We start from the raw sequence: 56,665 nt of genomic DNA, 5'->3' as shown, positions 1-56,665 counted from the left end.
TAGGATCTGAGCTCTTTTATTCTATAAAGAAACACCCTCGCCACCCGGCCACACAAGAAGATGAAATAGTCCTCTAGTGGTATTCCTCAGCATCCCTTGTTTTTGAGGTTTTATTTGTTTGAGGTTAGAACTCAAGGCCTTGTGTATACCAGGCAAGTTCTCAGCCACTGCGCTGAATCTCCAGTCTGTACTTGAGATTTTCAGTTCGATGCACGAAAGGGCTAAATATGGTTAACTGCAAGTCTTGGCTGAGATGGCATGGCTGTGACGTCCTTTTCAACAGGGAAGTGCCGGAGATTCTACTGGCTGAGAGAAGAACCTGCTTGCTCCTACAATAACTATCCAATCCTGTGACGTCACAATAGTGCAGAAGAAACTCACAGCCAAGAGTTGTTGCTATATGCTGTGAGAGGGAAAGGAAATGGAACAGAAAGTCACATGGGCCTGTGAGGAACAGAAGAACCACAACGAAGATGGTTTGCCACACTTTCTGTTTTTTAATAAATTATAAATACTTTATCCACTTATCAAAGTGCATCAAGGAACTTCCAAAATATGTAATCTTCTTCATTCTTCAGGGATTTTTTTCATTCACAGTGTAGGCCACCTGCAGAAAAGATTTTATTTCAGAAAGTCAGAGTTCAAACATCAAACCAGACCTTGGGATTTAGGGACTTAAGACCGTCAGAAGTAAATGCTTGCCTGGAATACTAAATAACTGTCACAATTCTTCTAGACAAGTCATGAAACAAAGACTGCTTTACAAAATCCTAGTTTAGCTTAGCTAACACCACCCTAAACTGTTCATTACAGTACCTAATCTGTAGAAGTTTTTGGTGAGGTAAAAACACCATTTTTCCTAGAAGTACCTTTAAAAACAGGCCAAGGCACTGTGCTTTTAGACCTGCATGTCTCTGCTGGTGCCAGAACTGCTGGCAACACTGTTAGAGGCGGAAGGAAGGTCAGTTCAGTACAGTTCCTGTGGGAAGCTCCTCTCTGATCCAAGGGCAAATAAAGAAAAGCCTCTGAGTCCACAGCCAAGATCCAGAGAGCGAGCAGCAGAGGACGGCGGGGCTGGCTGGGCTCCACAGTGCCAGGCCTCTCCACAGCCCGCACCCAGCCCACCCTAGCCCGATGCAAGAAGGTGGAGGGTAGCGCTGAAGAGATGGCCACTCGGGCGCCAAGTCTAACTCAAGAGCTTCCTAAACCCGTTCCCTTCGTTCAGATTTTAGACAGGAAGTAAGCCTCACCAAGACACAAATATCTAAATTCCTTTTCCTAAAGAGCCTGAAGAAAGGACGATACACTTAAGCAAGTCTGAGCAGGAAAAGGCACCAGAAACAGAGCTATGCCCCATTTCAAGAGCCTGCAGACTCTTGGTGCCGCCACTGTAACCCCGCAGGCAGGGTCAGCTATTCAGGGTCCTCTGAAGGGGCGCTAACCTGCAAGACATGGGCTGAAGAAGAGGAATGGAGACCAAGCAAGATTCTATTGTCAAGGTCTCCGTTTATTGGGGTGAAAGTTACAGCTTATATACCCTTGAATGGGGTGGAGGTAGGGGCAGGCAGGAACTCTGCCGGGGTGACTGAAGGTCATCAGCCAGCACCTGGTGTAAGCCTAAGCATGTGATTCATTAACATTGGAGTAAGGGGTGGGTTCCGTTAGCAGATGTGATCCATTAGCATTGGAGTAAGGGGTGGGTTCCGTTAATGGATAGCTCTCAAGATAGTTTGGGATGAGGGGTGGGATCTCCGTAACTTAGGGCAATGACCTCTGCTATCCCTGTAAGGACGATGGTCCCTGTCAAATCTATCCTTAGGAAAATGGTCCCTGAAACATGTCAGAGGGCTAACTGTGAGAGAGGATGTAAACTCCTGGTTCTTCTCTGGGTGGGGAGTCCCTGGCAGGAGGGACTGTCTTTTGCATTTCGACATTTCAGAGAGTCTTAACAGGTGATCCCTATAATGCATTATCTTGAGATACTTTTTCTTTTCTTTTTTGTTTTTCGAGACAGGGTTTCTCTGTGTTTAACAACCCTGGCCATCCTGGAACTGGCTCTTGTGGACCACGCTGGCCTTGAACTCACAGAGATCCACCTGTCTCCACCTCCGAGTACTGGGATCAAAAGTGTGCACCACCACCGCCAGGCTCTTGAGATACTTTTGTAAATAATATACGTATAAAATAAAGTTCATACCGGGTGGTCGTGGTGCACGCCTTTAATCCCAGCATGCAGGAGGCAGATCTCTGTGAGTTCAAGGTCATCCTGGACTACAGAGCAAGTACCATGACAGGCTTCAAAGCTACACAGAGAAACCCTGCCTCAAAAAAACAAAAGACAAACAAACAAATAACGTTCAATTAAACAAACAAATAGCAGCATCACCAAGGCTTTAATTTTAGTTTAGTGGGTTTCCATGTTTCTTTTGACCTTAAAAGCAGGAAGGGAAGAGCCACCTACTCACTCCCTGATATTTCTAATTAGGTGCTGTATAACTGAAGGTGTCTAGACGCACTACCTATTTCTCTTTCTAGTTTCTGAGTCACTTCTTTTGCTACCATTAAATCTTCAGAGGTTTGCTATTCGGCATAGTCCCTGTTTCTTCAGTGCTAGCAAACGGAAGTAAAGGACTTGAAAACCCTCTAGGAGTTGGAGTCAGCAGGAACACGGCCTGTGAATTCTGAAAAGTGTCCCTTAGGTGTTCCGAGGTCCAGCTCTAGGTGAGAACCAGTGACTGATGTAGAGTCACTTAAGAGAGGGCAGAAGAGGGGATAACTGATCCCCAACTGCTGTGCCAGCTCCGACTGAGATCCACTTAGGTTTTTGAATTAAGGAGCTTTTATGACAACTGTTGAAACACCCCAAGTTTGTGAAGTGTTTTTCCTCTGAAGAGGGTCTCAGAAGATAATGTCTAGCAGTCTAAGAGACAGGGCAGGGCAGGCGGTTGTGCTGGAGTCTAGTGCATCGGGACTTGGCTGGGAGGTGTGCTCCCACACGTTCCAGCAACACATCCTTTTCATCGGTAGTCACCCTAAGTCTGAAGATCAAGGTAATGCACAGCCCTAAAATGAGCGTGCTGGCGAGGAAAACTCACCGAGTGTCAGGAGCAACACGCCGAGGGCCTCTGATGGAGAACATAATCCCACCAGTACCCTTTCACGGCACCTCCAACTCCCCCATGATGCTCTAGGCAAGTCTTAGCACAACTGAGGAGAAAGCGCCAGAGCTGAGCAAGTGTTCCCACGTACAGATACTGGGGCCTGTGCCTTCGAACACCTTCTCCAGCCACACTTATTATCGGGTGGGGGCCACTCATCTCCTTTCTGTACTTCAAAGACCAAGAGCACTCATGCGCGACATTCCAAAGAGAGGTGAAAGAGAAGGAAACCAGCTCTCCACCACTACTAAACTGGAATGTGGCCTTGGTATCTCTCTGCTGTCGTTAAATTAGGAGTGGCAGTGAGGTGTGAGTTGAGAGTAGCACAAATAGCTCTGCCTGGAGGCTTAGCTTCTAATCCCCCTCCTGCTCAGCCCACCTCAGGAATCCTGCTGCACCGAACCCCATTAATTTCTCCTCTCATTCACTCATTCCCTTAATTAGCGACACCCTATTCAGCACCCACTACATGCCAGGCCGTGGTCTAGGTGCTAGGGACAGGCTGGGGGTGAAACCGGATGCTTCTCAGAGCTACGTCCTGGCTGGAGGGAAGCAGGGTGGTCCCTGGAAGAGGATGCTCAGTACGCAGGTGGTGACTGAAGACACAGTAGCCGTCAGCCACACACTATTAATCTTCTTCCAAATTAAGAACTCATTCCCCGGCCTCATTAGGTCCAATTCAAGTGCTTAAAAGTCACGCATGGCTAGAGCTGACCATCTGGGGAATGTGGCCACAGGAACCTCTACCGTCATAGGCGGTACTGGATGTGGCTGGAACAGTGTCAGGGAAACATGTCCCTACTTCACGTGGGGCATGGAGGAAAAGCCTCTCACGAGACCTCAAAACAGCAACTGGAACAGAACAGGGTACTGAACTTCCCACAGCCTGAGTCCCTCTTACTGTAATGTAATCCAAAGGCTCTTAGCAAACCAGCTCTCAAAAGCTTCATATTCCAGCTCGGATTTCCTGGCTGCTCTCAAGCTGCTGCCATCACTTACTACCCCATACTAGGAACTGAAGTTACTTTTGAACACGCTGGACTAACTAGGCAAGCTGCCTCCAGTGCCTCGGAGCTAGCCCTGTGGAGCAGTGCAGATTCTAAGCGACACAGTTCACTCACCGCGTCATATCTTAAATCCCAGCGCTCGCATGCACTCCTTGTGGGCCTCGATGAGATGGCCACAGTGCTCTTCTCCTTTCTCGATGATGCTGTAAGATAAGACACACTAGTTACCTAGTAACTAACGGTAAGCGTGCATGGCAGTGCAGGAGGGTGGGGCCAAGCACACAGAATGCGGCTGAAGTTACGAGCAAAACTCTGCTATACCCAACAGCTTGGCTCTTTTGTTCTAGCTGTTCTTACGATGGGTCCACACCCATAAAGATGTTCCACAGAACTAAGGTTCTGAGGCTTCTTTTTATTGTTGTTTGGGGAAGGTTCTAACTGGATGAAATAATCACACATAGCAAATGATATCTTTAGTCTATACCCAAGGAATAAACATTTCTTTAAAATGAAATAAACTGAATAAAATATTTACATGAAATGAAGGGAAGGGGGAAGAGCTTAACTTGTGGGCCTATTATCACACAGAAATTAACTTCCTGTTACTCCTTACATCCAAACACACTTAAACCTATTTTTAATCATTAAACACCCGACAACATAAACATCCAAAAGGATCTGGTAGCCAGGAGCCACAAGATGAATCCTGCCCGAGGACTTAGCTTTGGAGTTCATCAAAGTCCATCAGCGAAGAGAAAGGAAGACAGTTCCAGCCAAGTTTTTAAAGCAGGAAGAAATATAAAAACTTGTAATGACACACATTGTGCCCATCCATCAAAACAGCATCGGATGTTAGGACTCTGGCAGTGACATTAAGACCGTCTGCCCTGCAAGGCCAAAGTGGCTGGCACTAAGGAAGAACAATCATTTCTCCTAGTGTTTGAGATCACCAATGTGTAGCCAGGGAGCTGAAATCCACCCTTGAAAAAGTCAGGGAAGGCGGGGACAGAGTAAGCTTACTCACACTAAACAGAATCCTTTGAAAGATTAAGGGACATTTCACTGATAAAATCTACAAAGTAACCCAAGGGGCCAGAATGTACTGGCACATGCCTGAAACCATGTTTGGGAAGCTAAGGCAGGAGAATCCTGAGTAGGAGGCCAGCCAGGGCTACATGTCAAGACCCTGTCTCAGATGAAGTTGGGAAATAGAGAGGGTCTACTATTAAAATCCTTACCAGCAGATGAGGTAGACTGGGTGGGATGGGCGGGGAGTCCCACATAACAGGCACCTTACAGAAGTGCTGGACTTGGTCAACACACATGGGAGGCAGACATGGTAAGTACCCTGCTGAAGTTGGAGAATCGGGATTCAAGGTCTGCCTGTATTTCTAAGCTCTCAGCATTTCCATAAGCAGGTATTACCACTGCAGGACCCTCAGCATCAGACCGCTCTTTAAATTCTCCACTTCCAGTAGGGCTTGCAAAGCGGTTACTCTCACTACACCAACAAATAATTTCTCTTTAGTCTACGGTTTTTAAAAACATGATCTCACTCTGTTGCTCAGACTAGACTTGAACTGTGGCAACCCTCCTGCCTCAGTCTCCCCAGTAATGAGATTACAGGCTCAAGCACTCATACCTGTTTCTACTATTACTTTATTACTTTGACGGGAGAAATAGCTGGAGATGCATAGTTACATCATCTGAGAGGCTCCTAATGAGATCTGCTCCAGAAAGGAGACTTCATCAAAGTGAGAAAAACCAAACCTTTCATGACTTGATAAGATAAACATTAATGTCACCTATACTGTAGACAGGTTTTTAAAATATGATTTGTTTTTATTCTATGTGTATGATTGTTTTGCCTACATGTTTGTCTATACAGCAGGTGTATGCAATGCCCGCAAAAGCCAGAAGAAGCTGTCGGACTCCTCTGGGACTGGAGTTAAAGATACTTCTTAGCTACCAGGTGGGTGTTGGGAATGGAAACCAGATCCTCTGGACCGGCAACTAGCGCTCTTAAAACACAAAACCATCTCTCCAGCCCCAGACAGGCTGACTTTTAACCTTCAGCCTATTAAAAGAGGATCCCTACAGAAATGTATCCTGTGTATATCCTATTCGCGCACATTTTGAAAAAAATCCCAGAAGTTACCTGAAATTTTTTACTTTAATCTTGCTAAAGGTATCAGAGTTAGTGGTATAGTAATGGCTGGTAACAAACCTCCACATAGTTTAAGTTCCTTTAAGCCAAGTAGCATCTCTACGCACTTCTATATATCTGGACCTAACACCTAAGAAGGTTAAAGGGTATTGCAAACGGAATGAAGGACGAGAACCTTAGGGCCAACCTGATCTCCCGTTACCCCTAAATGAGCCTGAGATGCGCGCTCAGGGAACAGAGACGACTGCGAGACTATGGGTTCCCGTTGCTCCGGAGGGCCAGGGGGCAGAGAGGAGGCGAGCGTGCGGAAGCCCGGCCGTCCCTCCCCAGCTGCGCACTGACCACGCATCGCGCGCCTTCTTGGTCTCCGGGCAGGCGCAGCAAGGCTTCAGCGGCTTCTTCTCCTGAGCCTCAGGAGGGGCAGGGCTGGCGGCGGCCAGACCCGGCATCTTTCCAGCGAGACGCAGCAGCGAGCGCACACGCGCGAAGACCCCAAGCGGTAGCGATCTGCACTCACTTGCAGTCACGCGAAAGGTGAACAGGAAGTCCCGCCTCTCAGAACGGAAGCGAGCCTAAGATGCGCATGCGCGAAAGAAGCGGTACGAGGGCTTTAACCCAAGGGCATGGTTTCTTCTGCGCAGGCGCAAAGGTTAAAAGGTCACCCAGTGTTGCTTTTGAGATAATCGCAACATTTTTTCTTTCTCTTTGGTCGCTGCAAACCGTCACGTGTGCGTACCCCTTCCCTTCTGTCCTTCATGGCTTCTCTTTTTTCTTTACTAATTGTTATTGCATGCATATATATAAATGTATACATATATATTCCTAAATATAACTTGTTCAGTTCAGTATAAGTCTACCTGTTTGTACGTTTTAAGGATTGACCTTTTGGCACTCAACAACCAGTGTGCCCTTCCCGGGGAAGGCCCCCGCCCTTCCCATTCCCAATTTTGCTCTGTTGCCTATAGTTTGACCCACAGAACTGAGGCCTCATGGACTTTTCTCCATCCGATTTGACATGCTCATTTCACCCAGAGTATAAAAGTGTGCATGGGCAGATTTTGCATAGGTGGGAGACGGGGAGAGAGTTGAGAGGCCTCTAATCCCCTCACGTGGATGTTGAAACTATAGCCGAAGAAGGCAACATTACCTCTCTGAGCTCCATAAGAGTGAAATTCAGTTCCTTTGAGTACTAGATCCTGGATCATGACCTCCCGTCTTCCTGCTCTTCCCCCTTCCTGTTGTACAGTCTGCAGATGTTGAAGGCGAAGGTCCCCTACCCCCTATTCCTCTCTGACATACACACGAAATCTTCAGCCAACATTTCATGACACAGCTATGAAAGGATATATGACTTTTTTGTCTAGTTTCAACTGTTCCCTCCCTCCTTCTCTCTCTCCCTCCCTCTCTCTCTCTCCCTCCCTCTCTCCCTCCCTCCCTCCCTCCCTTCCTCCCTCTCCCTCTCCCTCCCCTCCCCCTCCCCCTTCCCCCCCCCCCCCCTCTCTCTCTCTCTCTCTCTCTCTCTCTCTCTCTCTCTCTCTCGTTGGGTACGTGAATAAAGAGGCAAGGAGGCAAGGTAACTGATAGTGAAAGTAAAGCCCAGTGCAGCTCCATTCTAACTGTGTTCACTTAGAACTGGGCACATGTTTGAGTGACTTCCTTAAACTAGCTTTTAGCTAATGGTGTGGGGCAGGTTATATTTTTCAAATACAAGTATTTATAGACAAGGAACTCTACCCTAAGCTGCATGACCCTGACTGATCATTAAGTGCTGGGATCACAAGTGTGTGCCATCCGTGCCTGATTTGTAAGGCTTCCTGAATGCTGAGCAGACACTACCAACTGAGTGACATCTCTTCAGTCTCCAGCTGGTTTTAGTATACGTTGTCCAGCCATATAAAGTTAAAATATACTTTTCCCAGGTGTTTCTTTAAATCCAAGTAGAAACAATATAATCACCAGGATAATAGCTTCCATGGATAGTGCTGAGTTTGAGAGTCATTTAATCCTCATAACAAACTGAGGTTCAGAAATGCATCTAATTTGTTCAAAGTTCCACAGCTCCTGAGGTTCCACCTCTCCCAGGGTTCTGTGTACAATGTATCTAAATGCAAAGTGACTTTCATTTTAAAACCACTGGATTCATTGTGCTATTGGCATTTTTTTTTTTTTTTTTTTGTAAATGAGCAAGGAAGAAAAAGAGAGAACTGGAAAATATAGGGAATTATGAGGATTGAGTTTGATACAAATTGTAGGCCAAAAGGGGGGAAAGGAGAAAAATTGAAACTTTTTTGTAACTGACATTTTTTCATCCCATTTTTCCCTTTGTGAAGGAAAGTTCCTAGAACGAACCCTGCCTCACTCTGGACCTCCTGAGAGGCGGATCAGTTGACTAGAACTCTAAGGCTGTAGTGAGGACGGAATGTTGCTAGTCCACAACCAGAATGGCTAGGAGCAGCTTTAGCCCCCTTAGCTGCCCTTGGGTGCCCCCTCCGGTACACGACCTAATTTGTGAGTGTTAGGTAAACAAACAGACACTCTAGTTCCCACCAACCACAAGGCTGAGAATCCATTCAGATACTATTTGAAGCTATAAGCTAAGATTTTCTTGCTTTCTTGTGACCTACCTATTGTTTTTACCACTACATCTGGGAAGTGTTTTGATGTATGATTTTCTTTGTTCCTTTACTGTAAATCTGTGTGAGGCTATTACCATATTAGAATGTGTAATTTGGGGTCATGTGAAATTGTCTTCCCAGACCATGGTTATTCATATTTGTCTCCAGAGTAAACTATCCCTTATCCCCTTGGATGCTTGAGTTGTATTTTTGTGTTCAAACTTTTTTTAAAATTTATTTATTTATTATGTATACAATATTCTGTCTGTGTGTATGTCTGCAGGCCAGAAGAGGGTGCCAGACCTCATTACAGATGGTTGTGAGCCACCATGTGGTTGCCGGGAATTGAACTCAGGACCTTTGGAAGAGCAGGCAATGCTCTTAACCACTGAGCCATCTCTCCAGCCCCTGTTCAAACTTTTTTTAAAATTTATTTATTTTTAATTAAAAATTTCCACCTCCTCCCCTCCTCCCATTTTCCTCCCCCTCCCTCTCCCTCTCCAGTCCAAAGAGCAGTTAAGGTTCCCTGCTCTGTGGGAAGTCCAAGGTCCCCCCCCCTCCATCCAGGTCCAGGAAGGTGAGCATCCAAACAGACTAGGCTCCCACAAAGCCAGTACATGCAGTAGGATAAAAACCCAGTGCCATTGTCCTTGGCTTCTCAGTCAGCCCTCCTTGTCAGCCATGTTCAGAGAGTCCGGTTTGATCACATGCTATATCAGTCCCAGTTTAGCTGGCCTTGGTGAGCTCCCAGTAGATCAGCCCCACCATCTCAGTGGGTGGGCGCACCCCTCGTGGTCCTGACTTCCTTGCTCATGTTCTCCCTCCTTCTGCTCCTCATTTGGACCTTGGGAGCTCAGTGTTGAAACTTTTTTTAAGTGGAATTGATAAGGACTGGTTCCCCTTGTGGCCTCCTTAGTAGAGGCAGGCCCCACGCAAAGCGATCTCCTGCCTTTGCTTTATCTGAGGCTGGAATAAACCCTTGGCTGTCTCTTGAGCACTATGACCTATAATAGCTACTTCTTTGAGGCAGAATAGTCTCCTGCTCATGAACAAAATAAAAAGCAAACTGGAAATGGTGGAACAAACTTATAAGTTCAGCCCTCAGAAGGCAGACACAGGAGGATGCAGAGTTTAAGGCCAGCCTGGGTTCTATACTGGGTTCAAGTCCAGCCTGGGTCTCAAAGCTTGATCATGTCTAAAAAAACGAAAGATCTCCTCTCAAAAGGGAAATATTTACTAATTTGTACTCAGCAACTTACCTCTTGTTTTAGGATGCAATAACCAGCTTATGTATGTGGTTACTTTTTCTTTTACCTTTGATGAGTGAGTAAGCACTAAGCTTTACTTTTCTTTCTCAGCCTAGATGCTTGCAGACTAAGATGGTTTATTTTATATTAAATGGAAATTAAGAATATAAAACATACCCAATTATTATTTTCTATATAATTCCATGAAAACACCAATAACCTATTTTCCCCCAAGAGAAGCTATAATTAGATTATTAAGTTGAAGCTAGCAAATTTTACCCTTTTTAGCTCTTGGATTGTTGTTGCTGAAATTACACAATTAACAAGCTTGAAATAGTGACTTGGGTAGAGTGGAATAGCCCCAAATAACAATGGCTTCTATGAATGCGATGGCAGAGCCACTGACACAACAGACAACAACTAAGAATTTTTTTTCTCCTTTTTTTTTTTTTTTTTTTTTTTTTTGAGACAGGGTTTCTCTGTGGAACCCTGGCTGTCCTGGAACTCTCTCTGTAGACCAGGCTGGCCTTGTACTCAGAGATCCACATGTCTCTGCCTCCCAAGTGCTGGTATTAAAGGCGTGCTCCACCACCACCCAGCATGAATTACTTTTTAAAGTTCTTCAGTATTAAAGGTATGTAGCCCTGTTCCATGCCTACCGTGCCTAAATTTGATGAGTTCACCCAAGGATGTGCAGTTGCTGCTAGTAGCGAAGGAGCGACACCATGTGTTGAGAGAGAAGAATTACAAGGCTTAAATTCTCATCAGTCTATTTAATGGCTAAGCAACTTTACATAATATTTGCATGTCTGCCTCTGAAGGAAAAAGCTTTCCAATTTCCCTGAGGAAACACGTACTATACAACGTCCTCTGGCTTCTGATTCTCGAAAAGACTGAGTTCTGACTTCATTTGCAGGCCAGTTCATAAGTGGTGGGAGAAGCCATCAAGTCACCAGGTGACCGGGAGATGACAGCTTATCACTGACGCAGCAGCAGCAGCAGCAGCAGCAGCAGCACAGAGTGTTAGCATCTTTACAGCAGTTTCCAGAATCCCCTTTTCCCACGCGTGATGTGAAAAGGCCAAATAGCCACACATGTATTGAGTTGCTTCGTAGGAAGAGAATTCGGAATAAAGAGAAATAAAAATGTCTGCTCTGCCTTCTACCAAAAGGGCAGCACCATCTCTATCAGCCAACACTGCTTCCCACACAAAGGGACAAGGACAGACAATGCCCCCTGCCTTGCAAGACACAATGGAAATTAGCCCCTGTGGAAAGTTTAAACATGATCAAATCTTTCCTTTTAACCAAATTCATTAACAAGAACCCCTCTTTAGTACTGACGTTTCTTTTATACAACTACATGAAATGGCAAGACCTAGCTTCATGAAGGCCGCCCGTCCAGTCATTTATTATTTACTGTGGACATAATGTTTGTGTCCCACCCAAATGAAGCCCTAGTCTCCACTGTGGTAGTTAAGATCAATGAAGTCACAGGATGCAGTCTCTACGAAGGGATTTGGACCCTTAAAGAAGAGACTGGTTACTCCCCCCTCATTTATGTCATATGAGAATAGAATGGAACAGGAAGGTAGCCATGTGCTGGCCAGAAAGCCCCTCGGCCCTTATAAGAAACAAAATGGATTTGTACCTTCCATGTGTTAGACATTCTAGATCCCTTGTGAGAAATGAGCATCTGTTTAAGTCACGCGAGCTTAACAAGCCATGGCACCAAGACATTCATGTAACACGTTTAGCACAGCCTAACGGTAGCACTCATTTATCTCCCCACTATTTCTGTAGGTCAGGAGTCGGGCATAGCTTAAGGGTTTTTCCAGATTGCAGTTTAAGACTGGGAGGGGCTGGAGAGATGGCTCAGTGGTTAAGAGCATTGCCTGCTCTTCCAAAGGTCCTGAGTTCAATTCCCAGCAACCACATGGTGGCTCACAACCATCTGTAAAGAGGTCTGGCACCCTCTTCTGGCCTTCAGGCATACACACAGACAGAATATTGTAAACATAATTAATAAATAAATAAATAAATAAATATTAAAAAAAAGACTGGGAGAGGTTACTGTTTCATATGAGCTTCCAGCTGAGATGCGTATGTTGCCAGCCTCACTCCAGTTACTAGAGAAATTCCCTTTCTTGCTATTGTAGTGGGGGGAGGGTTTTGGCTTCTTTCTGGCTATCAGTTGGAGGCCATGTCAGCTCCTAGAAGCCATCTGCAAGTTCTTTGCAATGTGGTGTTCCAAACATGGTCACTTGTTTCCTCAAAATTGCTTATGAAGAGAGAGCAAAATAAACCTTTAGTGTTTACTAAAGGTCTCTGTAAAAGATCAATCACACAGCCGCTTATTTCCCACCGTGGCCTGCGAAGTCTTTTGGTTAAAGCAAGTCCTAACACTAAAGGTGGAGGTATGACCCAGGACACTGAGGCCTGCCAAACTCAAACCCATGGGCACCCAGCCCAGAACCGTTATGAAGGCATCCCAATATGAACTTGCTTAAACCACTGAATTCTTTTTTTTTTCTCATGGTTTATTTTTTTTATATTTAAAAATTTCCATCTCCTTCCCTCCTCCTCCCGAACCACTGAATTCTTAAAAAGTTTTTTTATTAGTATTGTGTGTGTGATTTGGGGAAGCGCTTACTGTGGCCAGCAGGTGGAGGTCAGAGGACAACTTTGGGGAGTTGGTTCTCTCTGTCTACCTTTCCATGAATTCTGGGGATCAGACTCAGATTGCCGGGCCTGGATTGTCTCTCTGGTAGCCAGAACCTTTACCCTGCAGAGGACCCAACATTAAGAGTATTTGTGTGTGTGTGTGTGTGTGTGTGTGTGTGCTTTTTAAAAAGTCTCAATTGTGAGTGGCTAGAGAGTGATCTTCATAGAGAGAAATGGCAATGCCGGGTTGCACTGTCACAAGGCTGGACACGCTGACCAGAGCATCAACACCAAGGGGTGACCTGGGAGCCACCTTAGGACTCCCAGGTTGCTTACCACAGGTTGGTTAGTTATTCGAAGATAAATGTAAGACACAGAGTGTGTGGAATAGATCTAAAAATGGAGAGAAGTGTTGAATTATCACCTTAAGTTCCTGGCCTGGGAAAATTCCCTGATTTCTATAGCTGTGAGTCCATGACCCAAAATTCAGGAAAAAAAAAAATTCAACAAGTTTCCAAAATACGTTCTAAAGCGAAATATTATTTTAAAAGCTGTAACGTTCAAGCTAATTGGAATATCAGATATGTAGAAATGCAAGCAACCACAGCAGCAGCACTAAGAACAACAAAGCATTATGGTCCCACACATGTGTCACAGAGAGACAGCTGTCTTGAGTGGGGTTAAAGACACGCACTAACATGCCCTGCTCATTTCTCTGATTTTGATGCATAAGAAAAATAGTCTAGCATTGATCTTATCTTTATCATCGTAGTTCAGGAGAACCCAGTTGGTTTAAGAAAGTTTTTTACATTACAAAATGCTAGAAACTCACTGCTCTAGAACAAAATGAGGGCCTAAAAAAATCTTTAGTGGGACGGACCAAGAATAAATAACATCTTTGAGTCAACCATGTAAATTTGAATGTGTACTATATGCTTGAACAAAATAATTAGTATTAACTTTGTTAGCTATGATGGTAGCAATTTTTTTTAAAAATCTATAGCTTGGGCTAGAGTATATCTCAGTAGGGGAGCGCTTGTAGCATGTGTGAGACCCTCAATTCAGTTTGCAACCACCAATAATGAATGAGCAAACAACGTCATTGATTTGAGATGCCGGTTACTTTTAATGTAAAGTGATAAATGAATGAAATTTCATGAAATTTCTTTTAAAAAGAAGAATGTGTCGTGGGCAAGGTTCTGAGAATTCTCAAAAACTGACCTTTTTTTTTTTTTTTTCTTAGCAGAGCCTACTACACATGCGCCGAATTGTCCGCATCTGCTCTAACGCGAAGAGCAGCAGCCTGGAGACAGATTTTCGATTACTGATATTCTAGTTCACTCTGAAGCTGATATTATCTTGGTTACTGCCCCAAGGCCCAGCTTTTAGGAGCTTGGATTCCTTGATCCTGAGAAAGGGGGCTTTCAGAAAAGTACTCAATTCTTCTAGAAGGTTACGAGACCTTCTTGGGATCTCCAGAAGAGACTAGTGGCAAGGGCTGTGACTAGCAAATTGGTTTTCTAGAGTAGCCCTTTCCCCAGCTTGTGCTCTAAACCCTAGTTGGGCGGGAGCGAGGTCGTCCGCCCCCTAGCTCTTCTTCCTAGCCCCACCTCCTTGCACATCAGCGTTTCCTTTCTCTTGCCTCCTTCCTTCCTTTCAGTTCCCAACTCCTCAGGGCGCTCCACATCCTGCTTCTTCATCTTGCCAGATCTGCCCACCGTGCATCCCCCAAATCTACTTGGTCACTCCATCCTGCCTCTTCAAATTGCCCATCTAGGTCCTGCCCCGCCCCCACCCCTCCCTGCCCTGCCGTCCCGCCTCTGAAACTCGCCCCGCCCCTTACCCCGCGTGTGCGTCTGAGGTTGCCATAGCTACGGTGTACCCAGCTACCAAGCCTCGCATAGCTGGTGTTCTGCTGGCCAGACGAAAGAGGCAGCACCATGAGCCACACAGTGACCATCCAGGAGCCCAGGACCAAGCTTCAGGGATTTCCGTACCGGTGCCAGCGGTTGGGGGCCAAGGGCAGCGCCAGTCGAACGTACGATTTCCTGTACGGTAAGGGCTGTCCACTCCTCCCAGGAGTTAATGTTACCTGGTAGGGGTGTAGCTTGCTAAAAATAAAATAAAATAAAAATAAAAATAAATACAATAGCTCCAGGACTAGCCCTCTGTCCCCAGACCGCATAGTTAGGAGTAGTGGTCCCTGCACTCAGGTGACCACGCGCAGCGGCGCTTTGGAAGCCACAGGTGCGCTCAGCTTCTCCAAACAACAGGCGGGGGTCACCTTTTTTTTTTTCCTGATAACTGATTTTCCTGAAACCTAGTCCGAGGTTTTGGGTACACATTCAGAAAAGTGTGACATGACTTGCAGAGCTGCAAACTCACGCAACGTGCCCGCATTCAAACTGCATAAAAGATGCAGCGAAAATAATCTTCCTGCCCTCAGGCTCCAGATAACTCCAAGTTGGGTGTTCTGGGTAAAGTGGTGCCAGTTTCTCTCGCGTTTGTTTTCAGAGGGCCTTTTGTTTTCGTTCAACCTTCTTATCTACCAAAACATTGTTTATAGACTTGGTGCACCGATTCCCACAGGGCTAATTAAACTCCAGTTTATGTTAATGATATGTGGTTTGTTTCTCCGGACCTTAATTTCTGGTCCATTCATGTTTGTAGCCTTTTCGGACCTATTCCAGCACACAATGTTAGGTGTGTAAGTGTTAACTAAATTATTGGATTTGCTGCTACAACCACCGCAACTGCTTACGTGTGATGCCTACTTTCTCTGATTTTGCCCACGGAAGAACCAGGCTGTCACCTGAACCCGACACTATTTTCTTTCTTTCTTTCTTTTTTTTTTTTTTTTTTTTTTTTGGTTTTTCGAGACACAGTTTCTCTGTGGCTTTGGAGCCTGTCCTGGAACTAGCTCTTGTAGACCAGGCTGGCCTCGAATCCCTCATGTGGCTCAATCGTAATAAGATAACACACCCAGTCACCGTTACCCTTCATCACTGAAGATATGCCAGGGAGCAGGTACTTACAGGAAAGGGTTAATCAGTTGTTGATCTTTGGAGAGATAACTTGGACCCATCATCAACAGAGTCTTTATAAATCTGAGGGATGAATTCTAAAGATGACTGATGATATTTATTTCTTATTAGAAACAATATTTTCTTACCATGTCTACAGTTCTCAAGATGTCATGATATCTGCATCCTTCCAGTGCACCGAACATGGAAAACGGTGCCCAAATTTATCCACCCTTTGTTTCCTCTAAATATCCTCAGCGTATTTATCATGGCTTCCACTTTTGTGTTTTTATGGAATTTCTGTGTGAGCAAATGTGTGTGTGTGTGTCTGCTTCTGTATATGTTTCTTGTGCTTTTCCTTTGTTTTTTCTTCTCTTTGTTTGTTTTATCTTATTCCAATTTGTTTGCTTTTATTTTATCTTATTTTATTATTATTTTTTCAGGTGCCTGTGTGTTTTCTAAAGCGAGAGAAAGAAAGGGAGTGGATTTGGGTGGGGTGGTGATCTGGAGAGGGAAAACCAGAATCAGAATATATTGTATGAAAAAAAATCTATCTTCAATTAAAAATAGAAAAAAAATAAAGATGAGAGAGATAAGGGGGGAGAAAGTTGCATTCTTTGCACAGGATTCTCCCTGGAGGTGTAAACGTACTTTAATCTCTACGTCACTCTACCGCTTTACAGACCCATTATTCATTGTGTCGAGTGAGCGAGACCATGCACAGGCGAATATCCAAGCCACCCTGATTCGAAGCAGACTGGTAAGTCTAATTATCAACTAGCATAACCTAATCACAAGGAATCACAAGGTTTGGCTACTGCACTAATCAGAGCGATTAATCCGGATTGGGGGTACTGTGGGAATTACTGCACCATCATTACAGGGGCCAGGCTTGTTAGGACACGTAGTTCATTGCAGGGGTTAAGTAATAGCAAACAAAGAACCCATAAACTGATCTGGAGAGATGGCTTGGAGGTTAATGGTGCTTGCTGTTCTTGCAAAAGTATGGGAGTTCAGCTTACAGCAACCAGGTGTGGTGCCTCACAACCACCTGCAACTGAGCTGCCTGTCACTGCAGTTTTGTGGGATTGGATGACCTCTTCTGGCCTCTGTGGACACCTGGGTTCATGTACACATGCATGCTTGCGCACACACACACACACACACACACACACAGAGCTAAGTCAATGGAAATTGTGTATGTGCCTGGGCTAGAACATTTAAGTAGTGGAAAAGCATATACAGTAGAGAATAATACAGTCCTAGTGCCTGTCACATAAATATACAGTAGAGAATAATACAGTCCTAGCGCCTGTCACATAAATACGGTTGCCAGCCTTTTGAGTATCCTCTTTTATTTTTTTTTTTTTCTTTTTCTTTTTTTTGGTTTTTCGAGACAGGGTTTCTCTGTAGCTTTGGAGCCTATCCTGGAACTAGCTCTTGTAGACCAGGCTGGTCTCGAACTCACAGAGATCCGCCTGCCTCTGCCTCCCGAGTGCTGGGATTAAAGGCGTGCGCCACCACCGCCCGGCTTTGAGTATCCTCTTAAAGATAGTCTGTGCACGCACTAGTAACTCCTCCTCTGGTGCTAGATATGTTGTTTTGTGCTTTTGACAAAACTTACAACATAATTAAGTTGTATTAGAAAATGTGACCATGTAATTTTGGCCTTTTCCTCTCTGCCTCACCCTCCCAACATTAGAGAAAAGTTCCCCACTTTAGGTCCATGTTCAGTAACCTGTTTCATCATCCACGATATTCCATGTATTGGAGCAAGTCAGATCCTGTCCCGTCGTGTGTCAGTCGAGAATGGAAGGGACAAGAAGCCAGGCACAAAGAAGTCCTTCGACTCTGTGCTACGTAAGTATCAGGGGGTCCTGCTCCAAAATATATTCATGTTTTTAATGAATATATTGACTTTTTAAATATTGTTATTATTTCGCATGATTTGAAAACTTATAACTGTGATGTAAATCCCTCTTTGTAAAATAAAACTGATTAAGAAACAAAAGCCATACATTTTATACATATGTAGGTTATATTTATTAACCATATATTAATATACATGAATTTTATAATTATTTGCAAAACATGTAAATATATTAAATAAGTTCTAAAATATATGTTTATATATAATAAATATGATAATATATTAGCTGTATATGTGATCATTCTTTTATATATATTTACACATACAATTAAACCAAATTTACATATGGTTAAAAGTTTCTCAGAAGGTTGGCATGCATATTTACATGTATGTTAAAGGACAGCTCACCACCAAAGCCAGGGATGATCCAGTCTGTTGTTCCTTAGAAATTGTAAGTGATCTTTTTGGGGCTAGAGAGATGGCTCAGTGGTTAAGAGCACAGACTGTTCTTCCAGAGGACCTGGGTTCATTTCCCAGCACCCACATGGCAGCTTGCAACTGTCTGTAGCACCAAGATCAGACAAACATGCAGGCAAAACACCAATACACATAAAAAATAAAAAAATGATATTTTCTTCTGGAACCTAAACTATTGTGGGTTTTTTTTTTGGTTTTTTTATTTTTGTTTTTGTACTTACAAGTAAATCACCTTCAAAAATAAATCTATTGAAATCTTAATTATTTAAATGACAAGTAAGTCATGGTAAGTTAATATAAATAATAATGTAGCCCAGACAGGGCATGAAATTAGTCTTTGAAATTTTGCTATTTTTATTAAAAATGGCCTTTTCATATTAGGGATTTTATAAATCTATTCATTTCCCAACTCTGACTTTTCCTCTTACCAGATCCGCTAAGCTCAGCTCTGTTCCTACTCACAGAAACACAACATGTAGAGAGGATGGCTTGAATGCATTTCTCTGCTTCATTTTAGGGTGGATGCTTCCTTCCAGATGCCCAAGAAAGAGTACGAAGATCCGGAAGTTTCTGGACGGAATCGCTATAAATTCTTTGACAGGTAGGAAGTGAAGAGTAAGAAATGTTAGAGGCTGAGGCTCTGAGGAGCTGTCTTTATGGTGGTGGCAGCAGTTGTCACCCCTAGGTGGGGGCAGCATGCCAGCCCTCATGGTCAGTTCTCTGCTTGGATGTTACCTAATCTTCACAGTAGACATACAAGAGGGCAGATGAGGACCCATGGCAACGAAGGATGGATAGTTGATAGCAAAACGTTGTCATCAAATGAAGTCAAATATAACACATATCTTGAAGCACCGGGTAGGAGAAATTGCTAAAAGCGTCCAGACAGACAATACTTGCAAATGTTCAAACCTAGCCCAAAGCTGTTACTTCATCAATGACTGCTACTCCTGTGAAAATCATATTCTCAAGGCAGACCAACCTCAAGTGAGGATATCCCTGCCAACCGTGGGTTGGAAGATAATCTTGATACCACATCTGAATTAATTTCCTTTCAAAGGTGACTTTCTAATCTACTTTATCACACATAAACATTTCCTCACGGAGATGTTCTCATACTTAAAAAAAAACATAATTTTTAAAGAGATTTAATTTCTTAACTATAACAGATGCAAGTTCTTAGGTTCTCAGCAGGAGGGGAAGCTTTAGATGAAGGCCTTGGTCATCTCAGAAGGTCTTAAGAACTTGAGGAGCTGCTGGAGACTAACAGGTACCTGAAGCCCGAGTGCAGAGACTCTCCTGAGAACATGGCTGCCTAGGAGATACCAGCGTTCACAGAGAGTAACCAGCTGTGCCAGATCCTGGCTGCATCTCCTGGGCCAGAGCTGGAAATCTGCGTTTTAAATGAGAGCATCTCCAGTGGTTTTGTAGACACAAAACTTTGAATATTACTCATTCCTATTTAGTTTATTCAAACCCATTGATTTTTTTTTAAGGAAGAAATATTTAAGTAAGAAGAAAGGTTGAGCCAGTACGAAAATCTCACACGTGTTTTCCTGTTCCTCCCAGGCCCTTCCTTCCATTCCTTCAACAGTTGCCGCTCAATGTTGTCTTAGCGCCAACCAAGTAAGTGACTTTATTTCTCAACTCTCTCATCATTCACTTCATTTTTACTTCAAAAAGGCAGTTCTCAAGATCAGCGCTTTGCAACCTATAAACCACCAACCACCACAGTCAGGAGCCTACCTGATCCCTCTGGTGATTTTCGGTGTGCCAAGGTCTGAGTAATAGTGTTACATAAAATATTAAAGCTTAATAATTTTTCTAGTGGGTCAAAGTATCAGACATATGTCTGTTTTAATGCTAATATAAAGTCATTTTTTATTACTGTAGCTCTATAGTAGAGCTTGATAACAGGGATGGTGACATTCCCAGAAGCTCCTTTATTGTGCAGTATTATTTTGGCTATTCTGGGCTTTTGTTTTTCCATGTGCTCTTATCTGTCCATTTCTCTTTCTATTTATGTGTGTGAGTGTGGGCACACATGTACCATGCCAGTCTGTGTATGTCAGAGGACAACTTTTGAGAGTCAGGTCTCTCCTTCTGTCTTGTTGAGGGAGGGTCTCTCTGTGAGTGTGTTCAGGCTAGCCAAAGGAGGGTCTCTCTCTGTGAGTGTGTCCAGGCTAGCCAAGGGAAGGTCTCTCTGTGCAGTGTGTTCCAGGCTAGCCAAGGGAAGGTCTCTCTGTGAGTGTATCCAGGCTAGCCAAGGGAGGGTTTCTCTCTCTGTGCAGTGTGTTCCAGGCTAGCCAAGGGAGGGTCTCTCTCTGTGAGTGTGTCCAGGCTAGCCGAGGGAAGGTCTCTCTGTGCAGTGTGTTCTAGGCTAGCCAAGGGAAGGTCTCTCTGTGAGTGTATCCAGGCTAACTGAGGGACAGTCTCTCTGTGCAGTGTGTTCTAGGCTAGCCAAGGGAAGGTCTCTCTGTGCAGTGTGTTTAGGCTAGCCGAGGGAAGGTCTCTCTGTGCAGTGTATTTAGGCTAGCCGAGGGAAGGTCTCTCTGTGCAGTGTGTTCTAGGCTAGCCGAGGGAAGGTCTTTCTCTATGCACTGTGTTCTAGGCTAACTGGCCCTTGAGCTCCCTGCTGGTTCTTTCTCTGTTTTTTTATCTTCCACTGGGGTTCTGGGGTTACAGACACATGCCCCTGCAGTGGGCTCCAGGCATCAAACTCAAGTCACCAGACTTGTTCAGCAAACACTTTTACCCCCAAGCCACCTCCCCAGCCTCAGTATAAATATTTTCACTTGTGCATTTTTTTTTTTGAGACAACTTCTTTCTATATAGCCAGACTTGGCCTCCAGCTCACCATGTCCCTATATCCCAGTACTGGATACCAGGATACATTTGCTAGCAAAAGAAAAGCACGTTTACTTACTGATTTATTGGGGGGAGTGTTTGTATGTGGGTGTGGGAGCACGTGTGACACTGGACAGCACGCAGGAATCCGTTCTGCCCTTCTATCATATAATTCCAGAGATCAAACTCAGGTCATCAAACTTGTTGGCAGGCGCCTTTACCCACTGGGCTATTCCACTGGCCCCCTAGTTATACTTTCTGTTGATGCTTTTGCAGTGTCCCTGCAGATGATTTTTGTGGCGGTGGTTTGCTAACTCTCCCACATGCTCACTGCGTTATTCCAGCCTTGATTAAAGAGCCATCATCCACGAAGACAAGTGGGTCCTGGTGCTTGGTGCCTTCAGCGAGCATTCTGTCCTCTGCATCTGTGCAAAGACACAGCTAAGCTGGGCTATAACTGAGATCAGAGATGCAGCAGGGAATGCAGCGATGCTGAGCAATCGAGACCTGGAGATGCAGCACCCCCACCCGAGAGCCGTCTCTGGCTGTGCAGCACACAGCTGCTTCTGTGAGGAGATCCAGCTGTTTATGTCCACTCACTGCCCTGGTACCAGTGAGAGCAACACGGTTGTTCTCTAGGAACTCCTGACACACGTAGTCATGCTGGACTCTGTGAGCATTTGAAGGGGGAAGAGTCTTAACGAAGCCCAAAGACTTGTTTTTACCTGGTTCTGTAGTGTTCTAAATGTTCACATTGAGTTTCAACCTTTAATTTTACCCTCCTAGGATAGAACCATTTGTTTTTTCTCCTGAATCTTCCAAGTATACCATCATCCCTTCAAAGTCTACTGTGGGCACTCAGACGGACTACCGGGATGCGGATGTTCAAACAGATCCGTACTCTCCAGAATATGTCGTGTGCCAAGACACTATTCCTGAGCTCCTGACCCTGGCTAACCTGACTTGGGGTGAGTTGGTAACTGTCACTGAATATTGCAGAAAGCAGTGCAAGCTGCTGAGTTCCTGGGAGTGACGCATTTTCAGGCAGTTCTGCTTTTAACAGTGAAGGATAACTCACATGCTAGGAGAAAATATTTGCACATAATATATTAGGCAGGGGTTAGTCTCCGTCTTCAGACTATACAAGGCCTGCACACTACGCAGTGGAAAGCAAACATAACCTTACTTAAAACTGGGCAATGAGCCTGAATAGACATTTCTCAAAAGAAGACAAGTGGCCAGAGATTTATTTGAAAACGAAGATGAGTCCCAGAATGCAACAGAGATGTAAGATGACGTGAGCGTGCAATAAGAGAAATGAAATGGGATAAAGGTCAGCCAGCTGCAGCAAAACTATTTAAAACCCTACTAAGAGTCTGTGGTGATGGCTCAGTGGTTACTTCAGTGAGAATCAGCTCAGTGGCTGATTTCCAGAGGACCCGGGGTTCAACTCCCAGGACCTACATGGTACTTCACAAACATCTGTACCTTCCGTTTCAGAGAATATGACACCGTCTCCTGGCCTTTGCAAGAAGCCAGGCATGTGAGTGGTGCATACATGCAAGCAAAACCACATCCACGCACCTAAAAGAAAATGTGATCTCACGCCTTTGATCTCAGCGCTCAGAAGGCAGAGACAAGTGGGCCTCCGTGAGTTCCAGGCTAGCCAGTGTTACTTAGTGAGACCCTGTCTCAAGACAGCACACTGAGGAATCGAACTAAAACAAAATGATCCACAAGAGAGCTGAGCGTGAAATCGACACACGCACAAAGACTAGTAACCTTACTACCCGGGCAGCAAGTAATTAGAAAAGTTACTGGGAAAGATCACAGCCTAATTGTAGCAAATGAGAATGGGCTTAATCACTTAATGACAGGCCAAGACTTGATAGAGAAATTAAAAATGGTTCTTTAGGCCTACAGAGGTGCAAGGAAGGCAGAAACAGACCACGCTTGTGAGTGGGAAGCTCAAATGGGTGTGATTTCCTTCCTTGTAGCTTCAAATAATTCTAACTGAAATCCCTGCTCCTCCTCTAACTGTCCCTGTGTAAGACAGCTACGGTTCTCAAACTCTGCCCACTATCCACGAGCTCCTTTGTGTTTGCAAAGCCTGCAGGGGGCAACTGAGATTGACTATAAACCCTGTGGGAGGGAGGGAGGAATTGTAATTCCCGCCCTGGGTAGATTTGGCAGTTTCCCGGATTAACGCCATCCTATCTTAAATCTTAGCTTCCAAACTGAAGCCTTTCTTGTGAGAATCCTTGAGAAGCCAGTGAGACCAGAGGAGGGGGTTTGCTGCAGCCTTGTGTAGATGTAGATATTGAGACAATCTAGGGGTTCATCAGAGACACGAGCTTAAACCGAATGAAGTCCTGGATCTCTCTGAGAGTGCAGTCAAGGGTCCCCCACCATGGAGTGGAATAAAGACAAGTTTCAGGATAATACATAGCCTCTGGCTAAGAGCAAGCACAGGTAACACGCGAATCCAGCTTGCACGTGATTGTAAAAACAGCATGTGCTCTGTTTTTAAAGTTGGTTCATTTGTTTCTATGTAGCTCTTTCTGTTTCATCTTCTAATCAAATCTGGTCTCTGGTTCCTGCTTCATGAGGGGCGTAACTGCCGACGCATAAGAACACAGTATAGAGCTGCGCTTGATCCCGACCTCAGCTTCATGCCATTGGCTTCACCTTTTAGCCCCTCGGTTTCTTTATTTGTAAGATAGGAATCATTATACTTCTATGATAGGGATCTATTGACGAGTAGATGAATTTGAACAGTTTTTGCTATATTGTAAGTGCTTTAAGCACACCTTTAGTCCCAAAGCTAGAGAGACAGAGGCAGGTGGATCACTGCAAGTTCGAGGCCAACCTGGTCTATAGAGTGAGTTCCGGGACACCAGGGCAACACAGAGAAACGCTGTCTGGAAAATAAAACAAAATGTAACTTATCAGAAGTCACAGACACCTGAAACTTCCCAGAGTCCCAAAATGCTAAGGTTAGGAAGAATGCTCTAAATTTCTTCTGTGTTTATCTTGGGAGAGGGAAGAGGAGAGCAGGGCTCGTGATTAAAAGAATGTTTACCTTTATTTTTAATTTTTTAATTTCTTTCATTAGAAAAGGTAAAGATATTTGATAGATAATACAGATGTCTGGTATGAAAATGGTATTTTCATATATTTTGTTTTTAAATTACTAAACAAAACCCTATACAAATACCAGATATATTTATTTTCATATGTATTAGACATGGGATTATTCATTTCTTTTTAAGCTGTTACATTTTCTTTTGAGGAACATATTTTACTTAGATTAAAACAATTGTAATTATGCAATTGTGTGTGAGGGGCACAGGGGAGGGTATATGCATGTGAGTACAGGTACCTGTAGAGGCCAAAATAGAGCTGTTGTGAGCCACCTGATGTAGGCGCTGGGATCCAAACTCTGGTCCTCTGCAAGAACAGCATGCACTCTTAATTGCTTAATTGTTCTTAATTCTTTTCAGGCCCTACTCATTTCTTTAAACATATGTATTTCTTTATACATTAAATTAATTGATGAATAAACAAAAGACGTAGAACAAATAGAACAGAAAATTTAAAAGTAGCTCACTGTATGTGGTAGAAATATATTTTTTAGACTTTTCTGTACAATTATTTTTAAAATAAAAATTAAAATACTAAACAGGAACTCACTTGATACCTATTTCATTAAGTAGTTTTTGGTCCTCTGAAGATAATGGACCAAGACAGAGCTACATTTAGATCTGCTAGCTATAAAATCCGCAACTGGGTTCCCAAACCCCAGGTCAGAGAAGGCTAAGTTGAGCTAGGTCTTGGCTTGTTCTTCTGAGATATAGCTCTGACTATGACTAGATCACTATTTGAGCTCTTAAAGGTGGAGGTGAGGCCTTCTGCTAGACTGTATATTCACTAGCGGGGACTAGATGCAAGGAAGAGTCTTGGCTCAGGATTATTTCTTTGTCAACTGTTCCTTTTTAAAAGTATGGTTCTTTTTAACTTTCATTCAACAAAGCTCCAATCTCAGATCTATTTTCTCCTCTGCATTTAACGTTTTGGAAATTTTATTTATTGTTACTTTAAGTATGTGGTGTAGTGAGGGGCAGTTGGAGCGCGTTCCCGCTGCCCAGCTCCCGGTCACCGGCTAGCTTATGCCCCAAAATAATTACACGGAAACTGTATTCTTTTAAACACTGCCTGGCCTGTTATTCACATCTTGGCTAACCCATATCTAATAATCTTTGTAACACCACAAGTGGTGTCTTACCGGGGAAGATTCTAGCATACATCCATCTTGGGCTGGAGCTTCATTGCATCTGGCATCTCTCCGAGGAGAGGCACAGCGGTCTGTCTAACTTAGGAGAGGTGTAGCATCTGACTGAGCCATCTACCTCACTTCCTTCTTCCTGTTTTGTCTACTCCGCCCACCTAAAGGCTGGCCAATCAAATGGGCCAGGCAGTTTCTTTATTAATTATCCAATGAAATCATCAGATAGATAGAAGACACACCTACATCATTTCCCCTTTTTCTGTTTAAACAAAAAAGAAAAGCTTTCACTTTAACATAGTAAAATTACATATAACAAAACAGTTATCAAGTAAGAATTACAGTTACAATATTTATACCTACTTTATCTTTTATCATAACTATGGAAAACTATATCTATTTATTCTTCAACTCCATCAAAGACTCCAGAAGGATATAATATTACCTAGTTGAACAAGAAGTAAGCTACTTCCAAAACTCTAGAAATCACAGAGACATCTTGCTACCTGGACAGCCACCCAAAGTTCTTTTGTACCGTTGGGGCATCCATCTTCAGCCTACAGGTTCATAGTTTCCAGCAGACATTTCCACGAAGCAGGAAATTTCGAAAGCAGTTCAGTCACTTTCTGCTGTGTCCTGCAGAATGTCTCACAGACTCTTTCATGAATCAGGAACCCCAAAAGATCATCTCACTTTTAGGCAACTTCAGCAGTCCTCTCTCTGAGGGTTCTTTGTGTCCAGTTTATGCCAATAGTCCAGGCAAGAGCAGTTTCTTGCCAAAATGGCTATCAAACTCTATAAGTAGCCTCTTCGATGCCCATCTTTCTCTTGAAGTAGCTTGTGCTGCCAGGAGCAGATGTGTCTCATTGTCATGAAAAGTCCTAAGTTATTAAGACATTTAAGTGGAATATTCTGTAGTCTTTGAAAGATATGAAGAATGTCTATCTTACTGAAATATATCTCTATATATCTAGAAAATCTAACTAACATGACTATAAGCTTTACTATTATCGATGATTATCCATTAACAACCTATATTTCTTAATTATACATTACAATTTTAAAGTGAACTATACAATCATAATACCTTAATCAAGATCAGAAATACATATACATATAACAAAACTGACCTTAAATTTAAATCACTAAAGCAAAATCCATATCAATGCAAATTATTCATCTCCATATCATATCCCCCTTTAAATGTAAAAGAACATTTATAAACAATATTTGGGAAAATGGGCGCAGTTATTTCTCTCCAAACTGCTTCCTGCTGAATGGGGACGCTGTTAATTAGGTCTTTCATGGTGTAATCTGTGTGCCAGGTTCATCTCAGTCATCAGTTGGGTGAAGTAATTTTCTGAGGGTGTTCCCAGCAACCTTTCAGGAGGGCGTGGTCTATCATACCATATTGGGATAGAAGCAATCCACACGGTCTCATTTTCTGTAAAAACAAAAGAAACTCCTTTCCAAAGCATCATATCCTTAGATCTAAATTCTGAAGTCAAGGTATTTTCAAAATATCTATCTTGGATTAGTTCAGCAGCATTTGTAAACAAATATCTTTTAGCAGCTATTGCTTCTTCCTCAGCATTCAAACAATTCAAAGAGAGTATAATAGTATACAGTATCAAGATTCTCCATATATTTTCCATCTTTGTACGGCTTTATTTTAACCTCTATTTCGTTTATTTTTACTTTTATTTTTTTATTTTTTGATAAGTTCTTTGTATATCTTTGTCCTGGAATAACTCTGCAGACCAGGCTGTCCTTGAACTCTCAGAGATCCGTCAGCCTCTGCCTTCCAAGTTCTGGGATTAAAGGTGTGTACTACCACACCTTGAACTCACAGAGATCTGTCTGTCTCTGCCTCCCAGGCATTCGGATTAAAGGTGTGTGCTACCACACCTTGAAGTAACAGAGGTCAATCTACCTTGCCTCCCAAGTGTTGGGATTAAAGGTGTGTACCACCACAACAAACTACTTCCTTTTTTCTTTTTCTTTTTTACTTTTAAGAACTTTAACTAGCCTGCATATACTTTTAATACATTGTAAACCATTTAGACATTTTCTTCAACTTTGAATCTTTCTTTTACTGTATATCTCTCTTTTTGTGACCACATAAGTCTTTAATTTACCCACCAAAATCGGTAGAACTAAAGCCGTAACTTTGGCGGCTGGATCCAGCCCATGCCTTAGCTTTCTAGCCTCATAGCGGAGGTACGCGCAGGAGCCATGTTTATCGCCACAACTCTATGGCATTTCAAGGTCCCTGCCAGCAAGCAAGCTGCAACAGTGTCAAACAACAATCAGGACCGCCTGCTTGAAAGAGTCAGAGTTTGCCCTGGCAGTACAGACCAGAATGCCAGCATTTTAAAACAGCACAACTTTTTTCCTGCTATGGCTGAAAACAAACAAGCATGCAGTCAGCTTTTATCAACGCCATTTAAGTGTTTCATAGCAGGACCTCTTAAAAGAGCTGCAGGGTTTTGCAGCCAAAGCTGAGTCAGGAAGCCTCTCTTAGATGAGAGCGCTTTCTTACCTCTAGCAAGCAAAGCCAAACCTGAGAAATAGCTGCTACCAAGAAAACATGCTTTACTCTATTCTTTCCCAAGCTTTCTCAGGCTTTCTGTGGATTCAATTATCCACGTTGGGCGCCATTCTGTAGTGAGGGGCAGTTGGAGCGCGTTCCCGCTGCCCAGCTCCCGGTCACCGGCTAGCTTATGCCCCAAAATAATTACATGGAAACTGTATTCTTTTAAACACTGCCTGGCCTGTTATTCACATCTTGGCTAACCCATATCTAATAATCTTTGTAATAATCCAATGAAATCATCAGATAGATAGAAGACACACCTACATCAATGTGGGTGTTTTGCCTGCATATTAATCTGTGCACTACAATTTGTACAGTACCCACCAGGCCAGAAGAGGGTGCCAGAGCCTCTGGAACTGGAGTTACAGAGGGTTTTGAGTCACTATGCGGGTGCCGAGACCTGAACCTGTGTCCTTCAGAAAATCAGCCACCTCTCCAGCCCCTCTTAGCATTTTAAAACATGGACTTGTCTAGTACAGGACTTTCGAAGGTGTGACGATTCTGTGGTCACTGACTGACTGTTTCCTCAGTTCTTTCCTTGAACATGTATGCAACCAAAAATTGTTGGGTTTTTTTTTTTTTTTTTTTTTTTTTTTGGTTTTTCGAGACAGGGTTTCCCTGTAGTTTCTAGAGCCTGTCCTGGAACTAGCTCTTGTAGACCAGGCTGGCCTCGAACTCAGAGATCCGCCTGCCTCTGCCTCCCGAGTGCTGGGATTAAAGGCGTGCGCCACCACCGCCCGGCTTTTGGTTGTTTTTCACCTCATCTCTTCACGCAGCTCCCATATAAATACACACAGAGTCTTATTGATAGGGAACCTTGTTAGCCAATCATCTTTAAGAGGTGGGTCTTAGTTAAGGCGTGGTTTTACTGGGACCCATGGTAAAACATGGGCACCTCCAGGTATTCACTCTCTCTGTGCCTTTTCCCGTGGGTCATTGCTGTGCTTGGATTTCTCCTTTCCTGTTTAGTGAGTTTTCCACTTATAATAAATAAAATTTAATTGTTTTATCATTAGCTAGCCTAGTTATTTCAATATCTTATTATTACTTACAAATAATAGACCTTAGCTTTGCTTGTCTCTAGCCAGTTGTTCTTAAATTTATCCCATCTATTTTTCACCTCTGGGCTTTTATCTTTCTGTATTTTATACACCTTTCATTCTTTCTTACTCCATAACTGGTCGTGTAGCTGGGTGGCTGGCCCCTTACATCCTCCTCTCCTCCTTTCCCCTAGATCTCTTTCTCCTCCTATTTTTTCTCTCTGCCTGCCAGCCTTGCCTATTTTATTGGCCATTCAGTTCTTTATTAGACCAATCAGGTGTTTTAGGCAGGCAAAGTAACACAGCTTCACAGAGTTAAACAAATGCAGCATGAAAGAATGCAACACATCTTTGCATCACTAAACAAATGTTCTACAGCATAAATGAATGTAACTCATCTTAAAATAATATTCTATAACAAAACAACTTCTGCCTGAGTAAGAGGAGGCATGAAGGGCACAGGTAACACACAAGTTTTGAGGCATCCAGGGAACCTTTCCCAGTGACATCATGATCGAGCCCCAATGCTTGAATTTAGAGCAGGGCAGGAGGAAGGCTTACGATGGTGGCTTGTGGGTGTGCCCTGTGTTCCTGAGCTGTGACATTCCCTTGCAGGCCGAGGTCTCCCAGCAGGACTAGCTGAGGTGGAGATGATAGAACGGGCCCGGGAAAAGCGTGCTTGGGAAGCCACTCTGCCCCCACTGAACGACAGCCTCCAGGTTGAGAAGAGGAGGAAGATGATGAACGCCATGGAGAGGAAGGAGTGGGCCTTCAGAGAGGGAGAGATTGAAAAGTAGGTTCTCTGGCCCCTGGACAGCTGTCCTGGGCTGGTGAGAGCAGCGTTCGTACTTCACCGTCATCACCGTCATTATCATTATTAGTATGGTTTTTAGAGACAGCTACAGAGCGCATCACTCAGAGTGCTCACTCTGTGCCCACTGTTCTGAGAACACTCTAGAAACCCGTAGTCGTGGGCTCATCCTACTGAATCAGGAGGTCAGAGTCATCAGTCTGCATCGGAGCAGACCTTCCAGAGAGCTCTGTTTCACACTTAAGTTAGAGAAGTTTTCCTGCGGTTACTCACTTAACGCCCAAAACAACCTCATGAAAGAGGCACTATTACCTCCATTCTGCCACAGAAGAAATGAAAGTAAAAGGAAGATGGAGAAGGGACCCTGGTGCCACCAAATACAGTCACTGCCTGCTTAACAGTGGGACGTGGGTGACCCTGGTGCCACCAAATACAGTCACTGCCTGCTTAACAGAGGGACGTGGGTGACCCTGGTGCCACCAAATACAGTCACTGCCTGCTTAACAGAGGGACGTGGGTGACCCTGGTGCCACCAAATACAGTCACTGCCTGCTTAACAGAGGGACGTGGGTGACCCTGGTGCCACCAAATACAGTCACTGCCTGCTTAACAGAGGGACGTGGGTGACCCTGGTGCCACCTAGAACAGTCACTGCCTGCTTAACAGAGGGACGTGGGTGACCCTGGTGCCACCTAGAACAGTCACTGCCTGCTTAACAGAGGGACGTGGGTGACCCTGGTGCCACCTAGAACAGTTACTGCCTGCTTAACAGAGGGACGTGGGTGACCCTGGTACCACTCAGTACAGTCACTGCCTGCTTAACAGAGGGATGTGTTCTGAGAAGTGTGTCACTAGGTGGGCCCGTCGCTGGGTGACCCTCAGAGTGCTCTTTCTCATCCTGAACAGCTAAGGTCACTCAGTGTGGCCCTTCTGTGCCACTGGAGATATGGTAAATATGAGGTATACGGGGCTGCCACCAACATAAATGGCAGTGAATGCTGACAAGAAGCTTTAAAAATAGCACAGTAAAATAACAATAAAAGCCTGGCCTGGAGGTTAACGTCAGTGGTCAACAGGTAGAGGCGGGAGGGTCAGGAGTTCAAGACCACTGATGGTGCACTGAGTTTGCGGTCATCCTAGGCTACACGAGACCCTGTCTCTAAATACATAAATAAAACAGCAATAAACAAGCGGCATAAATCTGTCAGCATAGATACTGAGTTGTTGCCATTATCAAGTGCTGTATTGATAATGTATAATAGTATTGTATTCACCAAGCTTTTACATGGCTGGCTGCTGAGCGAGTCTGTTTACAACATCACCATAAATGGGAATAATGTGTTGATCTATGGAGCTTCAGTGGCTCTGCCGTCACTAGGTGACAGGAACTGTTCCGCCTCCTCACAGTGTCACAGGACCATCACGGTACTTAAGACCCGATCCATTGTGTAGCATGTGACTGACTATATATCCTTCCCTCTGGGAAGCAGCAGGGCTGTGTGCCTTAATGTTAAAAGCACAGTCTCCAGAAGCGTCGACCGCCTGGCTCCACCCTCCCTCGCTGTCTGCACTTAGAGAAGATCTGAGGCACGCCCTGTCCTCTCTGGTCCCCCTACTTTCAGCCCCATCATCCCCTTGCTCTTTTCTGAGACAGAATTTCTCTATGCACTCCAGGCTGGCTTTGAAGAGTATCCTCCTGTCTCAGCCTTCTACGTGCTGGTTGGTGTGCACACACCAGGTTCCCCAAGGCAGAAACACTGGTTCCTAAGCGACTGAGGGCACAGACATCGCCACCACTTGCATGTGGTCGGATATGTAAGCGAGGCAGCGCTAGAACACATGGGAAGGGAGCGCAGATTCACGAAGGAAAAGGAAGGTTAACAACCCAGTTCCTACTATGTGTAGGAACCAGTCCTGTCTGGAGATGGTTTACTACCTACCCAGGCTTTCTTCCCTCCTCCTCTTAACTCTGGTTAGTCTGGTACTGTCCACAGATCTCTTGCTCTCTAGGATCAGCTGCTTAGAGAGCCCACCTCTTGCCCCATCTGTCTGCTTTTCGTCTTCCGCACTGTATGCATGAACGCGCGCCCTTTCCCAAGTTCCCTCGATATAGAGATCTGCGGCCGGAGTAACCTCCCCGGGATTTCAGCTCACTTGTCCCGTTTTTTACCACAGTGGTCTTTTTAAACCGCACGAATATGATGCGATAGGGAGGGGCTTCTGTGGCTCTCCAATCGAATTTCCGGTTTGGGAGAGTAATGCTCTGTAACCCGCCCCAAGACTGCAGGACCTGCGGCTGGAGGTTCTGAAGCAGCTGCTGAGGAGGCGCGAGGAGAACCAGAATGAGGTGGACATGAAGCACCTGAACGCCCAGTGGTGGAAGCTGCAGGAGGCGAAGGAGGCCAAAGTGGCGCAGATCCAGCACACACACGTGTCAAGTAATTAGTGGCGTGAGCCGGCCAGGGAGGGGGCTGGGCTTTGGGGCTTTGATCAAACCTTCTTCCTGAGCTATGATGGAATTCTGATTTGGTCTTAGTGTATCACATAGGCAAGGAAGAGAGAGGAGCTACTTTTGGAAGGTGGACATTGGCGGAAAATTGCTAAGAAGGTCAGGTGACCATGTTCTAATAAGTATTTGAGTTCTTGGCATGCACCCATATGCCATTGTTGGTATGAGGCTCCCCACATTCATAGACCAAGGCTCTACTTAGGAAGCCTATTGATTAACTGTTTTGTTGTTCATTTTTGTTGTTGTTTGTTTGGTTGGGTTTTTGAAACAAGGTTTCTCAGCAGCTATGGAGCCAGTCCTGGAACTTGCTCTGTAGACCAGGCTGGCCTCGAACTCACAAAGATCCACCTGCCTCTGCCACTGCCTCCCAGAGTTTTGGGATGAAAGGTGTGCGCTAGGCAATTAACTGTTTTCTTTTAATTCTTGCCCCCTAAGATATTTTAGTCTTCCGTTTTCCTAATTGCTTCTCTCTAAGAGATTTTTAATGCCACAGCTAGTGAGGTTAGCTCAAGAAAATAAAACAAAAGCTGAGTTCACTAAAAGGAATTTTTAAGTAAGAATTTAATTTCAGTGTCCTCCCCTGGCCTCGGCACCTGCTAGCACATGTGTGTGCATGCACCACATGAACGTACAGCACACACAAAGAACTAAACTAAAATACTCAAGTTAAATCTTTCATTAAAAACTTGAATTATTATCATTTAATTTTGTAGCTTTTCCTACTGAAAAGAAAAACTTTTAAAAATTACCTGTAAAGGGCTGGAGAGATGGCTCAGCGGTTAAGAGCATTACTTGTTCTTCCAAAGGTCCTGAGTTCAATTCCCAGCAACCACATGGTGGCTCACAACCATCTGTAATGAGATCTGCTGCCCTCTTCTGGCCTGCAAGCAGACACACAGACAGAATATTGTATACATAATAAACAAATAAATATTAAAAAAAAATACCTGTAAAATTACCTTACTGAGGTCCTTGAGATTGTTTGTGGGTAAATGTGTTTGATCCTAAGGACCTAACGGTCAGAAGGGGAGAACTGACTCCTGAAGGCTGTCAGCCTCCAGCACAAACACATCCCCGCACACTTAAAAGAGAAGGTGATTAACGTTTGAAACAGTGTATTAGTTTTTGAGAGTGTTGACCCTGGTAAGTTACCACACCCCACTGGAGAGCTATACACCCAAGAGTATATGAACAGCACAGATTGGACTTGATGGATGAAAACACAATAAACAAAAATAGGACAGTAAATTGGGCAATAGGAGAAGGGGGCGTGGCTCTGAGAGGACTGAGGAGGAGTGAAGGGAAAGGGGGCGTGGCTCTGAGAGGACTGAGGAGGAGTGAAGGGAAAGGGGGCGTGGCTCTGAGAGGACTGAGGAGGAGGCGAATATAATCAAACCACACTGTACAAGATTCTCAGGGAGCTAATCAAAAAAGAAATTTAAAAACAGCTCTGAAAGTTTTCAGATTGCCCCAAATTCATAAAAAAAAAAACCTGAAGAGTTGTATTACCAATACATAGCAATTCAGATGCACCCTAGCAATTCAATCACATTTTTTTAGAAAAATACGTGAACATTAATTTTTTTCTGAAATTAAATTCTTACTTAAAAATTCTTTTTAGTGAATTCAGCTTTTGTTTTGTTTTCTCGCGCTAACCTCACTAGCTGTTGGCCATGTATTTAGGCATTTTTTTTTTCTTTTCAATACAAAACATAGCTAGTGATGGATTCGACTTTTATAGATAGTCAAATGAAAATTATTTTACTAAATTCTAACACTCCAAGTCACATAAAAAGTTCTGTGGCTGAACTGTGAATGGCAGGCGCAAGGCAGCAGTGGCTCTGGACTCCGCTCTAGTGACAGGCTGCCACAGCTGTTAGCGGTGACCCAGGGAGGGCTACAGAAGGGATGGCTCTCTGGGGAGAAGTGACGGAAGAGCAGACGGGAGTGCACGCATGACTCCCTGGATGAGTGTTTGGTTGTGCACAAGTGCACCTTCTCCCTTTGCCCACCAAGCCAGGCTGGAGGCTATGAGCCAGGACATCTGAAACCCTGGTGTTAGCCAGCGTGAATCTGCAGTGCTCCCCTTACAAAGAGGTGGCTTGATCTAGCATTGCACATAACATAGATTTTCTATTTACTCTGAATTGCTTTCGGTTATTTCACAATCTTCTATTGACTGTTTCTTTTTAGCCCAGAGATTGCAGTTATCAAAGGGATGTGTGTGTGGGCGGGTGCGTGTGCGTGTGCGTGTGACTCCACACTGAGGACACTAGCTGATTCTGCTTCTGCCACCCTGCCTGTCATGGTACTCAGAGCCACACAGACGGCACACCTGTTTCTAGAGCTGCATTCTGGCTGTCATGGGCCATCGCAAAATTTACTCAGCTCTGTATCTTCCTTGTGAACCAAACGAGTTGCTTTACTAGTCTACATTTATAATTTGGAGTAGCATATGGGAGAGACTCATGACAGTACGCTTTATTTCAGACATCAGAAAACTCCTAAGGAAAGGGAAGAATATAGAGGGGAAGCTGCAGAGGAGAGACATCATCAAGGAGTACTCTGATTTTGCATCTCAGGTCTATGGGCCTTTGTCTCGCCTTGGTCGTTTCCCAGACAACAACTCGGAGGACTTTGTAGTCAGAAACCACTACCTCAACACCTACGAAGGTAAACAAATCTCAAAGGTAAACAATAGAACGCCTGAAAAGCAACGTCAATACAGCTTCCTATGAAGTAATAAAAACTCAGACGCAAAGAATAGAAAAACCCCATGGAATAATTTAACACAGAGCAAATTGAGTTCTCTACGAAATGTGGTAGCTTAGGTGTAGTTAGTAAACGTCTGTGGTTCCTAATTCTCAGCGCGGGAGACTGGCAATCACCAGAGTCCAGAAGTCTGGGCTAGCCTGGGCAACTCAGCAAGATTTCTACCTAAAAACAAATGACAGCAATCAAGCTTTGAAATATATTTTTATTTAAAGAAAAACTTTACACTGGGCTTATGAAACAAACAAGGTATTTATAATGAAATCTAATACGGCAAAAATCTAGAAGGCAGGGCAAAGTCACTGCGTGGTCAATTCATGAAGAGCTCTGTGTCTCTTATGAAGTCCAAGAAACTTGTTTCAATTTTTAACAGTTTAGCTCCCAAACTGGCACATCATCTGGCCAAGACCCTAAGTTAGCGGTCCGACTCTTGAGCTTAGAACCCTGGCTGGTGTCCCCGCAGCAAAATATGATGAGCTGGTGAGCACCCACTTTAGAACGGGGATGCCATCTGTCATAAGGCTGTATAGATCGCTGCTGGCTACTGGCTGTGCTTTCTGTAGAACACGTCTTTAGTTTAGAATAGGTTCTTACCGTGCCACCCAAGGCACTGAGAGCAGAAGCTACCCCACATACTCAACGCTTTAGAAACAGTTCATCCTCTTAAAAGACGTCACCAAAGCTCACGGTACTAACAGTACACCCTCAGCCCGTTCAGTGTAAGCAGGGAACACTAAAACCACATGCTTCCTCCCACAGGGTTAGTGGAACTTGAATCATGCCTCCCCGATTTTGTGACGCAGCCCAGGATCAAAGCTCCAAAACCCAAAATCATCACCACCAAGGCCGGCTTTCTGAAGAGGGCCGCGAAGATGGACTATGAGTTGGCCGAGGTTCACAAGGTATCGGGGGGCTCTGAAGACTAGGCGCTTCCTCTCTGACCTCTGCAGAGCAATGCTGCACCCTGAATTGCACGTCATCATGGACAAGAGTGACCGTACACCTGAAACACAACCTGCATTCTTTCTCCTCTCTAGACTTCTGCTCTCAGAGGTCCCCGGGGTGTCCTGATCTCCTGTGCAAGTTCACCTTCACTTCAAACTATGACAGGCCTTTCTAGGGGTCACCTTCCCTTATCCAGAAGCTATTACTTTCTTAAAGTGCTTCCAACTTGGGCTCTATTTAGGGTAAAGTCTGGAACTATGAAGTTAGCTAATTCTAGCATTGGGAATCACTTTGTTAAGAGTCGACGTTCCTTTTTATTCCTGTTATGCTTGCTGTGAGGGCACCATGAGGAAGAGGAGATGTGACCAAGGTCTTTTTTTTAAAATCTAGTTTAAAAGCCAACTAAGCAAGAAAGTGTGATGCCCATCAGATGTCAACATCAGACTCCCATGGAGGGCTTGTTGAGATGCGCTGCTAGGCTCCACCCGGCATTTCGCTCAGTAGATGTGGGCGAAGCTGTGGAGATGGGCAGGCTTCATATGTCTCCAGGTGATGCTGTTGCTGTAGGCCCAGGAGTCACACTTTGGAATCCCTGGTTTATGACATCCTCTTGTCCATAGATATTTTCTTGCTCCCCTGATTCTTGTAACACATAAGAATCTACGGGAACCCAAACTCAACATTAACAAAAAGATAGGTCCTCGAGGGCTTGGGGATGGCGCAGCCCGTGAAGAACCTCCCGGGCAAGCATGAATACCTAAGTCCAACCCCCAGCACACAGGTAAGAAAGCTGGGCGTAGTAACGTAGTTATAATCCCAGCAACTGAGAAAACAGGAGCAGCATCCCTGGGGGTCATTGGTCAGCTAGCCTGGCATAATCGGCAAGCCCAGGTCCCACTGAGAGATACGAAAGAGCCAAGATGGCTGCCTACCTCTGGAGAAACACCTGAGTTTGACCTCCGGCTTCCACACGCACAAGCATGAACATATACCAACACATACACATAAGAACACATTCACATGTGAACACACACACACACACGCACTTTGAAAAAGCCTAGGACCTTTGAACTGATCACATGTGTCTTTTCTCCCCACTGCGTCTCCATCTGTGTTCAACCTTCCTGAATACCGTGCTCACCATTTTCTGTAAGAATTTTTTCTGTACTTTGTATTGCGTTATAGAAACTCCTCTTTTCCTCCTGATTTGCTAAAGCTTTTGACCATGTGCTTATGTTACTTTATCCAATGCTCAACTGTGTTTCCAGAGCAAATGTTTACAGATGCTAATCTGTCCTGCATGAGTGGTTGACCTTGCTTGGTCCAGAGACGTCGCTCATTTTAACACATCATTGGATCTGGTTTAACTTTTCGCTTCTCTGCTCATGGGTGAAACGGCTCTCTTGTTTTTTCTTCTGATTTGTCTGTGCATGATACCAGAGTTGAACAGGTTTCCTGAAGTGACCTGGGAGCATCTCTTTTTCCTTCTCCCCTGAGAAGAATTTAAGAAGACCAAGCCGATCTGTCCCTTCAGTGTGGAAGGATGTACGAACAAAGTCACGTAGGACTAGTGTCTTCATGGAAGAGTTTAACCTGCCTCAGTTTCTCTACAGCATGTACAGTTTCTTTGCATTCATTTTGGGATATTATCTTGTGTAGAATCTCACTTCATCTGTTCAGTCTTTTGACATGATCATCAATCATATTGTTTTATATATAATCGTGTCCATTTTTTTTTGTAACATTGTTTATATCTTAACTCTTTTTCCTTAATCTGTTTTACTGAAGGGTTGCTCATTTTCTTGGAACTATTTTTCCAAACAATGAATTTTCAGGTTTGGACATATATTCACACTCTCTCATTTCTTGTGTTTTTAAATATCTCCAATTGTTCTGTGATTATTTTCCTACACTAAAAAAATTAAATGTATATATTATCGATTTCAGTCATTCATCAACTTTATATAAATATTTTAAACTAAACATTTCATTTCAAAACACTGAGATTTGCTACATTTCATTAGTTTTGATATGTGATGTTTTCCATTCTTAGTCTCTAATATCCAAAAGTATCCAGTGTGGCTTTTTATACTATGCCTCTCTTATGTGTGGGACAGATTGCTTCCAAGGCCCCCTTCATCCCTAGGACACTACTGGCATTCGGCTCACTGACGCTTGTCCTATAAACACACAATGCATTTTCACTCTGGTTTGATTTCTTTGAGATGGGTCTCGCACAGCCCAGGTGGGCCTTGGATAACTGTGTAGCTGAGGAAGACCTTGACCTCCTAACCCCTTGCCTCCACCTCCCGTGACCAGGGATTATAGGGGGATGCCCTTGACCTCCTAAGCCCTTGCCTCCACTTCCCGTGACCAGGGATTATAGGTGGATGCCCTTGACCTCCTAAGCCCTTGCCTCCACTTCCCGTGACCAGGGATTATAGGTGGATGCCACCACACTTGCCACATTTTCACTTTTATTGCTTTAAAAAATGATTTTCTTTTTGATCGATAAAAATAAACAACCAAACAACAACAAAAACCAAACAAATGGGCCCAGGAGATGGCTGAGCTGATAAAGGTGCTTGCTGAGGAAACACCTGCGTTCATCCTCAGACAGGCTGCAGGAGAGAGCTGAATTCAGAAAGCAGTCCTCTGACCCCCACATGTGCTCATGGCACAGGCGTGCACACACACACACACACACACACACACATGCATGCACACACACGCACGCGCACACACACGGCTACACTGGATATTTTAAAACTTAAGAAAAAACAAAAGATTTTATCTTCCCTTTGTTTATTCCTTCCCTGCCACTCTCCCTGTCTTTACAGACCTGTGCCTCTCTGACCCCTGTCATTTTTTTTCTGCCTTAAGAATGGGATCATTTTCGGCATGGTCTGCCGGCAGTGAGCTCCAGGTTTTGTTTGCTGAATCTTTCTCCTTTGCTTTCAGCTGGGGGAGGGAAGTAAAAATTCAGGTACAATAAAGATCACCCTTTAAAGTAGGCAGTTCAGTGGCTGTTAGCGCGTCCACAAGGTTGTGTCTGTTGTCACTCTAACCCATGTCCCCGCCACAAGCCCCGTACCTCTGAGCAGTCGCTTCCGTCCTCCTCCCTCTCCTCCAGTCTCTGTTCTTCTTCCTCCTTGTGGATGTGCGTGTTCTGAGCATGCTGTATAGGCAGAGCCCTGCAGTAAATGGCGCCCCTCCACTAGCCCCATTTGTCCACTCGTATTCTAGCACAGTTCCTGGTCCTCATTCTTTTCTATGACTACACAATATCCCATCAATGGATACTCCACATTCTGTTTCTCCACTCTCAGCTCACCAGCCTTTCAGGTCTTCCTGCTATTGGTGCCGTGGGCTTCTGTGTTCTAGTCTGGATAGGCACGTTGCTTTTGGTTCTTTTGGATGTATCTCTGGCAGTAGGGTCATAGGTTGTACGGCAATTGTTTTACTTTCTGAAGAACTTCCTGATTGTTAGCAAATCAACTACACTTTTTTATCTCAGTGGCCGTGTGCGTGCATTCCTCTCTGTACATCCTCTCTGTCTCTTATCATCTGTTTGCTCCGAGCCATGTCGGCGTGAGGGGGATGGTGTCTCCATAGGGTTTGGGTTTGCAGTTCCCTGATATGTGATGGCACTAAGGAGCTTTTAAAGTACCTATTGGTAGTTTGTGTGTTTTTCAAATACATGTCTATTTGAATATTTTGTCTATTTTAAAAACTAGTTGTCTTTTTATTACTGAATTTAAAAAAATATTCCAGAGACCAGACCCTTTTCACTTTAAAACTGTTTTCCTGTTCTCTAGGAATATCTTATCTCTTCACTACAGTGTCCGTGTCCTTCAAAGCACAGAAACTCTTTTATTTTTTATTTTTGGCCTTTTCACTCTTAATAAAATACTTATCTTATTGTTTTGAGAGAGAGAGAGAGAGAGAGAGACAGAGAGAGAGAGAGAGAGAGAGAGAGGTGTGCGTGTATGCATGTGTGTGTACCCATGCATGCATATCAGCGTCAGTGCCCAAGGTGGCCAGAAGAGGGTGTTAGACACTGTGCAGCAGGAGTGACAGGTGGACGTGAGCCGCCTAATGTGGGTGCCAAAAACCAAACTCTGGTCTAATGCCTCAGCCGTATTTCCAGCCTGAGTCTCAGGGCCTTGTACAGAACTCTGCCTTTGGCCTTTTTCCTCTACTTCCCCATCATATTGATCAGGATTCCTGGCTGGAAATCTGTCATCCTTTCCATCTTTCCTCCAGGAAGGGTGGGGTTCCCATACCCTCTGGGGTCTTTCAAGGTCTTCTCTGTTTTATATCTTTATTTGAGGCATTTCTCCTGTTTGCTGTTCCTTAAGTTTTCGAGATCCTTACCAGGGTCTTTAGAGTAATCCTGGCAAGTTTCTGTCATTACTGCTTGAAACATTTCTTTTGTTCTCTCCTCCCTTCTCTCCCTCCCTCTCCCCGCCCCCCACCTCCTCTTTGCTATGCTCGCTGCTCTTTCTCCTTTTCTTTGTCCTCTTCTTTTCCTTTTTCAAACAGGACACATGTAGCTCAGGCTGGCCTCAGACTCACTGTGTCACTGAGGAGGCAGAGGCAGGTGGATCTCTGTGAGTTCAAGGCCAACCTGGTCTACAAGAGCTAGTTCTAGGACCGTCTCCAAAGCTACAGAGAAACCCTGTCTTGAAAAAAAAAGAAAGAAAGAAAAGAAAAAAGTTTCACTGTGTGACTTAGGCTAGCTTGAGCCTCATGACCCTCCTGCTTCAGCCTTCCCAGTGCTGAGATTACAGGAATGAGCCACCATGTCTTGTCTCTTTGGACTTTAAAGTGCAGTGTGTGTGCATGTGTGTGCATTTGTGTGTGTGTGTGCTCACACACGTGTGCACTTGTGTGTAGGCCAGAGGTAGATGTTCTCTGTCTTCCTCCATTGCTTACCACCTTATTAGTTTTGAGATAGTGTCCTTCACTAAACACGTAGGTTGCTTACTGACGTACCTGGCCAGTCAGCAAAACCCAGGGATCCCCCTGCCTCTGTCTCCCCAGGGTTAGGATTACAGCTGCTCTTTGCTAAGTTTGCCTTCTTAAATAGATCCTTAGAAGTGAGACTTGGGTCCTCTTCTGACTGAGCCACTCCCCCAACCCCCTACAGGCAACTTTTAAAACTTCTTTCTTTTTGGTGCTGGGAATTGAACTCACGCCTCACGCCTATACCTCCTGCCTATTGGTCATTTAGCTCTTAATTAAACCAATCAGAAGGCACCTTATTCAAACACACGTCTTCACAATGTAGTGTACACAAAGATTACTCTACAACAGTGTGAGTTTCTCATGTTGATGAATAGTGCCAAGTTTTCTTACATAAATTAGTTTCAGCAGTACATACAAATACCCACTTCCCCACACCCTTGCCAACCTTTAGTCCTGAATGACTGACTTTGTGGATTTGTGGAGTGGCTGGTATGGGTTTGTGATCCGTGTGGTGTGGCCAGGGCTCTGTTCTCTGAGCTCCCCAGCTCTCAGCATGTCCATATCCGCCCACTGCTCCTTCTTTACTGCTGCACCAGCAGCGGCTTCCCAAAGATGATGGTGACCACTGCCAGAGGTTCTAGCACCTATACAGTTAAGAGATGCTAAATTTTTACTTATATGTTATACATTTTTACCAGTTTCAACTTTTAGTGCTGTTTTTTTCAAACATCATTTGCCTGTGTTTTTATGAAAAATATGCTGTAAAATGATTTTATGACAAAAATTAGCTAAGTTTAGGCTTTAAGTCACAACACAAGTATTTCCCTGAGGCTAAATGGAATTGCCTTATGTGTGATTTTGACAGGGTTTCTGGTGACACAAACAGGGGGAAACATCAAAAAATACAGAACACACACTCGACCCCCAGAAATGAGCTCGTTTTTATTTAATATTCGCATCCTTTCAGACCAAAGGGACGGTCCCTCTCCACTTAGGGACAAATGCTGTTTAATGTCCTCCAGCTCCTCTGAAACAGTGAAACAAACGTTTAACTACTCACTACACAGGAGAATCTCCTTTTTGATATTTATTTAAAAACAATAAGTTCTGTTTGGGCAGTGGTGGTGGCGCACGCCTTTAATTCCAGCACTCGGGAGGCAGAGGCAGGCGGATCTCAGTGAGTTCGAGGCCAGCCTGGTCTACAAAGAGAGTTCCATGACAGCCAGGACTGTTGCACAGAGAAACCCTGTCTCAAAAAAAAACTAAAAATAATAATAATAAGTGATGTGCATGTAGGACAGACATTTTTAAAAAAATTTAAAAAATTCCTACGATCTCTGATGGAAACGGACACAAAACTAGGTAGGAATCGAAGAGACAGTTCAGCAATTAAGAGAGTTTACTGCTCTTGCAAAGGACCAGGGTTTGGTTTACCAAGGACCAGAGTTCTGTTCCCAGCATCTATGTGGTGCGTAACTCCAGTTCCAAATGATCTGACTCCTGCTTCTGACCTCTGAAGGCTTCTGCACACACACACACACACACACACACACACACACACACACACACAAACACACACGATGTTGGAAGTCCTTCTGTATATGTGTTGCTTTTATTGGTTAATGAATAAAGAATCTTGCTTGGCCTATGATAGGGCAGAGGAGAGTTAGGTGGGGAAAATTAAACTAAATGCTGGGAGGAAAAAGGCGGAGTCAAGAGAAACCATGTAGCTGCCAGAGGGGAAAGACACAAGCCAGCAGTTGCATCCTTGCCAGTAGGCCACAATCCTCGTGGTAAAATATAAAATAGTAGAAATGGGTTAATTTAAGAGATGAGTGATCTAGAAATATCCATAAGGTGATAGGCCAAGCAATGTTGTAATTAATACAGTTTCTGTATGGTTATTTTGGGGCTGAGCAGTCAGGAACAAACAAGCAACCTCCTACAACACACACAGTGAATATTATACACTCAGACATGCACACATATATGTAGCATAAAATTAATTAATATATATTTGAAAAAGTAGATGCCGCATTTATTCAGTGGTTAATGTATTCTTAGGAATGTCATAGCACATGGTGGAGAATACACGCACCCAGCTGGCTCTTTCTCAGCTAACCTTGAATATAGGCATAGGGATTTACAGCCTAGACCTGGCACTGGGGGAGGCTGGAAACTAAGAGATGACCTTAGCTGGTATGCATTTCAGGCGCTGTTGGATAAGAAGAATAAAGTGCTAGAGGTAAAGAAGCCTCTGCTATTCCTGCAAAAGAACCCCATCCCCCCGGCTCGACTTCCAACGCCCACGCTGGAGATGAGTTCCAGTGTAAGTCTGAAACTTCCACTTGAAGCACTAAGATCAGGATTGCAGTCAGTTCGTGCTTAGGGCAGTTTGGGTTGGAAACAGATTAGGGTAGCAGTGTTAGCATCTCAAGCTCTGATTTAAAATCAGTTCCCTCTGTTTTAAATTTCTTTTGAGTTTTTTTTATGTGTACGGGCATTTTGCCTGCACCACGTGCATGGACGGACCATGGAGACCAGAAGAGGGCTTTGGATTGCCCGGGAACTGGAGTTACAGAGGGCTGTGTGCTACAACGGGGAAACGCAGGCCTCTGTTAGAACAGCTAGTGCCCTTAACCCCCGAGCTATCTCTTCACCCACTCCCCACCCCCAGTTCCCTCTTAATTTGTGTGTAGCAAACATCTAACATACAAATATAATCCATGTGAAATCTAAACTATTTAGTCTTTAAAAGAATAAAAACACAAAGAATGAAAAATAGCTATTAGAAGGTAATCACCATGTATGTTACCAAAAAAAGGAAGAGAGCGAGGAGGGTATGGGAGGAGACAGAGAGGGAGATGGCCTGGCACAGCGACAAATCCCTGTAATCTCAGCACTGGAGAGGCCAAGGCATGGGGATCATTCAGATGTATGGAGGACCGCGGGCAAGTGGGTGAGGCATCTCCAGACTATAGCTTTCTTTGGTGGGGACCCTGACTGGACCGCTCCACACAGTTGGGCCAAGAAAGGCTCCCTCCCCAGACCCTGTGCCTCCCTCTGGTTACCCATAACCTTCCTCCATTGCCTGTTGCTTGCCTTTTCATAGAGAGGCCTTATCAGATTTCCAGGTTTGTTTTTGCTGTGCTGGACACACCATTTTACAGATGCATAGAATGTGTTTTGATCAGGGCTTTCATTCACTCCGCTCTAATTCCTCCCTTCTCCTCCTTCACCATGATGTCCTCCTAATTGCAAGGTCTCTTTTGTAAACCCACCAAGTCTGGTGTGTGCACGGGCACAGGGCCCTGTAGTGGGGCATGGCTAGCTTCTCAGGAGTTACATCCCTGCAGAAAGCGGTCCCTCCCCCACTCCCAGCACCAGCACTGTTACATCAGTCGGTGTTTCTAGATGATGACTCTCAGCACTATGTTCTGATTTGCTAGTAGAGCTACCTCGTGTGAAGAACAGGGTTGCTCTAGCCACTTTCTTCACTACTCAGAAGCAAACATGAAAATCCCAATGTTAAAGGATGCTGTTAGCTGTATTTGTGGATTCAGAATGAGTTTTCTGGGAATGGCTCCAGGGCGGGGCTAACTTGGCAGTCCCATCATTTCTTTCTTTTAGGCTCTCGTCATGATAAAAGTGATACATTTTAATGATACAGTATGTCATATTTAAGACACCGTGTGAGTGTTCGATGACAACAGCGGACCCACATCTTAGCTCTCTTTCAATTCTTTTGACATCTCCCACAGTCTCACACTTGATAGAAGTCCCCCCAAAAATGTACGATGCTCTAGCTGCTGCAGTCCTCACCCGGTCTTCCCTTTGTCTCTTTAGGAAGAAGGAGAAATAGAAATGGCTGTGATCTATCTGCAGAAGTTGCTCCGGGGCAGAGTCATACAGAACATGGTGCGTAGTCAGACCACTGGCCAGAGTTTCTCCTGCCATCGCCATCATGAATGCTGGCTGCCAAGGCCAATTCCCGCATGCGCCTTGCCTTCCTATTCAGCTGTGCTGGATTAACTCCCCTTCCCTCCCAGCGCCCCGTCCGGGCCACACAAGGTCAAGATGAGCGAATCATCTGCTTGTGTGCCACCGTTATAACTTGGGCTATGTGAACTCCTTTTTCTTTTGTGGAATTGCTAACTCCCCAGATATGTGCATCTGAATTTTGATGGTTAGAGCATTATAAACCAAGAGGGACTCCCTAATTTTCTATTATGCCTTAAAACAATTGAGTTCGCATAGAATGAGCAATATTTGTGTTAGAAACACAAAGTCGTTATAATTTTGAGCTATTTTACCTGTGTGTATTCTTTTTTTTTTCTTTCCTCCTACCAGAAATCTCATTTTAGAAGGAAGTAGTTTGAGTCTGAGGATGTTCCCTTAACAGACAACAGACCCAGTGCTGGTCCTGACTTTAAGTTTTGGCCAGATGATCTCTGTGGCTGCAATAGACACACCTCACTTTAAAACACACAAATCCCTTTTCATGCCTTTCCCTCCCGAGGCCGTCAGTTCTTGAGAGACTGCAAGTCCAGGGCAGCTGGTGAGCGCCTGTGCTCAGCTCTGTGCTTCCTCTCCTTAATCCGCGGAGAATCTCTCAGTTCCCTTCAGATAGCAGATTGTGTGCTATGAACCCAGGGGTTAGTTCATCGGAAAAGCAAACTGCCCTCGAATAGTGCCGTCGTAGGGTTTTGTTTTGTTTGTTTTTGTTTGTTTGCTTTTTCTTTTTAAAGAGGGCGCAGTAAGTGAGCTGCAGAACCTGCTCTCGCACATGCCTCCCAGCTCATCGCGCGGCTCTGGTAACAGGTAACTCTTTCTGAATTTGCTTTGGTGCAGATGTTTGAGGGCAAAGAGAAGCGGCTGGAGTTGATCATGGAGTTGCGCACCAGCCACGCCCTGCAAGCGGACGACAGGCTAGTGAAGAAAGCAGAGAAGCAAGTGACCCTGGCCCTGCAGCGGCAGCGGAACCTGCATGAGAACAAGGTTCTGCCCTTTGCGCCCTTTGTGGCTTGCTGCGCCTTACCCTCTAGGGGCAGTTACTGTCCAGTGAACAGTGCTGTAGTAACAATTGATGAAAAGATTCTAATAATTGCTCTACAGCCCCAGCACACAGCATTCTGCAGCAGCCCACATTACGTGGGGTGTGCCCTCGCTGAATGGACGCTCTTGTCTTTACTTAAAAAGTAGAAAGAAACCTCAAAACCAAACCAAACAAATACACGTTTTCCAACGTTAAGATTTCCTCTTTCGATTTATCTGAAGCACCGACTAAATGCTGCCCAACTCCCCGAAGCCTGGACCTAGTGGAATGTCTAAAGGAGTAACAGCAGCAACACAAGAGTAACATGAAAAAGCACAGTATGAGATTTCTTTGAAAACATTGACCCTTAATTGTAGAAATTGGAGCCACCTGTGAATTGCTCCTGCCGGTTGAGGTGCCCATTAAACACACCACTGTCTCACATGTTTGGTGACTTTTGTCAGGCTCTCCTGCTCTGCCGTCTGACAGAAACTAACAATGGCAACTCCCCCCCCCCCCCGCATCCAGCATCCATCTCTCCATGATCGCTCTCAAGTGTCACCGACTGTACCACGGCTATTTACTCCTATTCTCAGATGTCTGCAAACCAGACCTCAAAACGAATCCATTCGCAGCTTGGTGTTAAAGTAGTAGCACTTACAGCAGCACTGTTTGACCCGCTTTTAATAAGCACACACAACTCTAGTCCTAGGTGGGAACTGAGTACAAATAAGAAGCTCAACTTGGGAATGCCAGCGGCTTTCCTGTTTCATACGGCAGCAATGCCATTGGTATTCAGTGGGCTTGGCGGGGTAGGCACAGGTGAGGCAGTAAGAGCATCCCAAGATGTGCCACCTAAAGGTAGGACCAACGAAAGCTGAGGCTACTGTGGACTGACCCGGGTGGTCCTGGGGTCCTGGAGATGTTTGGACGGGATGGTAAGCCATGAAAGCAGGAGGTCCTGAGGTGCGACGGGGAAAATGCCCTCCTTAGCCCTTTGAGGTGCATGGAGCTAACTAAGCCAACTCTGTAGTAGATATTCAGGTAAGCAGAGCTGGATGAAAATGTCTGTTGGGAAATAGTGTCCCTCCTCCAAAGACTGTGTATCTTTGGTCCTGTCAAGGTACCCAGTGCAGGGACAGGAGGGAGGGTGTGCTCCACAGGTTTAGCAATGCTGGTCTCGCTACCTCTTTCCACCTCTGTGGGAAACTGTCCAGGAAACACAGCTTCGTTTCATGAGGAATTAGTGGTACAGCTGCCGCAGAATGCCTCCCAAACGCTTTTGCTCTCAAATTGTGTTTCCCGACCTGAGCATTCCTGCCAAGGAATGGGGTTGGACATGAAAAGGCAGCTGTGGATCTTACGTTAGCACCCACCCCTACCCTGGAAGTGAGAGCGTTTTGGTCCATGATGACAGGCAGTGAAGCTACCCTCTCTGGGCTGAGCAGCCACTGTTGATACATGAGCAGTGACATGCCCTAGCTTCACCTGTCGGCACTCCTGAAAAAAAAAAAAAAAAAAAACAACAAAACCTCGAGCTTCAGGACTTGAAAGTATGTGTGGGTGAGGATGGGGATGAGGGAGCTGTCCTTGAACAACTGCCCTTGACAGACGGCCTCAGCCAGTGACCTCCTTGCCCCCGAGACCCGAGACTATCCCTTCCCTGTAGACACAAACCAGAAGGGGTGCAGAGTAGAGCCATCAGTGTTAAAGCGGCAGGTGGTGGGAAGATGGGGGACTGTCCCTTACATTCAGGAGAGGGAAGCCAAGCAGGTGAGGCATTTTAAACACGTTCGTGTGTGAGCCCGGACATAGAGATCCACACACCAGCGACTTCCCCTTGGGCAAGCACTCCACAGGCCCATATTTTACCTCAGCGATACATGGACATCCAAGCTTTATTCTGTGCTGGTTCACAGATGATTGTTAAGAGTTTCGAAGTTATTAAAAGCTTAGAAAGTGCCATGGTTTTCTATTTTCACGCTATTCGTTGTTTTTAAAGTAGATGAAGATCAGAATTAAAAAATTAAAAGTTCTCATGAGTGCATTTCTAGGAAGTTCTACTTTATTAAATTGAATGCAGTGTTAACTTCTTGTCTTCCTTCATGTCTGACTTTCTGCATAAATTGAAAAAGAATTACACTGTGTGTCTTGCTGAGACAATGTTTCAGTAAGTCCTCTTCAGGACTTGAGGACTGTGAACCCTGGGGACTTTCTCAGATCTGCTTTCTCTGGTCTAAGTTTGTGTTACATTTTCCATCAAGTGCCCAGGGATGGGGGTCACTGGGGCATAATATTCCTGGTGAAGGCTGTTCTAACAAGAAGTTGTCTTGCTTGGTTATTCTGGGTCACCCAACACTTAAGAACCGCTGTTCTGAGTGGAGCTCGTCCTTTAAGTCTTTCTCGTTTTTAAGGTGTCAGTCATTGAAAACCATCTGGGTGACCTGGAAGGAAGAGTGTTGGCAGACATGCTTGACTTCCTGTCCAAAGAGCTAGTGAGACTGCAGGAGGAGAGGAGAATCCACGCCTTTGCCATGCTGGCTGAGCGCCAACGGCGCATGCGGGAGGCAGAAGAGAGTGGTCGACGCCAGGTGGAGCAAAGGCGCCTGCAGCAAGAGGACCAGATATTTATGGAGGCAAGTGGGGCAGCCGGGCACAGTAAACTTCCTAGATCCAGGGCTTACGGGGAGCCAGGTTTAACCAAAGACATCTCATACTGGGATGTCACGCGAAATCATACAGACACTTCATGATTTAAATAAGATTTGGGTTTGTTTTCATTTTGTTTCCACTCTAAAGAGTACAAAGGCATTGTGGGTACTCTGGAGGGAAGACGCAGGCACAGCTCTTTCCTCCTGCAATTTAAATAACACGGAACATGCGCATAATTATAGAATTAGAAATTCTATGAAGGGAGCAAGCGAGGCAACGAATGGGGTCCTCTTTAAAGGATGTGATCAAGAATGGCGACTAGTCCGTGGCTTACGCGACTGTGACTGCTTCTTTGGGAGGTGGTGAGTGGAGAGGATGACAGGTCAGGGTCAGAAATACAATCAGGAGTTCATCGGAAACTTAGCTTGGGACAGTCGAGTGGAAAGGCAGAGATTTCCGTCTCATCTGGGAAGGACACAAAAGAGTTAACAACGCTTTTGGTTTGACTTAAGGATCACTTTGTGTGAGCACACCTGTGGCGGGTATTGAACCCCTTCCCTCAACTCTAGGTTATAACCCAACTGTCCAGTGTCCTATGTCTTTATAGCTGCTTCCTGACTAAATGCTCAGCTTCACGAGGGCAAGTGTGCCATGTATTCACGCTGTGCTCTCTGCACCATCAGCGTGGGCCCTGGACATACTGGGCATCCGACATATACGTCTTGGCTGATGGTGTATTGCACTGCAATTAAGATGCTAACATCAGGAAGGTGTGGGGCTTAAGGTTGATATTGGGGTTCAAGGTACATAAAGAGTAAGCGTCACGCTGGGCGGTGGTGGCGCACGCCTTTAATCCCAGCACTCAGGAGGCAGAGGCAGTGGGTGGATCTCTGTGAGTTCGAGGCCAGCCTGGTCTACAAGAGCTAGTTCCAGGACAGGCTCCAGTATCACATACTTAGGTTACACCTTTGGGCCCTCTGAAAAACAGGCCATACAGGTCTCGGTGCCTACCAGCAGCCCAAGCAGAGTCCTGGGTATTATCTCAGATTCAAAGACATATTCAGACATAAAAATGTTTTTGCCTCCATGTGACTCACAGTTTGTTGAGACAAAGACACACACGCAAAGTAGTGTTGATGCTCATGATGCTTTCTCTGTGTGTGTGTGCGCGCGCATGCGTGCATGTGTGCATGTGTGTGAAACAAAGCTAAGTGGTTTTGCCTGAGATTACATAGTTAAAGAGCAAAATTCTAAAGCTAAATAAGCACTCACTAGGACCATCATGAAAGTGGACATAGGCTGTGGTCAGGAAGGACCCCGTAGTCTTCTTAGGCACCAGCAGCAACTATATGGATACTGGTTTTATCCTAATTCATTATATTGTATGTACATTGTGTGCTCTGCATACCAAAAAAAACCCCTCTGTATTCTATCTCATGATTTTAAGAAATCTTCAAAAAGTGATTAAGGCCCGTTATGACCTGGAATCCTTTCCCCTTCTGCTCTACAGCCTCTAAAATATGGCCCTTGTGGCAACTTAAGGTAACTACTGTCCATAAAATAAAACATAAAAAGAGAGAGAAAGAAGAGGGGGAAGCTAAGTCTTTCTTGGGCATATCACCTCAGCTCATATTGACTTGGCCGGGCCTGGGTCATGTGGTCCTACAGAAACTGGAACTAGGAAATGTAGTCCTTGGGTACCTGTTTGCCTAGCTGAAATCCAAAGATTCTGTTATTTAAGATAAAAGACAGCAAGGGTATTAGGAAATATTCCTTAACCTCTGCTATAGTTAAGTGGCCTGGCCAAGCCACACAACTGATAAAGACAACGGGGATCCAAACCAGGTTATTGATCATCGTTATTTTGTACAGCTTTTAACCAACGTCCAAGTAAGACCCAAGATCCAAGTCATGAGATGGGCTAAGTGGCTTGGGCTGCCCAGAAAACATAGGTAGATGGATGAGAAACAGGACCGGTGACTTAATGAAAGAAATATATGAACTCTGAGATCATCAAGCAATGTTTGTGTGGTTTCTGGACTGTCAACAATAGAAGTTCTTAAGCAGCATATATATTTTGACTTGTGCAGGTGATTAAAGTCCACCAAAGCACTGTGACCTCCTACCTGGAAGACATCATACTGAACACTGAAGAGAGCACCGCGGAAGAACAAGCCAGGGCCGAAATTGAGAGAATTGCTGAGGAAATCAATGACATCGCTTATGAAATGGAAAAGCGGTACGCATCATGAGAGAAGACTGTGAAATGGATGATGACATTTATTGTTATTCAATTGTAATCTTTCAGACACTTCAGGCTCCGCCAGAAATACAGCAGCCATGCTCTGATGGCCATTGCTTTACTAGCAGAATTCACTGGGACTCACCACGCCCATACCCTCTTGGTAGGAACACTGTGGACTGAATTCTCAGTTTTCTCCCTATCCTTAAGGTTCATTTCCATCCTATACATAAAAGCAGAGTAGATATATGTATGTGACATATATTTGATTATTTGGAATCCCAAAATGTTTTAGATTTCCAAGTATTTGCTGATTTTTTTTTAACACGTGCTTCAGAGCAGGCCGGATGGGGTCAAATTCTAATGTTTTTATGAAGTCAAACAAGCTTGCCAGGAGTGTGCTCTTTCAGATCATCCAGTCAAGGGAAAGATGACGGTGCCATTGAGGAATGGCTTATGTAGGCCACGCGGGTCTCAGTGCCTATCAGCAACCCAAGCAGAGAAAGCAGGAGTTCATTTTTTTATTTATCTGCTCATTTGTTTTTGACGTTGTTTTCTAGCCGAACGGCTCTTCAGTCAGAGGAGATTGTTGCCGAGTTGGTTTATAGTTTTCTCATCCCAGAGGTACAGAAAGACTTCGTCAAAGAGAAAGGTAAGGGGTGTAATTCTAGACAAAGGTGGGGTGGCATTTCATTTTCATTTTACTAAATAAAACTTGCCTGAGGATCAGAAAAGTTAAACAGCCCCACTGGCCAGCCTTACAGGCCATGCAGCACGACACACACCTTTAATCCCATTTGCCACACTAGCTTGCCATAGAAACCAGGCAGTAGTGGTGCCCGTCCTTAATCCCAGAACTAGAGAGGATTATAAAATGGGAGGAGACAGCTCTCTCAGTCTCATTCTGAGGTTTTCTGGAGGTAGGATCACCATTTCGGACTGCGGTTGAGGCAAGAGCCAATGGCTGGCTGTTTGGCTTTTCTGATCTTCATGTTGAACCCCTTTTTTCTGTCATTGAGTTTTTATTAATCGTGCTTCACAAAGGTGTGGGGGTTTCTGAAAAAGCAGTGGGTTCTTGCTTCAGAGTTTGTCGCTTTCTTCCTGAAGCTTGACTGCAGAACCTAACCACCTCCAACAGGGGGCAGAATCCTCTCCCGTCAGATTGGCAGAATGCCAATTTCTTTAACAGGAAGTTCTGAAGTTCCCAGGGAGTTTAATGCCTTGACCCACACACTTACAGCCTTCTGCAAACCAGGTGCAGAAACAGTGGGTGCTGAGTCAGGGGTGCCCGAAGAGTCTGAGGACTCCCTGCTGCTAATAGAATTTCCGCTGGGGTGACATCTAAGTATAAGGGTTTCAATTTGTCATTTGTCAAAAATGGCCAGTTTAACAATAATGGTGCTTTTAGTCAATAGGGAAGGAAAGAATGTGTTTTAAAGAGAAAAGGACCCGGGGCTGGAGAGATGGCTTTAGTGGCAGGTACTGCTCTTCCTGAGGACCTGGGTTTGATCCCAGCATTCTTCAGGTGGCTTACAACTTCCTGTAACCCCAACTGCAGGGGGATCTGACACCTCTGACCTCTGATCTCTGTGAGGACTTGCATTCATACGGATATCCTCCCGCCCAGATATACATAATTAAAATTATAATAACAATAAAAATTTTAAAGAAGAAGCATAAGATTCTTTCAGAACCCTTAAACTGTTGGGGCCAGGTCTGATCCCAGAGAGGGACATCGTTAGGACAAAACCGTGAAACAGTGGCCCACAGGCCTTTAGCTGGTAGAAAGCCCTGGAGAGACTGAGACAGAAAATCACAACACATGCTTGATTAAGGACAAAGGGCTAGTGGACTCTGGCTCATTAGGTTGAAGAATGTTGCTTTTTGCCTACACGTAGTAGGGTAACTTGAGAACAGGACCTCTCTAGTCTTTAGTCTTTAGTCTGCTTACAGTGTCTTTTCTGTCATCCTTAGTTTATTGCAATCAGTGTATTTACACACGTCACGGCCACCACCCTTAGAGTCCCACAGCACAAGTCAGTGTTGGACAGAAGAATGTGTGGGTTTTATGTTTTCATGGGTTCAACCAGATCCCCACACAAAAGATGGTGTGCTCCCACCGCCAGTGCATTGCGGTGTCCATAGGGACAGAGTTAAATACGTAGACCAAGTAATATATATTGTAGTGTAAAGGGCTGCTATGTTTTCAAGATCCCTGAGAATTAACAGTAAATATTGAGCCTTCTTCAGAGCCAGCTTTCCTAAGGGAATTGAAAGAGATAGAAGTGCCAAAAAGGGGGGGGGCTTATTATTTATCAGTTTGCAATTCCCTCCGGGCAGCAGAAGCAGAAGTCCCAATTTTGGCTTCCAGCACCCATGTTGGGTGGCTCACAGCCCCCTGTAACTCCAGCTCCAGAGGATCTGGCACTCCTAGCCTCTGAGGGACCCTGCATTCATGAGTACAACCCTGTAACACATACATAGAAAAATTTTAAAGATGACATAATTAAAAAGAAACCTCTCTCAAATCTCTTTTTGTGCCTAAGGGGAATGATTTGGAGGGGACATTGAACTTGGTTGGGGAACTCAGAGGGAACTGTCAGTGAGCAGGCTGGGTGAGTCCTCAACCTCATCACATAGTGCCAATTAATTTATATTTTATCTTCATTTCCTTCTACCTGTAGACAGAGAATGAACAGTCGGGACTTTTATTTCTCATGTATTTCTTAATTTGTTTATTCATTTGTGGCAGAGTCTCATTGTGTAGCTCTGGTTGCCCTGGAACTCTCTAGGTAGGCCAGGCTAGCGTTGAACTCACAAGAGATCCTCCTGCCTCTGCCTCCTGAGTGCGGGGATTAAAGGTGTGTGCCCCTACACCTGGCTTTGTTTCTCTTCAAATAGAGAACTGTATGTTTTATGCGCACTCTTTTTTTTTTTCTTTTTGAGACAGGGTTTCTCTGTAGTTTTGGAGCCTGTCCTGGAACTAGCTCTTGTAGACCACGCTGGCCTCAAACTCACAAAGATCCACCTGCCTCTGCCTCCCAAGTGCTGGGATTAAAGGTGTGCGCCACCACCACCTGGCCTTATGTGCACTCTTTACCCAAGACTAAGTTATCTATAGGCCACTTGGAGTTAGCTTATTTTTAAAAAGATTTATGATTTATTTTATCCTTTGTCTGTCTGTCTGTCTCTCTCACTCACTCTCTCTCTCTCTCTGTGTGTACAGAAGCAAGAAGAATGTATCAGATACTCTGGATGATGCAGGTGGTTGTGAGCTGCCTGAAATGGGTGCTAGGCACCAGACTTTTGGTCCTCTGGAAGAGCAGCAAGCATTCTCACCTGGTGAATCCTCTCCCCAGCCCAGTTATCTTACTGTGCACACCAAGGTCAAGGCAGTTCATTAAGCCTTAGAAACTCCAGAGTATCTCTTATAATAGCTATAGGTGTAGTCTTATTTTTCTGTCAAGGAAATTAGTGATTGGAAACAAATTACTAGCTAGTAGGGCTGAGTCATGACCACTGTGTCCCCGAAGCCCCTGCGTTTTCAACTATTTTACTGCAAAGTGGGTGATCTGTTCTATAAACTACCCTGTGTAAAGTAATTGATACCCAAATAGCAAAGAATACATAGTTCATTTAATTTCCTTTGGGGGAGAGGGTCTCATATATTATATAGCCCAGGCTGACCTGAATTAGCAATCTTTAGTGCTAAGTTTACAGGCATGTGCCACCGTGCCCCATCCGTAGTTCCTCTTACAGTCCTTAACTAGCTAGCTGTATGGTTTGGAATAGATCGTCTAATGAACTCCTTTGGGGCTACAGCCTTCTAAAAGTGAGACTGCTAATAATATTCTCTTTTAAGGTTGTGGTGGAATTAAATGAGTGCTCACACGCCAACTGTCTGAAGCAGTCTCTAGCATGAGTTAGGGACAAGTGCAGGTCACTAATGTCACCGCCGTTATCAACGTGAACACTCATCCTTCTCAGGGGCTTTGGCATTTGCTGTTGCCTGTGCTAAAGCTTAGTAATACATGTTCATAGCGTTTGCTCCTAGGACCACCATCTGAGCTCATAGTCCCAGATGACCCCATCCAACAGATGAGTGGAGCTGTTGTTTCTGGGCCTTGTGAGGCAGAAGGACAGAGAAGTGTAGCTGAGGAAAGATGTCCATGCCTGGTCCCACCACAAGGACGAGAAAGGAATGGTCCAGAGCCGAGATCTACCCTCACGCCCCAATGACCTACTTCCTCTACTAGGCCCCACCCCCATTAGTCCATGCAACTGTGACTCAGTAGATTCTTCGTTATATACATTTTATTATTAAAAAATACTTTTATGATTAAAAACATCACACACCAAAATTAATCAGATCCCAAGTCTATACAATTCAATGAATCTATAAGTTTATAAATCTATAAGTTTAGATTTGATACTAGAGATAACTCGTGAAATTAGAACACTGATAACCCCAATTATTTCTCAATAGTGCCACAGCTGGTGGCCAAGCTTTCCATGGAAAAACACTTCAAATTCAAAATATAACAGGTCTGGTTTATTTTCAGAAAATGTCCTCCCAAAACACGCAATGCATCGTTTTTATTGAGCACAGTAAACCCAAAACAGAAAATATGCATTTTTTTTCAAAATGCATACCCCTATCTTAAAAACGCTGAGGGACGATTTCGAGCAGAAAAGTAAAAGCTTCCCCTGTTGCTTTGGTTCAGTGAGGCTTGCACAGCGGAAGCACATTCTCGCGGCCCATCAGATCATTCAAAGCTACACGGAAGCTATGATCCGGAAGAGCACGGCTGAGGAACAGCGGAGACTGGCCCTTGCGCAAGAGAGGCAAGAAAGGCAAGAGAGGCAAGAGAGGCAAGAGATGCAAGAGACTCAAGAGATCAATGCAAGCTCAGCATCTGACCCACCAACTGAAGAACATACTCCAAGCGAGGGAAGCAACTAGGCAAGCCTGACGTTTCCATCCGGAAGGGACCCCTGGGGGAGGAGAAGCAGCTCCGTTCAGTTTGGGCCACTGCTCAACCAAGTGTGCCATGAATGGACTGGCCGTTGTATACAAAAAGAATGAAGCACTTCCACCTAAACTGACTCCTCTCATCTGGGCTAGGCTACATATTGTTGTGTTTATTAGAAAGTTAGCGTTGGTTCTATAGCAGTTGGATTCTTGCGATCTAGAAAGTAAGGCTGTAGGTTGTCGGGGAGGGGCCTTTTATCGTATGAGTGTACTCTTCCACGAATAAAGCATCATGGAACGTGTGAACACTGTTTGCAAAACTTGCTCTCACAGAGGCGGACCAGGTGCACCATGGAGCCTTGTGCTCCCTGTAAGCAGAGAGGGAGTGTGATGAAGAACCTGCTGAGTTCAACCCAAACATCTGCAGTGCACCCCGGGGGCTGGTGTGAGAGTCAACTAAATGTTCATATGCACAAAAATGAGGAGGTTCATATTTGGCATGGGGCTGCTCAGTTGGAATAGAAGACGGGAACACACCAGGTAGGTATAGGACCTGCCTAGAATACAAACACCACATCCCAGAGGCTAGAATCTCTTGTAATAATTTTGTTGACTTAGCTTCCAGGGGCCCCCAAGTGGATCGTCCCACCTAGAAAATTTAGCATGCTGAGAGAGACTCACAACTGTGGGTCCCTGGTGGGCACAAACAGTGTGTTTGCAAGTCATCCCGGTAGAGATGTGTTTTAGCAGTCAGGGGCCAT

General features: G+C 44.6%; 2 protein-coding genes across 3 annotated transcripts; one reads left to right on the top strand and one right to left on the bottom strand.

The window, feature by feature from the left end:
- Nucleotides 1-477: 477 nt before the first annotated feature.
- Nucleotides 478-6,878, bottom strand: LOC119825659 (cytochrome c oxidase copper chaperone). Its single transcript, XM_038346671.2, has 3 exons — nt 6,675-6,878; nt 4,280-4,368; nt 478-607 (listed from the first exon to the last, which is right to left on the bottom strand). The coding sequence occupies exons 1-2, from the start codon at nt 6,779-6,781 to the stop codon at nt 4,284-4,286; spliced, it is 192 nt and encodes a 63-aa protein (XP_038202599.1). The 5' UTR covers nt 6,782-6,878; the 3' UTR covers nt 478-607; nt 4,280-4,283.
- A 7,913-nt stretch (nt 6,879-14,791) lies between these two features.
- On the top strand, nt 14,792-56,206 carry Cfap91 (cilia and flagella associated protein 91). Of its 2 annotated transcripts, XM_038346055.1 has the most exons (18): nt 14,792-14,912; nt 16,564-16,640; nt 17,583-17,740; nt 18,745-18,828; nt 19,797-19,853; nt 21,861-22,042; nt 29,611-29,788; nt 32,087-32,244; nt 34,806-34,988; nt 35,847-35,989; nt 43,216-43,332; nt 44,850-44,921; nt 45,855-46,001; nt 48,453-48,674; nt 50,781-50,929; nt 51,493-51,584; nt 54,159-54,274; nt 55,657-55,736. In XM_038346055.1, the coding sequence occupies exons 1-18, from the start codon at nt 14,798-14,800 to the stop codon at nt 55,657-55,659; spliced, it is 2,253 nt and encodes a 750-aa protein (XP_038201983.1). In that variant the 5' UTR covers nt 14,792-14,797; the 3' UTR covers nt 55,660-55,736. The 2 variants fall into 2 exon arrangements, with proteins under 2 accessions (XP_038201983.1, XP_038201982.1); XM_038346054.1 differs by lacking the exon at nt 54,159-54,274 and having other exon boundaries at nt 55,657-56,206.
- Nucleotides 56,207-56,665: the final 459 nt, after the last annotated feature.

This window comes from Arvicola amphibius, chromosome 10, assembly GCF_903992535.2.
Source record: "Arvicola amphibius chromosome 10, mArvAmp1.2, whole genome shotgun sequence".
Taxonomy (NCBI): domain Eukaryota; kingdom Metazoa; phylum Chordata; class Mammalia; order Rodentia; family Cricetidae; genus Arvicola; species Arvicola amphibius.
Note: the sequence above shows the minus strand (reverse complement) of the source record. Positions and strands in the feature narration are given on the sequence as shown.

Coding starts and splice junctions, on each gene's coding strand:
- Cfap91 (XM_038346054.1), top strand. CDS start 14,798: ATGAGCCACACAGTGACCATCCAGGAGCCCAGGACCAAGCTTCAGGGA. Junction 17,741..18,744: donor GTCCTTCGACTCTGTGCTAC/GTAAGTATCAGG, acceptor GCTTCATTTTAG/GGTGGATGCTTCCTTCCAGA. Junction 34,989..35,846: donor CTACCTCAACACCTACGAAG/GTAAACAAATCT, acceptor TTCCTCCCACAG/GGTTAGTGGAACTTGAATCA.
- LOC119825659 (XM_038346671.2), bottom strand. CDS start 6,781: ATGCCGGGTCTGGCCGCCGCCAGCCCTGCCCCTCCTGAGGCTCAGGAG. Junction 4,369..6,674: donor AAGAAGGCGCGCGATGCGTG/GTCAGTGCGCAG, acceptor CTTATCTTACAG/CATCATCGAGAAAGGAGAAG.